This window comes from Ranitomeya imitator, chromosome 2, assembly GCF_032444005.1.
Source record: "Ranitomeya imitator isolate aRanImi1 chromosome 2, aRanImi1.pri, whole genome shotgun sequence".
Lineage (NCBI taxonomy): Eukaryota > Metazoa > Chordata > Amphibia > Anura > Dendrobatidae > Ranitomeya > Ranitomeya imitator.
The window spans coordinates 290,663,368-290,735,456 of NC_091283.1; the positions used below are offsets into that span (position 1 = coordinate 290,663,368).

The following is a 72,089-nucleotide window of genomic DNA, read 5'->3' on the forward strand; positions in this document are numbered from 1 at the left end:
CGTTCTGATCTGGATGAGGTGGCAGAATTGGACCAGAATGGGCTACTGCGAAAGGGCCGCAAGCGAAAATATTGTTGTCGCTGAAAAGCAGCTTTGGGCCTGTGTTGCGGGAGGAACTTGCTCTTTCCTCCTGTAGCATCGGAAATAAGCTGGTCTAGCTTTTCTCCAAAAAGAGACGCCCGCTCTGAAAAGGAAGGGAAATAGAGAGTTTTTTTGAGGAGGAATCTGCACGCCACTCTCTGAGCCAGATAGCTCTCCTAATGGTGATGGTGTTTGAAGCCACAGTTGCTGCACAGTCCGCTGCATCGAGAGACGCATACATCACATAATCTCCAGCCATTGCAATTTGTTTGGCCAGGTCCGCCACCTCAGAAGGAAGTTCCTGTTCCTGAATGGATTTTGCGAGGGCATCTGCCCAGAAAATCATTGCCTTGGCAACCCAGGCCGCAGCGAAGGAGGGAGATAGAGAGGAACCTGAGGCTTCGTACACTGAGCGAGCTAGGGAATCTAGCTGGCGTTCTGTGGGATTCTTAATTGAAGCACCATCAGGAACGGATAAGAGAGTTTTGGTGGCTAAGTGCGAAACCGGAGGATCTACTAGTGGAGATTCCGTCCAATCTTTAACAAGATCTGCGGAAAAGGGATACTTCGATTCCAGGGCCTTTTTGCCGGTCGCTCCCTGTGTCGCCTGACTATATCCAGGAAATCTGGGTGAGAGGCGAATGTCTTATGGGAACGCTTGTTTCTCATAAAGGAAACGGAATGGCCCGGAGCAGAAATAGGGTCATCGTCCACTTTTAGTGCATGATTGACTGCCTCGATGAGGGAGTCGACAGTAGATCTAAACTCCGGAACATCCAGGTCTAAGGATGCATCAGACTCATATTCAGAGTCGTGATCGCTATGGGCCCCTAGAGAGGGTGAGCGAGAAGTGGAGGTAGTGCGGATCCGTTTTCTGGATGACCGTGCCTCCTTCCGGTGAGAGCGGCCCCTGCTGGCCGACGATTCCCCTGTTGGCCGATGATTCCCCTGTTACGGAGGGATCTCTTAACCCAGGAAAAAGAGAGCCCTGCTCCCCATAGGGGTCCTGAAGGGATTTGATCGCTTTGGCTAAAGAATCCATGGACTGTGACAGTGACGCAATCCACTCAGGGGGAGTAGATACACTGGGGTCGGTGGCGGCGGAGGGCACCTGGGGTATCGCAGGCTGAGCAGAGGAGGGGAACTCTGAGGCCGAGGAAGTGGAGCCTGGCAGGTGGTACACGCAGTAAAAAATGTAGTATGCACCTTTGTGATCTTTTTGGTCCTTGACTGGGACATGGTGTACCCTAATGTAAGAGATAGTGCTCAGGGTCTATAGGCTATGGAAGCGAGGACGACGCTGCAAGGGAGAACCTAACGTGGTCTCCTTACCCGTGGTCCTGTGTCGCGCAGAGAGAGGGAGAGGCAGCGGCGGTGCAGAAGGGCCGACAGCCGGTGTTCAGAGCGCTGCAAGTGGAGGAGCTGGAGCTGCGGCGTGCAGTGAGGAGAAAGACGGCCGCCGGGGGTTGAGGAGGGTAATCTCGCAGAGCGAGAAGCGCCACGAGTGGGGGGCGGAGCCACAGGATGACGCGAAAAGGGCACGGAGCCTAACGGGATGCGGCCTATGCTAGGCTGAAGCCGGGCACTAAATTTGCGGCTTCGGCCCAGAGCGCAGCCACTGAGCGCCGGCACCTAGGGGAGACCCTGAAAAAAGTGAAGGAGCCCTCCGGAACCGCTGGGACGACCGACCCCCCCCCCCCCCACATGTTATGGCACTTACCCCGAATAGAGGGGGAACACAGAGAAGCTTGCTGCAGGTGAGCTGTGCCCGGGTGATTAGGATGGTGCAGGGTTGGGGAAAGCCTCTATCCACCATCCCCATGAAAGGTGGGTGGAGAGGAACCATCCGCCTCCTTCCATCATCCGCTTTCTCAGTGGTGATGCAGTGGGGGCTGCACGGACGCCACAATGCAGAGTGCCTCTGAACAGCCGAGGGAAAACCTGGTGGGCAGGGCAGAATGTCCGGCAAGAAGACCTGGCTGCAGAAGAGGATACGTGGAGGACACTCCATGTGCTCGTCTGTAAGGAGGGGGGGGGGGAAGATCGGTCCCATCGTAAAAGTAAAAAAAACAAACACTACATACTTACCTTCAGCTGTCTGTCCCCGGCGCTCTGCTTCTCTGCACTCCTCCTGCATCCTGTGTCAGCGCCGGCCAACCGGAAAGCAGAGCGGTGACGTCACCGCTCTGCTTTACGGCCGCTGTGCTCACAGTCAGTGCAGGAAAGCACAGCGCCGGGGACAGACAGCTGAAGGTAAGTATGTAGTGTTTGTTTTTGTTTACTTTTACGATGGTAACCAGGGTAAACATCGGGTTACTAAGCGCGGCCCTGCACTTAGTAATCCGATGTTTATCCTGGTTACCGGCATCGTTGGTCGCTGGAGAGCTGTCTGTGTAACAGCTCTCCAGCGACCAAACAGCGACGCTGCAGCGATCGACATCGTTGTCGGTATCGCTGCAGCGTCGCTTAGTGTGAAGGTACCTTAAGTGTCAGCCTCCTAGAGAAAGCAGCATAACACCCATGGTCCTGTGTCCCACAATGTGGTGACGGAGAAATTAACTTTTTGATAATATTATAATTTAGTGAGAAGCACTTGTATGTGACTATGTAAAAACAATTAAGAACATAAAAAAGCTTCTCCCCTGTGTGAACTTTTTTAAAAATGTGTTTATTAATTCACAAATCAAAATGTACACATTAGCATACAACCAAAATAATACATATGCATCTGTCAAAGTAGTTATAAAAGATCAGCAAATTTGTACATCAAATTGTTTGTGCAATTTTAGTTTCTCAAGTCCATATAATGCTGTATGGACAATAGATTAATTAGCAAATAAACAGAAAACTATATATATATATATATATATATATATATATATATATATATATATATATATATATATATATATATATATATATATATATATATATATATATACATACATGTATATAGCTCAAAATCACACTACATAACTAAACTACAATTATCCGGCCGCCAAGTATAGTTACACAATATTAATAGTCTTGTGATGCCATAAAATAGAATTCGATGCATTCTAACCATAATATTCATGGTGGTACTGCACCTCTACGTACTAGTATAGTAAGATGAGAAGAGTTCCACCTGTCCCAAATCTTGTCAAATTTCCCTAAACACCCCCTATTCTGATATAGTGTTCTCTCATATAGTATAGCTAAATTTACTAATTCAATACAAGCTCTGAGAGAGGGATATGAACCACCTATCCAACATAATGGCAACACTTTCCTGGCCAGAAAAAAGTGTCTCACGCAGGAAAATCCTAGCATAATGTCCCCATGTCTCCTCATCCAACACCCCAAATAAACAGACTAGTGGACTAAGAGGACCAGGGGTTTGTATTAAGGATGTCGGCAACGATGTTACCTCGCTCCAGTAGGAAAGAATAATGGGGCAGTCCCATATCATATGTATAAAATCTGCGTCCAGTGAATGACATCTCAAACATTCTTAGGATTGGAGCACATCCATTTAAAAAAGTCGTAACGGAGTCAGATATGATTGATCTATTATATACAACTGAATCATTTTATTATTAACAGATGGGGATACCTTAATTGGAGATTCAAGAATCTCCCCCCAGTCTTCACCTTCAGCATCAGCGATGAGGCCTTCCCATTTCCCCTTAATTATCATTATAGCAGAGTCAGTTCCCACAGACATGTATGTATATAAAGAAGAAATGAGACCTTGGGGACCCTGTGATTTAAGGATGCCTATTAAAGGGAGAGATGAGATAGTTTAGGTAATATTCATATAACGTAAATGCGATTGGAAAGCTGTTCTGAGCTGGAAGTAACGAAAGAATTGGGACCTCGAGATATTATATTTAGTTTGTATTTGTTCAAATGATATTAAAACATCATGATCATATAAATCTTTGACCGAGGAAAAATTATGTAAGATCCAGAAATCAGTGGATTAGTAACATTGGGAAATAAGTACAATTCCATAGCTGTATTTCAGCTATAATGTCCTAAAGCGGATTACTTTTTTAATTTGTTTCCAAACTGACTGCGTTAATTGAAATAGGGGCAATAATCGAGGGACATTAAGTTTGTCTGTTTCCAGGAAACCGAACAGGCAATCAACCCTGTCTGTCCCTCCCAGAATTTACACTGATGGTGTGCTTGTCTGGGCCGCCAGGCCTGCCCCTGACTCCTGTTTCAGCCCTATGCTGAAAACCTCCACCCGCCACCCAGTGATAGGACCACACACACACACACACACACACACACACACACACACCAACCTACACAGAAAGCACAGACAGGGAAAACCAAAAACGCACTACGCCCCAGGCACACAGGAAAACACTATAATGTGCACAGGGCAAAACAAATACAAATATAATAAGGAGAAATATGACAAAGGATTATACACCACCAGATACGATAATTCTTCTCCTAGACCAGGGGTCCCCAACTCCAGTCCTCAAGGCCCACCAACATGTCATGTTTTCAGGATTTCCTTAGTCTTGCCCAGGTAATAATTGCATCACCTGTGCAATGCAAAGGAAATCCTGAAAACATGACCTGTTGGTGGGCCTTGAGGACTGGAGTTGGGGACCCCTGTCCTAGACCACCACTCCAGACCGAGATCACCAGGCACAAGACACAAGCTATAATCGGCGACGCCCAAAGTTCAGCAGAACTATTTAAAGGCAGTGGGTGTGACCCAGCCTCCAATCTGAGTACCAGCTAGATTAACCCCGGACAACCTAGATAAAATCTAGCCGACGCCACTGAGCGCATAGTGGACGAATGCGGAATTACCGCTGTCTGTCGGACGCCCTAGTGTGAATAGCATCCAACATGACAGTACCCCACCTTCTACGAGGGACCCCAGGGCCCTCACGACTTATAGGACCCGGCTTGTCCGGATGGCGGCGGTGAAACATACTGACCAGCCGGTCCGCATGAATGTCCGAGGCTGGTACCCAAGACCTCTCCTCAGGCCCATAACCACGCCAGTGTACCAGGTACTGTAAAGTGCGGCGCACTACTCGAGAGTCAACCACCTTGGAGACTTCAAATTCCAAATTGCCATCCACCAAGACTGGAGATGGTGTCGGCGTCGCGCCCACGGAACCCACCACCTTTTTTAATAACGATCTGTGGAACACGTTGTGTATCTTATAAACCGTAGGAAGCTCCAATCGGTAGGCTACTGGGTTAATGATGGCAGCAACCCTAAATGGACCAATAAACTTTGGACCTAATTTCAGAGATGTTATTTTGAGTCACACGTTTCTACCTAGCACCCACGCTCAGCAAGCGCTGTTTCACTCTCCTCCAGACAGATGACAGTTGTGCTCCTAGCTGGTCCTCCTCCGGGACACCAGCAGAGCCCCCCTGAGGCAGGGTACAAAATTGAGGATGATGCCCGTAAACACAAAAGAACGGGGACTCCTCAGACGATTCCTGGCGGTGACTATTTATAGCAAACTGGGGAACCAGGCAATTTACTTGCCTGGTTCCCCAGTTCAAAGTAGGATTGACGGGTAAAAAATAGTTTGCGTTTATATTTGGTGTCCATATATTGGGTATATAGTACTATGTGAGGTCAGCCACTCAATTCTATTCTTATTAGTTTGACTAGATATGTACACAGCTTCTGAGTCCTTCAGTCACTGTTCCATCTTATCGTCCTCCCCTGAAGTTACCCGTTTAACCCCTTAAGCCCCGAGGGTGGTTTGCACATTAATGACCGGGCCAATTTTTACAATTCTGACCACTGTCCCTTTATGAGGTTATAACTCTGGAACGCTTCAACGGATCTTGCGATTCTGACATTGTTTTCTCGTGACATGTTGTACTTCATGATAGTGGTAAAATTTGTTCAATATAACTTGCGTTTATTTGTGAAAAAAAAATGGAAATTTGGCAAAAATGTTGAAAATTTTGCAATTTTCCAACTTTGAATTTTTATGCCTTTAAATCACAGAGATATGTCTTAATAAGTAACATTTCCCACATGTCTACTTTACATCAGCACAATTTTGGAACCAAATTTTTTTTGTTGTTAGGGAGTTAAGGGTTAAAAGTTGACCAGCAATTTCTCATTTTTACAACACCATTTTTTTTTTTAGGGACCACATCTCATTTGAAGTCATTTTGAGGGGTGTATATGATAGAAAATACCCAAGTGTGACACCATTCTAAAAACTGCACCCCTCAACGTGTTTAAAACGACATTCAAGAAGTTTATTAACCCTTCAGGTGTTTCACAGGAATTTTCGGAATGTTTAAATAAAAATGAACATTTAACTTTTTTCACGCAAAATTTATTTCAGCTCTAATTTGTTTTATTTTACCAAGGGTAACAGGAGAAAATGGACCCCAAAATTTGTTGTACAATTTGCCCTGAGTACGCTGATACCCCATACGTGGGGGTAAACCACTGTTTGGACGCATGGCAGAGCTCGGAAGGGAAGGAGCGCCATTTGACTTTTCAATGCAAAATTGACTGGAATTGAGATGGGACGCCATGTTGCGTTTGGAGAGCCCCTGATGTGCCTAAATATTGAAACCACCCACAAGTGACACCATTTTGGAAAGTAGACCCCTTAAGGAACTTTTCTAGATTTGTGGTGAGCACTTTGACCCAACAAGTGCTTCACAGAAGTTTATAATGCAGAGCCGTAGAAATAAAAAATCATATTTTTTCACAAAAATGATCTTTTCGCCCCCAACTTTTTATTTTCCCAAGGGTAAGAGAAGAAATTGGACCACAAAAGTTGTTGTGCAATTTGTCCGGAGTACGACGATACCCCATATGTGGGGGTAAACCACTGTTTGGGCGCATAGCAGAGCTCGGAAGGGAAGGATCGCCATTTGGAATGCAGACTTAGATGGATTGGTCTGCAGGCGTCACGTTGCATTTGTAGAGCCCCTGATGTACCCAAACAGTAGAAACCCCGCACAAGTGACCCCATATTATAAACTAGACCTCCCAAGGAACATATCTAGATGTGTTGTGTGAACTTTGAACCCCCAAGTGTTTCACTACAGTTTACAGCGCAGAGCCGTGAAAATAAAAAACCTTTTTTTCCCCCCCCACAAAAATGATTTTTAGCCCCTTAAATTTTTATTTTCTCAAGGATAACAAGAGAACTTGGACCCCAAAAGTTGTTGTCCAATTTGTCCTGAGTACGCTGATACCCCGTATGTTGGGGTAAACCCCTGTTTGGGCGCACGGGAGAGCTCGGAAGGGAAGGAGCACTGTTTTACTTTTTCAACGCAGAATTGGCTGGAATTGAGATCAGATGCCATGTCGCGTTTGGAGAGCCCCTGATGTGCCTGAACAGTGGAAACTCCCCAATTCTACTTGAAACCCTAATCCAAACACACCCCTAACCCTAATCCCAACTGTAAATGTAATCCAAACCCTAACCCTAACTTTAGCCTCAACACTAACCCTAACTTTAGCCCCAACCCTAGCCCTAATCCTAATGGGAAAATGGAAATAAATACATTTTTTTAAAAAATGTTTCCCTAACTAAGGGGGTGAGGAAGAGGGGTTTGATTTACTTTTATAGCGTTTTTTATATCGTATTTTTATGATTGGCAGCTGTCACACACTAAAAGACGCTTTTTTTATAGCAAAAAAGTTTTTGCGTTACCACATTTTGAGAGCTATAATTTTTCCATATTTTAGTCCAGAGTCATGTGAGGTCTTGTTTTTGCGGGACGAGTTGACGTTTTTATTGGTAACATTTTCGGACACGTGACAGTTTTTGATCACTTTTTATTCCGATTTTTGTGAGGCAGAATGACCAAAAACCAGCTATTCATGAATTTCTTTTGGGGAGGCGTTTATATCGTTCCACGTTTGGTAAAATTGATAAAGCAGTTTTATTCGTCGGGTCAGTACGATTACAGCGATATCTCATTTATATAATTTTTTTTATGTTTTGGCGCTTTTATAAGATAAAAGGTATTTTATAGAAAAAATTATTTTTGCATCGCTTTATTCTAAGGACTATAATTTTTTTTTGTTTCATTGATGATGCTATATGGAGGCTCGTTTTTTGCGGGACAAGATGACGTTTTCAACGATACCATGGTTATTTATATCCGAATTTTTGATCACGTGTTATTCCACTTTTTGTTCGGCGGTATGATAATAAAGCGTTGTTTTTTGCCTCTTTTTTTTTTACAGTGATCACTGAAGGGGTTAACTAGTGGGACAGTTTTATAGGTCGGGTCGTTACGGACGCGGCAATACTAAATATGTGCACTTTTATTGGGTTTTTTTTAGATAAAGGAATGTATTTATGGGAACTTTTTTTTTTTTATTTAGAAATTTATTTTTTTTTACTTATGTGAATTTTTTTTTTTACTTTATAACATTGGCCCAGGGGGGGCATCATGTTATAGGGTCAGATCAGCGATATGACAGGCACTGCAGGAAGGCTTGCAAGCTCCTGCTCTGAGCAGGCGCTTGCAAGCCACCTCCCTGCAGGACCCAGAAGGCCCCCCGCGGCCATATTGGATCCGGGGCCTGCACGGAGGAGGAGGTAGGAGACCCTCGGAGTAATGCAATCACATAGCGTTGCTCCGGGGGTCTCAGGGAAGCACGCAGGGAGCCCCCTCCCTGCGCAATGCATCCCTATACCGCCAGAACACTGCGATCATCTTTGATCACAGTGTGCCGGGGGTTAATGTGCCGGGAGCGGTCCGTGACCGCTCCTGGCACATAGTGCCGGATGTCAGCTGCGATAGCTGATACCCGGCCGCGATCGGCCGCTCTCTCCCCGTGAGCGCGGCCAATCACATATGACATACTATCCCGTCACTGGGAATTAAGTCACCTCGACGGGATAGTACGTCATATGGGATTATTGGGTTAAACATGCCTTGAGGGTATCCCAAAACAGGTTAATATTCTGGAGTTTACGATGGGATGAAATAAAATGATCTAATTGATCAATAGTTCTATCATTAGAACCTATTTGTTTTAGCCACAATGGATTTAACTTCCAGAATATATTGTGGTTCAGTTGGCCAAATCTAATATCGGACTGTGATTTGAGATCCCTTTATTACCATGCTTTATGTCATCTACCCACTTAGCTAAACTACTGGATCCTACTATATAGTCTATACGAGATAGAGTGTGTCTATTAGATGAGTGACAAGTATATTCCTTCATCTTTGGATGACGCAGCCTCCATAGATCTAGTCACCTACTACCCTCTATGAACAGTACTAGCTAAGATGAAGATGGAGAAGGGGTCCCTCGAGAAGTCTCACCATCCAGCCTAAGTCTGTCAACACAATTGTCCATGACTAAATTAGTCTACCATGCATATAACATGCGCATCCGGATAATTAAAAGCAAAGCTCATTGCCATTTGAAGAACTGAGACATTGGCTGGGGGAGGATTATAAACACACAATATAACGTACCTACTTGAATTTATCAATGCATATACAAAAATAAAAGCGGCCGTCAGGGTCTTTCCGAGCCTCCTTGACCTCCCACCTAACATCTCTATGTAATAATAATATTCCCCCCCCCCCTTGAATAACTAGTATGGTATGTGTGAATGAACCAATGCACCCATGGCTTCTGTATGCACCGAGCTGAATCTCTGGTTAGGTGTGTTTCAACCAAAGCCACAATATAAGGGTGATAACGCTTAATCTGGGAAAATACCTTAACTCTCTTACGAGATTTGAGACCCCTCACATTCCAAGTCATACATATAATTTCAGAACCCGTTTTCTCATACAAATATGATATACATTATAAACACATGTAAAATTTAAAGGCATCATATAAAGACACTTGGCAGCAGCTTCTACATAAACAGAACTGATATAAAAAGAGAACAAAATAAAATTAAAAAATAAAGGAGCAAAGTCCCGTGCTCCTATCATGGATTGAACAAGGGGATACCCTCACTGAACACAATGTCCGGTATTGCTGTTAAACTGGACGCTAGTAGAAAAAGCTCGAATCATACAATTGTTAGGAGAGTTCAAAATTAGCTGCAAGCATATCAGAACTTCTTTTCATGAGATCCCATTTGGGATCGGAACCACTTGGCTGCCTCCGCTGTATCCGTAAAAAAATATGGAAGAACCCTCATGGACAATTCGGAGTCGAGCTATATAGATCATTGAATATATAACATTCTTTTCTCTGAGCTGCTTCTTAATCTCCATAAACTGTGCCCATTTTTTCTGAAGTTCCATGGAAAAATCAAGGAATATTGAAATCGTGGCATTATTGAATTTGATAGGACTCTTTTGTTGTGCTATGAGTAGAATACATCTCTGTCTTTACAATTGAGGAGATGCGCCAGAAAAGGTCTAGGTAGACTGCCCGGAGGAAGAGATTTTGTAGGGACCCTATGAGCCCTTTCCACAGAAAATGTGGAGGAGAATTCATCTCCCAAAGTATCCTTTAGCCAACCTTCCAGGAATTGCTCATTCTGCTGGCCTTCCGAACGCTCCAGTAATCCAATGATTCGTATGTTATTCTGTCACAGTCTATTTTTCAGATCATCAGCCTTTTGCTTCCAGGCATTTTTAGAGCCAGCCACTTTTGTCAACTTAGTTTCTATAGGTGTAAAATTGTCCTCCAATTGGGATACTCTTGATACAACTTCTGTAATGTGCCTCCCCATGGTTTGCATATCTTGCCGGGCGCACCCTACTTCAGAGTGCACATCCTCTTTTTCCGGTCAGGGTTGTTCTAGTTAAATATATGGCTTGCATTAACTGTTTGGATGCCTGTTTAAGAGTTAGATCCTCTTGGTCACCACCTTCTTTACTATTAGAAATGCGTTTTTTACGCTGATCCGCAGTCTTAGCTTGTAATGGATTATTCCTGAGAGATTATTATCAGATAGATCAATCATTGCAAACTCTTAGTTTGTTTGCCAACCCTGACCCTTTTGAAAGATTCATGGTTAACAAATATAAAGTATAGCAAGTTGAGAAAACGTGTATTTCTAAAGTTCCCTCTTCCTCTACTTCCAGTTGCAGCAGTATTATTATAAAGTATATATACACTTGTCCAGGCACAGTAATATAGAGGAGTGCAAACAGCTCCAAGTATTTAGTAAGGTGTTATGAACAGGTAATTCAGAACCACAATGGACATTGAAGTTCAGAGCACACAAAGTGACCTGACAATTACCAAAAACAAAAGACGAGCTCTGAGACGTGGGAACTCTGCTGACTGCAATCCCTAATCCTAACACACCACACTAGAGGTAGCCGTGGATTGCGCCTAACGCTCCCTATGCAACTCGGCACAGCCTGAGAAACTAACTAGCCCTGAAGATAGAAAAATAAGCCTACCTTGCCTCAGAGAAATTCCCCAAAGGAAAAGGCAGCCCCCCACATATAATGACTGTGAGTAAGATGAAAATACAAACACAGAGATGAAATAGATTTAGCAAAGTGAGGCCCGACTTACTGAATAGACCGAGGATAGGAAAGGTAGCTTTGCGGTCAACACAAAAACCTACAAACAACCACGCAGAGGGGCAAAAAGACCCTCCGCACCGACTAACGGTACGGAGGTGCTCCCTCTGCGTCTCAGAGCTTCCAGCAAGCAAGAAAACCCAATAAAGCAAGCTGGACAGAAAAAATAGCAAGCAAAAATAACACAAGCAAAACTTAGCTTATGCAGGATAGACAGGCCACAGGAACGATCCAGGAGGAAGCAAGACCAATACTAGAACATTGACTGGAGGCCAGGATCAAAGCACCAGGTGGAGTTAAATAGAGCAGCACCTAACGACTTAACCTCATCACCTGAGGAAGGAAACTCAGAAGCCGCAGTACCACTCTCATCCACCAAAGGAAGCTCATAGACAGAACCAGCCGAAGTACCACTCTCGACCACAGGAGGTAGCTTGGCCACAGAATTCACAACAGTACCCCCCCCCCTTGAGGAGGGGTCACTGAACCCTCACCAGAGCCCCCAGGCCGACCAGGATGAGCCACGTGAAAGGCACGAACCAGATCGGCAGCATGGACATCAGAGGCAAAGACCCAGGAATTATCTTCCTGACCATAACCTTTCCACTTAACCAGATACTGGAGTTTCCGTCTCGAAACACGAGAATCCAAAATCTTCTCCACTATATACTCCAATTCCCCTTCAACCAAAACCGGAGCAGGAGGATCAATAGATGGAACCACAGGTGCCACGTATCTCCGCAACAATGACCTATGGAACACGCTATGGATGGAAAAAGAAGTTGGAAGAGTCAAACGAAAAGACACAGGATTAAGGACCTCAGAAATCCTATATGGACCAATGAAACGAGGCTTAAATTTAGGAGAGAAAACCTTCATAGGAATATAACGAGATGACAACCAAACCAAATCCCCAACACGAAGTCGGGGACCCACACAGCACCTGCGGTTAGCGAAACATTGAGCCTTCTCCTGGGACAAAGTCAGATTGTCCACTACATGAGTCCAAATCTGCTGCAACCTATCCACCACAGTATCCACACCAGGACAGTCCGAAGACTCAACCTGCCCTGAAGAGAAACGAGGGTGGAACCCAGAATTGCAGAAAAACGGCGAAACCAAAGTAGCCGAGCTGGCCCGATTATTAAGGGCGAACTCAGCCAAAGGCAAAAAGGACACCCAATCATCCTGATCAGCAGAAACAAAACATCTCAGATATGTTTCCAAGGTCTGATTGGTTCGTTCAGTCTGACCATTTGTCTGAGGATGGAAAGCCGAGGAAAAAGACAAATCAATGCCCATCCTAGCACAAAAGGCTCTCCAAGACCTCGAAACAAACTGGGAACCTCTGTCAGAAACGATGTTCTCTGGAATGCCATGTAAACAAACCACATGCTGGAAAAACAACGGCACCAAATCAGAGGAGGAAGGCAATTTAGACAAGGGCACCAAATGGACCATCTTAGAGAAGCGATCACAAACCACCCAAATGACCGACATTCTTTGAGAAACGGGAAGATCTGAAATAAAATCCATAGAGATATGTGTCCAAGGCCTCTTCGGGACCGACAAGGGCAAAAGCAACCCACTGGCACGAGAACAGCAGGGCTTAGCCCGAGCACAAATCCCACAGGACTGCACAAAAGAACGCACATCTCGCGACAGGGACGGCCACCAAAAGGATCTAGCCACCAAATCTCTAGTACCAAAGATTCCAGGATGACCAGCCAACACCGAACAATGAACCTCAGAGATAACTTTATTCGTCCACCTATCAGGGACAAACAGTTTCTCCGCTGGGCAACGGTCAGGTCTATTAGCCTGAAATTTTTGCAGCACCCGCCGCAAATTAGGGGAGATGGCAGACAAAATTACCCCCTCTTTGAGAACACCCGCCGGCTCAGACAAACCCGGGAATCGGGCACAAAACTCCTAGACAGGGCATCCGCCTTCACATTTTTAGAGCCCGGAAGGTACGAAACCACAAAGTCAAAACGGGAGAAAAACAGCGACCAACGAGCCTGTCTAGGATTCAACCGTTTGGCAGACTCGAGATAAGTCAAGTTTTTGTGATCAGTCAAGACCACCACGCGATGCTTAGCTCCTTCAAGCCAATGACGCCACTCCTCGAATGTCCACTTCATGGCTAGCAACTCTCAATTGCCAACATCATAATTTCGCTCAGCAGGCGAAAATTTCCTGGAAAAGAAGGCGCATGGTTTCATCACCGAGCAATCAGAACTTCTCTGCGACAAAACAGCCCCTGCTCCAATTTCGGAAGCATCAACCTCGACCTGGAACGGAAGCGAAACATCTGGTTGGCACAACACAGGGGCAGAAGAAAAACGATGCTTCAACTCCTGAAAAGCTTCCACAGCAGCAGAAGACCAATTGACCACATCAGCACCCTTCTTGGTTAAATCAGTCAACGGTTTAGCAATGCTAGAAAAATTAGCGATGAAGCGACGATAAAAATTAGCAAAGCCCAGGAACTTCTGCAGACTCTTCAGAGATGTTGGCTGAGTCCAATCATAAATGGCCTGAAGTTTAACAGGGTCCATCTCGATAGTAGAAGGAGAAAAAATGAACCCCAAAAATGAAATCTTCTGAACACCAAAGAGACACTTTGACCCCTTCACAAACAAAGAATTAGCACGCAGGACCTGGAACACCATTCTGACCTGCTTCACATGAGACTCCCAATCATCCGAGAAGACCAAAATATCATCCAAGTATACAATCAGGAATTTATCCAGGTACTCTCGGAAGATGTCATGCATAAAGGACTGAAACACTGATGGAGCATTAGAAAGTCCGAATGGCATAACCAGGTACTCAAAATGGCCTTCGGGCGTATTAAATGCTGTTTTCCATTCATCACCCCGTTTAATACGCACAAGATTATACGCACCACGAAGATCTATCTTGGTGAACCAACTAGCCCCCTTAATCCGAGCAAACAAATCAGACAGCAGCGGCAAGGGGTACTGAAATTTGACCGTAATTTTATTTAGAAGGCGGTAATCAATACAAGGTCTCAGCGAACCATCCTTCTTGGCCACAAAAAAGAACCCTGCTCCCAATGGCGACGACGACGGGCGAATATGACCCTTCTCCAAAGACTCCTTCACGTAACTCCGCATAGCGGCATGCTCAGGTACAGATAAATTAAACAGTCGACCCTTAGGAAACTTACTACCAGGAATCAAATCGATAGCACAATCACAATCCCTATGCGGAGGTAGGGCATTGGACTTGGGCTCATCGAATACATCGCAGTAATCAGACAAGAACTCTGGGACCTCAGAAGGGGTAGATGATGAGATAGACAGAGATGGAACATCACCATGTACCCCCTGACAACCCCAGCTGGACACTGACATTGATTTCCAATCTAATACTGGATTATGGACTTGTAGCCATGGCAACCCCAACACGACCACATCATGCAGATTATGCAACACCAGAAAGCGAATATACTCCTGGTGCGCAGGAGCCATGCACATGGTCAGCTGGGTCCAATACTGAGGCTTATTCTTGGCCAAAGGCGTAGCATCAATTCCTCTCAATGGAATAGGACACTGCAAGGGCTCCAAGACAAACCCACAGCGCCTAGCAAACTCCAAGTCCATCAAATTCAGGGCAGCGCCTGAATCCACAAATGCCATGACAGAATAGGAAGACAAAGAGCAGATCAAAGTAACGGACAAAAGAAATTTCGACTGTACCGTACCAATGGTGGCAGACCTAGCGAACCGCTTAGTGCGCTCAGGACAATCGGAGATAGCATGAGTGGAATCACCACAGTAGAAACACAGCCCATTCTGACGTCTGTGTTCTTGCCTTTCAGCTCCGGTCAAAGTCCTATCGCACTGCATAGGTTCAGGTTCATGCTCAGATAATACCGCCAAATGGTGCACAGATTTACGCTCACGCAAGCGTCGACCGATCTGAATGGCCAAAGACATAGACTCATTCAGACCAGCAGGCATAGGAAATCCCACCATGACATCCTTAAGGGCTTCAGAGAGACCCTTTCTGAAAATAGCTGCCAGCGCACATTCATTCCATTGAGTGAGCACGGACCACTTTCTAAACTTCTGACAATAAATCTCTATCTCATCCTGACCCTGACACAGAGCCAGCAAATTTTTCTCTGCCTGATCCACTGAATTAGGTTCGTCGTACAGCAATCCGAGCGCCAGAAAAAACGCATCAATATTACATAATGCAGGATCTCCTGGCGCAAGGGAAAATGCCCAGTCTTGAGGGTCGCCACGTAATAAAGAAATAATGATCTTAACTTGTTGTACTGGGTCACCAGAGGAGCGGGGTTTTAAAGCCAGAAATAGTTTACAATTATTTTTAAAATTCAAAAACTTTGCTCTATCTCCAGAAAATAACTCAGGAATAGGAATCTTAGGTTTTAACATAGGATTCTGAACCACTAAATCTTAAATATTCTGTACTTTTATAGCGAGATTATCCATCAAAGAGAACAGACCTTGAATGTCCATGTCTACATCTGTGTTCTGAACCACCCTGATGTATAGGGGAAAAGAAAGACAGAACACAGTGCAAAGAAAAAAAAATGGTCTCAGAACTTCTCTTTTCCCTCTATTGAGAAGCATTAGTACTTTGGGCCTCCAGTACTGTTATGAACAGGTAATTCAGAACCACAATGGACATTGAAGTTCAGAGCACACAAAGTGACCTGACAATTACCAAAAACAAAAGACGAGCTCTGAGACGTGGGAACTCTGCTGACCGCAATCCCTAATCCTAACACACCACACTAGAGGTAGCCGTGGATTGCGCCTAACGCTCCCTATGCAACTCGGCACAGCCTAAGAAACTAACTAGCCCTGAAGATAGAAAAATAAGCCTACCTTGCCTCAGAGAAATTCCCCAAAGGAAAAGGCAGCCCCCCACATATAATGACTGTGAGTAAGATGAAAATACAAACACAGAGATGAAATAGATTTAGCAAAGTGAGGCCCGACTTACTGAATAGACCGAGGATAGGAAAGGTAGCTTTGCGGTCAACACAAAAACCTACAAACAACCACGCAGAGGGGCAAAAAGACCCTCCGCACCGACTAACGGTACGGAGGTGCTCCCTCTGCGTCTCAGAGCTTCCAGCAAGCAAGAAAAACCAATAAAGCAAGCTGGACAGAAAAAATAGCAAGCAAAAATAACACAAGCAAAACTTAGCTTATGCAGGATAGACAGGCCACAGGAACGATCCAGGAGGAAGCAAGACCAATACTAGAACATTGACTGGAGGCCAGGATCAAAGCACCAGGTGGAGTTAAATAGAGCAGCACCTAACGACTTAACCTCATCACCTGAGGAAGGAAACTCAGAAGCCGCAGTACCACTCTCATCCACCAAAGGAAGTTCATAGACAGAACCAGCCGAAGTACCACTCTCGACCACAGGAGGGAGCTTGGCCACAGAATTCACAACAGTAAGGTATTGCGCTGGGTTTTATGGCAAATCTGAAATTGTTGTTCAAGTCCTGTGTAGCAGAATGAGCTATATTTCTCAGAGCTCACACTGTGCTTCCCCCTCTGGTACCTCCAGGATATAGCCGCACTGCTCCATCAGTCCCTCCAGGGGCAAAGTCCACAGCTCCATGCTTCCTGCCACCGGAGCGCACAGTAGATGACTGCCGTCCTCCACAGGCCTTATGTCCCGTCGGAGCTTCCTCAGAGCCCAACACACCAGAGCTGAGCGCTGCACTTCCACAAGAGCCGGAGACCTCCAGGAGCCCAGGGCACTACACTGCTTGCAGGTAAACTCGCTCAGCGCTTTAACAAAGTTAGGATTGTGACATGATTATAGGAGTTCTGTCTGGACGCATCTTCTCCGCTCCACTACATCGCCACGCCCCCTGTGTGAATTCTTTGGTGCCTAAAAAGAGATGGTTTCTTCACAAAACATTTTCCACATTCTGAACAGGAAAAGGGCTTCTCCCCTGTGTGGGTTTTCTGGTGGCTATCAAGATTCGTTTTCCTGGTAAAACATTTCCCACATTCTAAACAGGAAAAAGCCTTCTCCCCTGTGTGAGTTTTCTGGTGGCTATCAAGATTCGCTTTCTGCTTAAAACATTTCCCACATTCTGAACAGTAAAAAGGCTTCTCCCCTGTATGAGATCTATGATGTCTGACAAGAACTGATTTATCTAGAAAACATTTCCCACATTCTAAACAGGAAAAAGGCTTCTCCCCTGTGTGAGATCTATGATGTCTGACAAGAGCTGATTTATCTAGAAAACATTTCCCACATTCTAAACAGGAAAAAGGCTTCTCCCCTGTGTGAGTTTTTTGGTGGGTAACAAGATGCACATTTTGGTTAAAACATTTCCCACATTCTGAACAGGAAAAAGGCTTCTCCCCTGTGTGAGTTTTTTGGTGGGTAACAAGAAGCGCTTTGTGGTTAAAACATTTCCCACATTCTGAACAGGAAAAAGGCTTCTCCCCTGTGTGAGTTTTTTGGTGGGTAACAAGAAGCGCTTTGTGGTTAAAACATTTCCCACATTCTGAACAGGAAAAAGGCTTCTCCCCTGTGTGAGTTTTTTGGTGGGTAACAAGAAGCGCTTTGTGGTTAAAACATTTCCCACATTCTGAACAGGTAAAAGACCTCTCCTGTGTGAGTTCTTTGGTGGGTAACAGGCTGCGCATTTCGAATAAAACATTTTCCACATTCTGAACATGAAAATGGCTTCTCCCCTGTGTGAATTCTCTGGTTACTGACAAAATCGGATTTCTGGTTAAAACATCTCCCACACTTGGAACAAGAAAATCTATTGTCTGCTTTGTGAAGGTTTTGTTGTTTGAGAAAGGACTTTTCTAGGGGAAAACTATCTCCATATTCTAAAAATGAAAATGTCTTCATTGCTTTAGGAGCAGTTTGTTTTTTATTGCTTATTTTGTGACTTTGATTTTCATTAGCACTAGGTAATGAAACAGAAGACAGGACCTGTTCCAAAGGATCAGATGACAGATCTTTGCTGTGAAGGGATGATGGTATAGCTGGAGTAATGGCATTCACTTCAATTGTATCCTGTGAGATCTCAAGATTATCTGATTTAAACATTGAAGATGTCAGCTGTCTCCTGGTACGGTCATCTGCCAAGAATAAAACCAATTATTATTTTAGAATAAAATATCCTTGAATTCTATATTTTTGAACATTTCTACTTAAATGGTCTGTAAAAATGACAAGTTATGCAAAATTATTGAATTATTCACCAAGACAATGACAGTTTACAGTTTACTAGACTGTGCTCAAAACCACATTAAGCATCCATGCTTTTGGCATTACCTTGGCCGGCTCCAGGTTTTTGAGGGCCCCGGGCGAAAGAGTCTCAGTGGGCCCCCCCACTTTAACACATTCCACAATTCATGATGCACAGATACAGCATAGAAATATAGGTATAGTACAATGCCATATTTCACTTCTTAAATGACTGATAGCTATTGTAAATTCTACAATACCATACAGCAGAGAAGTTTTATAGAAGTCATCCCCCTATATGCAAATTTTTATGACCTACTCCCTCTTCCTCAGTTACCAGTAGGCATTTTATTGTTAGCTGAACTTGCTGCAAAGAAAAAACTGCATACATTGAATATGACAATTTTTTTATGGAAAACTTTTTAAAGTAAACATTAGAAAGTATTAACGTAGAACATTTGTAAAAGTTCAAAATGGGTAGCATATAGCACAGCCATGTAGTATATAGCACTGCCACATAATATATAGCACAGCTATAGTATATAGCAGTCACATAGTATATAGCACAGCCACGTAGTATATAGCAGTCATGTAGTATATAGCACAGCTCATGTAGTATATAGCACAGCCACGAAGTATATAGAACAGCCACGAAGTATATAGCACAGCCTCGTAGTATATAACACAGGCAGCCCATGTAGTATATTGCATAGCCAGCCATGTTGTATATTGCATAGCCAGCCATGTTGTATATAGTCTACAGTCCCAGCATCACTCAGATGCCATACTGTAGGTCTGTTTTGTGTCAGACTACAAGTCCCAGGCAAGTTGCATCCCCCCGCAATGCTTTGGGTCGGACCAGGCAGGCAGGAAGACTCACTGCTTCACTTTCACTGTCACGTCACAGTCGTAACTCACGAGTCACGCCATCGCCCCCGACAGTTGTGTACACAGGGTGCACTTGTCACGTGCACTGACTGCTGCTTGCTGCCACGCTGGACGGTGGACCCGGACCCGCCGTATCGCGACAATCCGTGTGTGAGCGAGGATGTAGGATGATGAGCTGGTCCTCACTCTCACCCGGAAGTGACCGCCGGCCCGGAAGTGACTCTTCGTATCCCCATGGTGAGTATTATTGCAGCTGCGCAAAGTCAGTCCTGACTCCCAGAGCTCTGTATGCCGCGCCTCCTGCTTCCGATGATGTCAGCTTCAGCTCCGCCTCCAAGTCCAGGCTGGGAGTTGACTATGTAGTGACAGTCAAGCACACTAGCACAGGGAGGGATTTAGTCCGGCTTCAGGGGGTCCCAGGAGCACATGCTGCGCATCAGTGTCGGCATCAGTGTCTTACCGTTATGGGCCCCCCCTGTCTCGCCAGGGCCCCCGGCACTTGCCCAGGTGCTGACGCCGGCCCTGGGCATTACTATAGTGAGAAGAAACCACTTATTTTATGGCATGTGTATCTCCTGGAGCACTATCTGGGCACTATGTGTTGAGTAATAACTTGGGATATTTGCAATTTTCAAATAGAAGAAAAAAGTGAATGGCACTGAGATTAGGTGTAAAGAGTTACTTACTGGTATGGAGGGGTCCACTCTGAATGATTGGCACATTATGGGAGTGAAGTCACTAGGTGGAGGGTGCCAGGAATAAACACGTAGATAAATCCAAATGAAGAAAAAAAGCAGCAACACTTCCGTTATGTGACGATGAAACCTTAGTCCTTTATTTCCAATATAAATTCATGGACAAGGTAATCAGAGCAGGGACAGTGCAAGTAAAAGGACGACAGCCGTATTTAAAAAAAAAATTTTGTAAAGGAAATTTTTGCAAAAATAATTTTTCGTCTTTTCTTGTGGTTAATATGTATGATCTAGTCAATCAACAAAATTAGATATAGGTTTGAATTGTCGTTTCATTTGTTAATCATGTGTTCTATATGAATTTTTTAGTTTTCTACATGGTATGTTTTAATGATATGCAAATGCTGTCACATGGTCGCTTTTAAAAAGGAAATGACATGCTGCCTGACATATCTGGACCCGTGGAAGCGTGTTTAATGCGAAACGTGTTGTGAATTCTGTTGTCGAACTCCCTCCTGTGGTCGTGAATGGTACTTCGGCGAGTTCTGTCTATGGGCTCCCTCTGGTGGCTTTGAGTGAAGCTGCTGCTTCTGAGGTTCCTTACACAGGTGACGTGGTTTATCCTTTGGTTGGCTGCTCTATTTAACTCCTCTCAGATCGTTACTCCATGCCAGCTGTCAATGTTTTTGCATTCGTTCAGTTCACTCCTGGATCTCTCTGGTGACCTGCCTTCTCCTGCAGAAGCTAAGTTCCTTATAGTCTTATTTTGTTCTCTGTTTTCTTGTCCAACTGGTTTTCATGATTTTGTCTTGCTAGCTGGAAGCTCTGGGATGCAGAGTGGCCCCTCCGCACCGTGAGTCGGTGCGGAGGTCTTTTTTTTGCACACTCTGCGTGGTCTTTGTAGGTTTTTGTGCTGATCGCAAAGTTATCTTTCCTATCCTCTGTCTATTTAGTAAGTCTGGCCTCCCTTTGCTGAAACCTGTTTCATTTCTGCGTTTGTGACTTTCATCTTACTCACAGTCAATATATGTGGGGGGCTTCCTTTACCTTTGGGGAATTTCTCTGAGGCAAGGTAGGCTTTATTTTCTATCTCTAGGGCTAGATAGTTCTTAGGCTGTGACGAGGCACCTTGGTCTGGTCAGGAGCGCTCCACGGCTATTTCTAGTGTGTGTGATAGGATTAGGGCTTGCGGTCAGCAGAGCTCCCACATCCCAGAGCTCGTCCTGTATGAGGTTTAATTATCGGGTCATTCCGGGTGCTCCTAACCACCAGGTCATAACAGAAACGGCCGTCGTCCTTTTACTTGCACTGTCCCTGCTCTGATTATCTTGTCCATGAATTTATATTGGAAATAAAGGACTAAGGTTTCTTCGTCACATAACGGAAGTGTTGCTGCTTTTTTCTTCATTTGGATTTATCTACATGTTTATACCTGGCAAGCACCCTCCACCTAGTAACTTCACTCCCATTATGTGCCAATGATTCAGAGTGGACTCCTCCATACCAGTAAGTAACTCTTTACATCTAATCTCAGTGCCATTCACTTTTTTGTTCTATTTGGACTTCTATGTTTGTTTTTAAGGAAAAGAGCACGAGAGTTTTAGAGTTGCATTATATACTGGTGGTTGTTGATTTGTTGTTTGGGGTATGGATTTTCCCAATACCTCCGATGAGGCACATGGAGTGCAAGATGGTCTGCAAATGGGACATGCAGATGCAAGTAATTTTTTTGTTCATTGCTATAGTAAAGACGAATTGGAAGTTATCAGCACGAAATCGTTGGAATATAAAATACAATTCTTGGCCGAGAAGGAGATAAGAATGTTTTGGACTACTGAATCCCTTAAATCTTATATACAGTAGACTGCAAAAGGGTGCCGCGGGGTTTGAGAATTTATAAAGAACCTTCTCAGTTTCATGATGACCCCGTTTTTGAAAAAGCACGGGAGGCAATTCATCTTGAGTGCTCCCAAAAATTGTTACAGTTAGTAACATCACGGAATGAGCAAGCATACTCATCTATTTGCAGTCAACTTGAAAGAGCGAAAAGCGAGTTATCTTCACGTTGTGGCCAAGTCAAGAATTTCCAGAAAACTTGAAAGGAAATTAATTCTTACACAAATAGAAACAAAACAAAAGAAGAAAGAGAAATTTTTAAGAGATAAACAAGATTTTGATGCAGGGCGGGTGTTCACCTGGAAGCAATTCGGTAACAAAAAACAGACTGTATAATATCAGAGGCGGCAATAAGAAGAATTATAAAAAGAAACCTACCACCGATGGGTGGTTTACTGATTCGGATTCAAGCGCAGCTGAGGATCCTGTGGTATCTGATGTCCCTTCACCCAGTGGTTCATCAGCCCCTTTGGGCGATAAAAGACTAGATGAGGAGGGAGACGCAATAAATCCGCAAAAGAAGCGCAAACAAGTCTCTTGGAAAAAATAAATACTTCTGATGATATGCGCATAGTGAACTTATCTAATAAGATTCTGTCTGCTGACCATATTTCTGTGCTTTCCAAAGGTTTAAATTATTGCATTCCCACATCCTTCGATTTGACTTGAGTTCAAAAATCGGTATGTTTAAAAGTGTGAGAAAATTGCATTTGCATAAAACATGTAGCGGAAAGAATAAAAACTGTCCACAAATGGACACAAGAAATTTAGTCTCCATAGGAACGTTAGGTTTTATGGCATATCCCCCAGTAGACTTGTCTCATTTTGATGATGTAAAAATGCTTACGGATATTTCTTGCTCAGATGATAGTTTGGAGACTGTTCAGACTAATACCATACCTGCTTTTCCTTTCAACGAGGGAGTAAAATCTAATTTCATACCTCCTTGCACACCAGGTAGCACGATTGATCTGTTCCTCGAGTTGGTAATAAAAGACATTGAGGCTCAAGTGTACCCGAATCCTGAAAAAAATTTTTCAGAAAAACAGCACAGGGCTCTGAAAGATATGCAATCATGGGATGATGTCATTTTTCGCAGGGCGGATAAGGGGGGCAATATAGTTATTTTGGAAAAAACATACTATATAGAAGAAGCTTTGTCCCAACTGAATCAAACTAACACCTATATACGGCTGCAAAACAACCCAATTCCTAAATATAAAAACATATTAAGGTCCTTTTTACGAAAAAACGTGGAAAATAGGGTCCTGACAAAAAAAGGAAGGTGAAAAATTATTTCCCCCGTTTCCGTCTATTCCACATTGGTATACGTTACCTAAAATACACAAGTCAATCTCTCAACCACCCGGAAGACCAATTGTATCTGGTTTGAACTCAATCACAGAACCTTTGTCACAATATCTCGACTGGTGTTTAAAACCACTTTTACCACAAATTCCTTCTTTTGTGAGGGATTCTGGTGACTTTCTCAGAGTGTTACGTTCTATTGAGTGGCAACCAAGTTTTGCCGTAACATCAATCGATATAGAAAGTCTCTACACCAGAATACCTCACGATCTGGGAATTATGGCAGTTAAAATTTTTTTTTTTACAGAATTCGCATAAATCATCTGAGTTGTCACCTTCATTTTAGAAGGTTTCGATTTTGTATTAACTCATTATGCGTTCAAATTTCTCAATCAGTGGTATTTATAAGTGGTCAGGACTGCCATGGGCACCGCCCGTCGTTTGCATTTTCGCCAATCTTTTTCTTGCGGCTTTTGAAGAAAAATGTATTACTAGTGAAAAAAAATCCCTTCTTAAAAACACATAAAAGTTACATACGTTATGTGGGCGATATTTTTATCGTCTGGGATGGTAATAAAATGGAGTCTGAGTTCGTTGTATATCTTAATACCGTAAATAACGAAAACATGTGTTTTACATCATGCTTCGGGCAAGATAGTCTAAATTTTTTAGACATTGATATTAGTATTCATGATTGCAGCATTCTAACAAAAGTACACAGAAAACCTACGGCTTTTAATTCGCTGCTGCATTTAGATTCAGCTCTTCCTTATTTTACTAAGAAAAGCCTGCCTTACAGCCAAATGCTTCGTTTATGAAAAATAACGCTGACAGTTGTTTTCAGCAGCAAATGGATGCATTAAAAAAGCGCTTTGTCGATAGAGGTAATCCTTTATCATTGTTAAATTAATCTGAACATCGGGTTAAAAATAAAACGCAAGTGAAACTTTTGAAAAGAAAACCGCGTTCCTTGTCATCTCAGACAGCCACATCTGAGCATAAAAAGTTTTTTAATTTCTGCTTTCAACATAGGCCTTTGGATAAAGCTATACATGCATCAATTCGTAAGAATTGGCATATTTTGGCATCAGACAATGCTCTAAATACATGCAGTAAAATAACTCCCCGGTTTGCTTACAAAAGAACACACAATCTAACAGATATTTTAGTAAAAAATCGTATTTCTCAATCCAATGATAACTGGTTAACTCGGAATGCCCCAAAAGGAAACTTTAAATGTGGGGGCTGCAGTTTTTGCCAGTATCATTTAATAAGGAGTTTCTCACAGATTGGCCCTTTGCAACATAAAACAAAGGATTATATTACTTGCAAGACAAAATATGTTGTTTAGATCATCTTTCGTCCCTGCTCTCTCTTTTACAGTTAGGGCCAGAAATATTTGGACAGTGACACAAGTTTTGTTATTTTAGCTGTTTACAAAAACATGTTCAGAAATACAATTATATATATAATATGGGCTGAAAGTGCACACTCCCAGCTGCAATATGATAGTTTCCACATCCAAATCGGAGAAAGGGTTTAGGAATCATAGCTCTGTAATGCATAGCGTCCTCTTTTTCAAGGGACCAAAAGTAATTGGACAATGGACTCTAAGGGCTGCAATTAACTCTGAAGGCGTCTCCCTCGTTAACCTGTAATCAATGAAGTAGTTAAAAGGTCAGGGGTGGATTCCAGGTGTGTGGTTTTGCATTTGGAAGCTGTTGCTGTGAGCAGACAACATGCGGTCAAAGGAACTCTCAATTGAGGTGAAGCAGAACATCCTGAGGCTGAAAAAAAAGAAAAAATCCATCAGAGAGATAGCAGACATGCTTGGAGTAGCAAAATCAACAGTTGGGTACATTCTGAGAAAAAAGGAATTGACTGGTGAGCTTGGGAACTCAAAAAGGCCTGGGCGTCCACGGATGACAACAGTGGTGGATGATCGCCGCATACTTAATTTGGTGAAGAAGAACCCGTTCACAACATCAACTGAAGTCCAGAACACTCTCAGTGAAGTAGGTGTATCTGTCTCTAAGTCAACAGTAAAGAGAAGACTCCATGACAGTAAATACAAAGGGTTCACATCTAGATGCAAACCATTCATCAATATCAAAAATAGACAGGCCAGAGTTAAATTTGCAGAAAATCGCCTCAAGAAGCCAGCTCAGTTCTGGAAAAGTATTCTATGGACAGATGAGACAAAGATCAACCTGTACCAGAATGATGGGAAGAAGAAAGTTTGGAGAAGAAAGGGAACGGCACATGATCCAAGGCACACCACATCCTCTGTAAAACATGGTGGAGGCAACGTGATGGCATGGGCATGCATGGCTTTCAATGGCACTGGGTCACTTGTGTTTATTGATGACATAAGAGCAGACAAGAGTAGCCGGATGAATTCTGAAGTGTACCGGGATATACTTTCAGCCCAGATTCAGCCAAATGCTGCAAAGTTGATTGGACGGCGCTTCATAGTACAGATGGACAATGACCCCAAGCATACATCCAAAGCTACCCAGGAGTTCATGAGTGCCAAAAAGTGGAACATTCTGCAATGGCCAAGTCAATCTCCAGATCTAAACCCAATTGAGCATGCATTTCACTTGCTCAAATCCAGACTTAAGACGGAAAGACCCACAAACAAGCAAGACCTGAAGGCTGCGGCTGTAAAGGCCTGGCAAAGCATTAAGAAGGAGGAAACCCAGCGTTTGGTGATGTCCATGGGTTCCAGACTTAAGGCAGTGATTGCTTCCAAAGGATTTGCAACAAAATATTGAAAATAAAAATATTTTGTTTGGGTTATGTTTATTTGTCCAATTACTTTTGACCTCCTAAAATGTGGAGTGTTTGTAAAGAAATGTGTACAATTCCTACATTTTCTATCAGATATTTTTGTTCAACCCTTCAAATTAAACGTTACAATCTGCACTTGAATTCTGTTGTAGAGGTTTCATTTCAAATCCAATGTGGTGGCATGCAGAGCCCAACTCGCGAAAATTGTGTCACTGTCCAAATATTTCTGGCCCTAACTGTATATTGGGAAAACTATTAGATCTCTGAATATTAGATTTCGGGAACAGTTCCATTCAGTCTCCACCGGCAAAGGTTCACCTCATTTTATACAGCACGTTCAGACAGCACATGATTCCAATCCCCGCTGCTTGCGGTTCGCGGATTTGGAAGTGGTTAATTTACCACCTTGTGGCGGTGATCACAATAAAATCCTGTTAAAGCATGAGGCAAAATGGATAAATAAAACAAATGTGCAATGTCCTTTGGGACTTAATGAACGTCTGGATTATTCATGCTTTTTGTAAAAAAATTGTAAAAAAAAAAAGTTTTTTGTTTTTTTTTACATTTTTGTAAAATAATTTTTTGCAAAATAATTTTTCATCTTTTCTTGTGGTTAATATGTATGATCTAGTCAATCAACAAAATTAGATATATGTTTGAATTGTCGTGTCATTTGTTAATGATGTGTTCTATATGAACTTTTTAGTTTTCTACTTGGTATGTTTTAATGATATACAAATGCTGTCATATGATCGCTTTTAAAAAGGAAATGACATGCTGCCTGACATATCTGGACCCGTGGAAGCGTGTTTAACGCAAAATGGCCGTCGTCCTTTTACTTTTGCACTGTCCCTGCTCTGATTACCTTGTCCATGAATTTATATTGGAAATAAAGGACTAAGGTTTCTTCGTCACATAACGGAAGTGTTGCTGCTTTTTTCTTCATTTGGATATATTTGCATTTTTTACTTTCCAACATCCACAGCTCGTGCTAATATCTGGAAACTGCCAGTGGAGTCAAAATAGTCACTATTCCTATAGATTAATTTATTGAGGGTTATAATTTACAAAATGGAGTCACTTTAAAGGGATTTCATCTGCTCTGGTTTTCTGCAATTTTGTCATATTAGGGATTCTGCAAATGGTGTGCCCCATCTTCTCTGGGATCTGGTCCTGCAACGTCTTACAGATGGACACCAGGCTGTTGTGAATTCTGCTTTTGGGCTCCCTCCGGTGGTTGTAGGTGGTAATGCAGTTGTCCCTGGGCAGCAGTCCTGGACAGGTGTATCTGCTGATTGCAGTTCTGACTGGGGTATTTAGGTTTGCAGGACTCATTAGTCCTTGCCAGTTGTCAATGTTTCTTGTTAAGTGTTGGATCTCTGTCTGGCTTCTCCTGCTTAGCTGCCAATTCAGCAAAGATAAGTGTCTGTTTCTTTTTCCATGGCGTGTGCTTGTTTTTTGATTGTATTCCTGCTCTGAGTGTATTTGTCTCTGGAGTTGCAGATATACGTTCCACGTCTTTAGTTAGATGGAGGAATTTTTTGTATAATCTGCTGTGGATATTTTTGGAAGGGTTTTAATACTGACCGCACAGAACTCTGTCCTATCCTTTCCTATTTTAGCTAGAGTGGCCTCTTGTGCTAAATCCTGTTTTTCTGCCTGTGTGTGTCTTTCCTCTCCTACTCACAGCCAATATTTGTGGGGGGCTGCCTATCCTTTGGGGTTCTGCTCTGAGGCAAGATGGTCTTCCTTTTTCCATCTATAGGGGTAGTTAGTCCTCCGGCTGTGACGAGGTGTCTAGGTTGTTAGGTACATCCCACGGCTACTTCTAGTTGCGGTGTTAAGATCAGGATTTGCGGTCAGTATAGTTACCACTTACTCCAGTGAAAGTTTTCATGCTGCTCCAAGGTCACCGGACCATAACACCAGGCGCGGCTTACTAATTCTGCAGGCGATGCTGGTAACAGAGGTGGGGTTGGAACCAGAACCTCTTGGCGGTGCAGGCTCCTCCCACCCACTAAGATTAGGGTGCCTGGCATCTGTAGTACCATCCAGTCTGGCAGTATGGGTGTGTGTGCTATCAGCTGCAGTAATCTGCTCCCTGTTTTATCCAATTGGAAAGCACCACACCTTTTTTAATTAGATACATTTGTATTAACCGTAACAAGATTTACAACAGATCACATGTTCATTCATACTCATTTTATGTTTTACAGTAAATTAACCCCCCCGATGGAGACCATATCAGGAGCAAACAATAATTCGTCCAAAGTTGACAATATCAACCAGAGTTCCAGTTTACCATAAGTTGCACTCTATAATACTATGTACTGGTATAACATTAATCCTATCCAACCACGGATGCCATAATTTATGGAAGAAATCCAGCTTGTGTCTCCTGGTGTAAATACTTTTCTCAAGTTGAATTATGTGGTTCGTTTGAGCAATGAATTCGCGTCTGGACGGAGGCTCCTCTCTAACCCAATACTTTGCAATCAGTTTCCTTGCAGCAAACAATCTTGCAATTACAATTTTAGTCGTATCGTCAGTTAATATTTCCTCCACATACCCTAAGATAGTTATCAATGGATCCCTAGGGATAACGCACCCATACACCACTCCAATGAAGTTCAACACTACAATCTAATAGGAGAAAATCTGGGACAATGCCAAAAAATATGCAGTATGTCCGCCTGAGATTGAGAACACCTTGGGCAATCAGATTTGGACTTCAAAAGCACCCCACCTTACTACAGCTTGAAGCATATTGCCGGAATCTGCCAGATACAGCCTTGATCTCCTCTAGTTCAGTCCTCTGTGCTCAGCTCCCGGCTTGTGTATTTGTTTCCTGTTGTGACCCCGGCCTGTTTACTGACTACTCTTATGTCTCCTGAGTTAGTATTTTCACTCGCCTCCTGGTTCTGACACGGTCATCTGTCTGTTCTTCTTCCTATCTTACTCCACAGAACAGCAGGTAACACTGTGCCCCAAGCCTAGGGTCTCTGTGTAAGTCCAAATCCATTTAGAGGTGTTAAAGAAGTTAAAGGGTAATGGGCAAAACTGACTATAGACAATGACACATCTACTGACATTATCAAGCTAAACAATCATCCTCAGGAAAAAAAAAGCCGGATTACTTACCGGTAATGCTCTTTTAATGAGTCCACGACAGCACCCCACATGAGAGAGAGGGATCCGCCCATAGGAACAGGAAACCTACAGAATAAAAGGAGGCGGTCCCCTCTCCTCCTCAGTTTAGTTTGCAGAGTATAAAAAGGGAACCGCAAAAGCTTTAGTATTAATTCTTATTCAGCAACATAAACATTTTAAACTCTATACAACCATTATTTGTGAGCTTAAAAGAAAGAAACTGTGCATAATTAGGGAGGGTAGTGGGTGCTGTCGTGGACTCATTAAAATAGCATTACCGGTAAGTAATCCAGCTTTTTACCCTTCGCCACGACAGCACCCCACATGAGAGATTTTCAGAGAGTCATTATCTGGGTGGGATTACTGTACTAAGGACAGCTCTACCAAAGGTCAGGTCAGAAGATGTAGTTATACCAAGTCTATAATGGTTGTAAAAAGTAGAAGAAGGTGTAGACCAGGTTGGGGCCTTACATATTAAATGGATTGGTACATCTGTTTGTTCTGCCCAGGAGGAAGCCATGGCTCGTGTTGAATGTGTTTTTATACCCACTGGAGGAATCTCGCCCTTTGATGTATAGGCCAAGCATAAAGCTTCTCTGATCCACTGAGATATGGTAGCTCTTGTGACCCCATGTCATTTCTTGTGGCCCTGAAAGGAGACAAACAGAGCCCTACTCTGCCTCCATGTCTGAGGCCTTTCTATATACGTCAGGATGGCTCTTCTGACATCTAAGGTGTGGAACTTATGTTGCTCTGGGGTTATAGGAGAATCAAAAAAGGAAGGGAGAAAAATTTCCTGTGATCTGTGGTAGGTGGATGCCACCTTAGGGAGGTATGAGGGGTCTGGTTTTAGGACTATTCGATCTTGAAATACTAGTAAGAAGGGTGGGTCTACTGATAGGGCCTGGGTGTCGCTAACCCTTCTAGCTGAGGTTAGGGCTACTTTATATGTTAGGACATTTAGAGGTATGGAATCTAGTGGCTCAAATGGGGAGCCGGTTAAGGCCTCCAGTACTAGATTTAAATCCCACGGAGGCAGACGGGGTATATGGACTGGGTTACTACGTTCACAAGACTTTATAAATCTGGAGATCCTCCTATTAGCTGCTACATTGCATCCATATAGGGCTCCTAATGCTGAGACCTGAACTCTTAAGGTATTTACCGACAACCCTAATTCTCTGCCTTTTTGTGAGAACTCTAGAATAGGTGTCACCGGAACTTGCTTAGTGAACGGTACTGTATAAAAATTTAAGAATTTATTCCATACCCTACTATATATTAGGGTGGTACATCTTTTTCTACTTAGTAAAAGGGTGTTTACTAGTTCCACTGAAAACCCCCTTGAACTTAATAGTTGCCTCTCAAATTCCACGCCGTCAAGTGAAGACCTTTCACTTGCGGGTGAAAAAAGGGGCCCTTGAACAGCAGCTCCTTGTCTGATGGAAGACTCCATGGGTCGCATAGACACATGGTCTAAAGACAAGAGAACCATGGTCTTTTTGGCCAAAAGGGTGCAATGAGGATTACTCTTGCTTGTTCCCTTCTGATTTTTCTGATCACTACTGGAATCAGAGACATCGGAGGAAAGGCGTATGCCAGTTTGAACTTCCAAGGATGGTGGAGAGAGTCCAACATGTCTGAATGATCCATGAAGTTCAGGGAAGCGAACCTTTTTACTTGTCTGTTGTCTCTTGTGGCAAACAGATCTATCTGTGGTATACCCCATGTTCTTGTTATCATTTTGAATATGGTTCTGTTTAAGGTCCATTCCCCTTGGCGTAACATGTTTCGACTGAGGTAGTCTGCTTTGATGTTTTCTACACCTCTGATGTGTAGGGCTGTTAGGGATGCGAGATGAATCTCTGCTAGCTGGAAGAGGTCTGCTGCTATGGTCATCAGACTTCCTGACCGTGTACCACCTTGATGGTTCACATATGCCACTGTGGTGGAATTGTCCGAGAAAACCCTTACATGTGCTCCTTGAATCTGTAGAAGAAAATGATTTAAGGCATATTCTACCGCTCTTAACTCTTTCCAATTGGAAGAACATGTTAATTCTGCCTGGTCCCAAGTATCTTGGGCCAGACTATCCTCCATATATGCACCCCACCCCATAGGGCTGGCGTCGGTAATTATCTTAGATGGGTCTATTATCCATGGTACACCCTTTGAAAGGTGCTCCATATCTAGCCACCAGGATAGGGATTCTATGACATCTTTGGAAAGAGTTAGTTTACTTTTCCTGCCAGGATGACTGCTACCCTTAGGTACTGCTGATGTTCAGCATGTATGGGAAGATGATAGACCTAAAAGATGCCTACTATCCCGACCATGACAAATCTAGGGAGCAAAAGTTTGATGGTAGAACTAATGGATTCCATTCCATTTCCTGGGGAACCTCTATGGATCTATGATTCCAGAGCCCTTTGTTTCTCCTGTCCTTTTGGTGATGTTGCTATAAAAGAATCCCAAGGGATTCGATCAAACTTCAATTTTAGACCATATTGTATAATGTCCAGAATCCATTGGCTAGATGTTATTTGTTCCCATTTGGGAAAGAAAAATTTTAATCTGCCACCCACTTCATGGTTAGCGGCATTTGTTACGCTTTGGATTATAGGATCCGCTAAACAAAGCACCTTTTTGTTTTGGATCTTTCGTCTCCCATCGCTCCCTTTGTTCAAACGGTTTGTTTCTGGTAAAGGGGCGTCTTCTGAAGGCTCTCCTGTAAGATGGAAGAGATTGATTAGGGAAGCCTTTCTTTCTTTCTTTCTCACGCTTTATTCAGCAGTTCATCCAACGTTTTCTCAAAAAGGAATTCACCCTGGCAGGGGATCGCACAAAGTTTTGCTTTTGCCTGTGCGTCCCCTTTCCAGTTTTTTCAACCAGAGTGCTCGCCGGGCTGTGTTCACTAAGTATTCAGACCCTTTGCCCAGACACTGATATTTAAGTCACATGCTGTCCATTTCCTTGTGATCCTCCTTGAGATGGTTCTACTCCTTCATTGGAGGCCAGCTGTGTTTAATTAACCCCCGAAGCTAGGTTCACTAAATGCTGAAACTGACCAGCCATTAGGATTCTCCAGGCCATTATGAGTTCATAGACACCAAATATGTCTAGGTTCTTTTTTATCAAAATGGTGGAAAAAAAATCCAAACTTTGTTAAAAAAAAAAAAATTGTGCAATTTTCAGATACTTGTAGCGTCTCATTTTTCGCAATCTCGGGTTGGGTGAGGGCTTACTTTTTGCGCGCCGAGCTGACGTTTTTAATGATGCCATGCTGGTGCAGACATGATCTTTTGATCGCCCGTTACTGCATTTTAATGCAATGTCGTGGCAACCAAAAAAGCATTTGTGGCATTTTGACATTTTTTTCTCGCTACTACGTTTAGCAATCAGGTTAATCCTTTTCTTTTCAGGCAATTCTGAACATGACGATACCAAATATGTGTAGGTTTGATTTTATTTTTATTGTTTTATTTTGAATGGGGCAAAAGGGGGGCGATTTGAACTTTTATATTTTTTACTTTTAAAACATTTTTTTTGGTAAACTTTTGGCATACTTCATTAGCCTCCATAGGAGACTAGAAGCTGCCACAACACGATCGGTTCTGCTACACAGAGGGGATGTTCAGATGGCCTGTGTATAGTGTGTATAACAGATTTATTCACTTGCTGTAAGTGATGACCACTGGGTGGCGCTCACAGGAAGATGGCACTGACAACCATAGAGGTTTCCTGGAGACCTCAGATTGTCATGCCAAAATACCAGCGATCACGTGACGGGGACACCAGTGTGTGTATTTTTGGCACGATTGCCAGAAGCGAAATTTAAATGCCGTTGTCAGAGATTGACAGCGGCATTTAACTGGTTAATAGCCATGGGTGGATCTCGATTCCACCAGCGGCTATTGCGAGCACATGTCAGCTGTTCAAAACAGCTGACATGTCCCCGGAAAGATGTGGGCTCACCGCCGGAGCCCACATCAAAGGGAGGGAGTCATATCAGTGTACTAATACGCCCGATGTCAGTAAGGGGTTAAATTGATAGGACTCGATTTGGAAAGGCACACACGTGTCTATATAAAACCTCATGGCTCACAGTGCATGTCAGACCAAATGAGAATCATGAGGTCAAAGGAACTGGTCAAGGAGCGCAGAGACAGAATTGTGGCAAGGCACAGATCTGGCCAAGGATACAAAAGAATTTCTGCAGTACTCAATATTTCTAAGAGCACAGTGGCCTCCATAATTCTTAAGAGGAAGAAGTTTGGGACCACCAGAAGTCTTCCTAGACCTGGCCGTCCAGCCAAACTGGGAGAATAGCCTTGGTGAGAGAAGTAAAGAAGAATCCCAAGATCAGTGTGGCTGAGCTCCAGAGATGCAGTAGGGAGATGGGAGAAAGACAACCATCACTGCAGCCCTCCACCAGTCGGGCATTTATGGCAGAGTGGCCCGACAGAAGCCTCTCCTCAGTGCAAGTCATATGAAAGCCCGCATAGAGTTTGCTAAAATACACATGAAGGACTCCCAGATTATGAGAAATAAGATTCTCTGGTCTGATGAGACAATATGTGTTTTGAAAACCAGGTACTGCTCATCACCTGCTCAATACAATCCCATCAGTGAAACATGGTGGTGGCAGCATCATGCTATGGGGGTGTTTTTCAGCTGCAGGGACAGGGCAACTGGTTGCAATTGAAGGAAACATGAATGCGGCTAAGTACAGAGATATCCTGGATGAGGATCCCCAAATCCAGGTGTGAAAAACTTGTTGCATCATTCCCAAGAAGACTCATGGCTATACTAGCTCTAAAGGTGCTTCTACTCAATACTGAGCAAAGGGTCTGAATACTTATGACCATGTGATATTTCAGTTTTTCTTTTTTAATAAATCTGCAAAAATTACTACATTTTTGTTTTTTTTCCAGTCAAGATGGGGTGCAGAGTGTACATTAATGAGAAAAAAAATGAACTTTTTTGAATTTACCAAATGGCTGCAATGAAACAGAGTGAAAAATTTAAAGGGGTCTGAATACTTTCCGTACCCACTGTATATTACAGCCATCAGCCACGCACAACTTAGAGATATATCATGGCACAGGTGTACTAATTATTATGTAGTTTATCACAATCCTGTCTGAAGTTAGTCGGTTTTATAAGAAATTGTAAAATCAAGATAAAAGGAAACTCTGCTGTTATTGTACAGAAATTCACACTTGGCCTCACTGCACATTTAATGTTGTCAATTATAAAAGTGAGGTTTGGCCAGAAAGACTGGACCTGGTCTTGTAGGGACCATATGAGCACATTCAGCAGCACAGAAGGGGAGAAGGTAGATACATCCAATATCAGGGATCTAAAAATGACCCAAGTGATCCATAATAGGATGACCAGCCATAGACATAATATTAGGAAAGGTTTAATCTGTCTGTTTAGGCATTTCATTTTAGAATATAAATGAGATCTCACCAGTTTAAGACTCAATATATTAGAACAAATATCAGAACATGTGTCTAATAGGTCCCAGAGACTTGTGAATAGGGAATCCTATTGGATTTTTAAACTATCCACACTTAAACCGGAGGATTTTCCATGTACATATATTTTTCTTTATATGTATTGTATTGTGCATCCAATATGCATTTTACATCTATTTGTATTGTTTTGTATACAAAGAAAGGTTTCGATACAAAAAAACTGCACCATGGGCGCTGGTTAATTAATGAATTAAGCAATTGGATCAGTGACATCGTTCTGGAGGATATAAAACATCCACAATGTATCATCTGTATATGCCTGAGGAAGGAGCTGGTTCACATCGGAAATGGGTAGAATATTAAAATGAAAAGTTTGGGGTTTTTTACGTTCATTTGTTTTGATGCCCAACTTTATGGCTCAGCACTTGGCAGCGCTTTTCAAAGCCCTGATTTTTTCCTTCTTCCCATATCAGGGATTTTGGAAGCCAACAACATCATTACCCTCCATTTTCTCTAAAAGACTCATCATAATATTTTTCTAACTTGTCAGCACATTCTACGTACACTGTCATTTGGCTTTGTAGCTTACAGATCTTACAGATCTGGGCAGGTAATGGTCAGAGTCTTCTAATCTCAGGGGGTAGTTGGATCCTCCAGGTGGTAAGTTCTATAGAAAAGGGCTTTCAATGCCCAAAGTCACTTGGACAGTTTTGGGTGGAGGAGAATGTTGTGGTCTAGAGGCAAAATGGTGATCACACGATTGTGATACGGCCGGACTACACCACCGATAAAGCAGCCACAATCGGAGACTGAGAAGAATCTGTGACTTCTCTGCATTTAGTGGTCACTACTCACCTGGGTAGCCATGTGTAGGAGTCTCCTTTTTACACCGCTCATCACCCCTCACATATGTCTCTGTAGTATTAATATGGGTCAGATCTTCACCCTGAAATAAATATTGTAAAAGTCACCGACAGATGGAGAAGTCACAGCTATGATCAGCTCTAATCCTGCCATCTCCACCGTTCTCATAACACAAGTATAAAACATAATACTGGTATCATAGTTATTAAGGTTGAAGGAAGACTATAAGTCCATCTAGTTCAACCCATAACCTAAACTAACATGCCCTAACATGTTGATCCAGAGGAAGGCAAGAAAAAAAAACCATGTGGCAAAGAGTAAGCTCCACATTGGGGAAAAAAATTCCTTCCCGACTCCACAAACGGCAATCAGACTAGTTCCCTGGATCAACACCCTATCAAGGAATCTAGTATATATAACATGTAACATTATACTTTTCCAGAAAGGCATTCAGTCCCCTGTTAAATTTTAGTAATGAATCACTCATTACAACATCATACGGCAGAGAGTTCCATAGTCTCACTGCTCTTACAGTAAAGAATCCGCGTCGGTTATTATGCTTCAACCTTTTTTCCTCCAAACGCAGAGGATGCCCCCTTGTCCCTGTCTCAGGTCTATGATTAAAAAGATCATCAGAAAGGTCTTTGTACTGTCCCCTCATATATTTATACATTAAAATAAGATCACCCCTCAGTCTTCGTTTTTCCAAACTAAATAGCCCCAAGTGTAATAACCTATCTTGGTATTGCAGACCCCCCAGTCCTCTAATAACCTTGGTCGCTCTTCTCTGCACCTGCTCTAGTTCAGCTATGTCTTTCTTATACACCGGAGACCAGAACTGTACACAGTATTCTAAGTGTGGTCGAACAAGTGACTTGTATAGAGGTAAAATTATGTTCTCCTCATGAGCATCTATGCCTCTTTTAATGCATCCCATTATTTTATTTGCCTTTGTAGCAGCTGCCTGACACTGGCCACTGAATATGAGTTTGTCATCCACCCATACACCCAGGTCTTTTTCATTGACGGTTTTGCCCAGAGTTTTAGAATTAAGCATATAATTATACATCTTATTACTTCTACCCAAGTGCATGACCTTACATTTATCCCCATTAAAGCTCATTTGCCATTTATCAGCCCAAGCTTCTAGTTTACATAAATCATCCTGTAATATAAAATTGTCCTCCTCTGTACTGATTACCCTGCAGAGTTTAGTGTCATCTGCCAATATTGAAATTCTGCTCTGAATGCCCCCTACAAGGTAATTAATAAATATGTTAAAAAGAAGAGGGCCCAATACTGACCCCTGTGGTACCCCACTGCTAACCGCGACCCAGTCCGAGTGTGCTCCATTAATAACCACCCTTTGTTTCCTATCCCTGAGCCAGCTCTCAACCCACTTACACACATTTTCCCCTATCCCCATTATTTTCATTTTATGTATCAACCTTTTGTGTGGCACCGCATCCAAAGCTTTTGAAAAGTCCATATACACTACATCCACTGGGTTCCCTTGGTCCAGTCCGGAACTTTCCTCTTCATAGAAGCTGATCAGATTAGTCTGACATGAACGGTCCTTAGCAAACCCGTGCTGATACTGGGTCATGAGGTTATTCCTCTTCAGAGACTCCAGCATAGCATCCCTTAGAATGCCCTCCAGGATTATACCCACAGTAGAGGTTAAGCTTACTGGCCTACAATTTCCTAGTTCAGATTTTGTCCCCTTTTTGAATATTGGCACCACATTTGCTATACGCCAGTCCTGTGGTACAGACCCTGTTATTATGGAGTCTTTAAAGATTAAAAATAATGGTCTATCAATGACTGTACTTAATTCCTGCTGTACTCGGGGGTGTATCCCATCCGGGCCCGGAGATTTGTCAATTTTAGACGCCGCCGTACTTCCTGCTGGGTTAAGCAGGTGACATTTAATGGGGAATTTTTGTTATCACTGATCATATTGTCTGCCATGGAATTTTCTTGTGTAAATACTGATGAAAAATGTCATTTAGCATATTGGCTTTTTCCTCATCCACCATTTCACCCAGACTATTTTTAAGGGGCCAACACTATCATTTTTTAGTGTTGGATAAAGCAACACTGAGCACAAGACTTTCACAGCCATCTACACATTGTGACCAAGTCACTGGTAAGGTGATAGAGGGGAGATATGTGTCACTGCGCTTAACAGCGTCAGTGATGTGAAACCAGAGCAGCTCATTCACCAGTGGGTCTCAGCCGGGACGGTCGCATCTTGGCACCGTCCAGTTGAAAACTATTTAGCCCCCAGACATAGATTACAGCGTGGGACAGAACGAGGGACAGGTATGGTATATTGTTGTTTTTTTATTTTACTTTTATTATTATAGATCGAGGGCTTCGGTGGAAGTAGACGATGCAGTAACTATGGTTTAATTGAGATTAATAAAGGAATCTGTGTCATTTTTTCAATTAAAGGATTTTATTCTAGCTGTGTCTTTATTTACATACTGTATAACTATAGGATTAGTAATGGATAGGTGTCTTATAGACACTTCTCCATTACTAAGCCATGGGGTTGATGTCACCTGACAATATAAAGGTGACATCAACCCCACAAATATTAACCCCAATTGCCACCGCTACAGGGCAAGTGGGAAGACCCAGGCGAAGCACCAGAATTGGCGCATCTAATAGATGTGCCTTTTCTGGGCAGCTGTGGCCTGCTGTTTTTAGGCTGGAGGCCCCCTAAAGCAATGGCCCCTTACCAGCATGAGAATACCAGCCCACAGCTGTGAGCTTTAGCGAGGTAGGTTGCCAAAAATGCGGAGGACCCAATACCGTTTTTTTTACAATTATTTATTAAAGTATTTAAAAACAAACATAGCATGGGGACCCCATTGTGAGGATATGGCTGCTTACTAAAGACTATAGGACAAATGGACGTATCAAGGTCTCACTCCCATTGTACTCCCAAACCTGGCCCATTGTGTGGTTGGGGATAGTAGACTCAGGGGAGCCATCACCACGGGAGGTCTCACATACAGTCCCAGCTGATGGAATATGCCTTGTTCTGTGAGCTAAAGGAAAATGTTTAAGGGGGCGGGAGAAAAAGACATAGGGTTGAATCAGGCAGTTGCTGGAGGGATTTCGATGGAAGAGGATCCAAGCTGGAATGGATGGTTGATCTATGGAGCTTTGGAGATTGTTGGCTGGAGGGGTATCCATGAGCTACGGTCAGGATATCCATCGTCTGGAGGAACATAGGCTGTAACTGCACACTATACCAGCTGGAGATGCAAAATCTGTGGGCCAACCAAAAGTTGGGAGACAGTGGGCATCGCCTGGTATGGAGCCAGTGGAACTACCGATCTCATATTGGGAACTTGTGGACAGAGGACATTGTATGTTGGCCATCTGCCTGGATTTGTTGTACAACCATGAATGTATGGAATAAAAAAATTAGTTGCATCGTTAACCTGCCTAGGTGATTTTTATAACCCACAACCTCAGATCTTCACATGCTCTACTCTTGATAACCAACCTTGCTGAAGCCGACAGCTGAGGGTTGCGGCCCCCAGCTGTGAGTTTTGCCTCGTTGGTTCAAGAAAATAGGGGGGAACCCACACCGGGATTTTCATTAATTTATTTCATTATATAGCAAGTAGCGGCTGGGGAATACCCCGATCATCCGCTCCTGCTGTCACTGTTAATAGCGGCAGCAAGTGTCGGATGATGGGAGTAAGAGTCCCAAAAGCCCCCAGCTGCTGTCATCGTTCAGACTTTAATATAACTCATCATTCTCTTCAGTTCCTGCCGATCGTCGGCGGAGCAGGGGAGAACGATGAGAGCCGTCTTCAGCACCCGCCACCGCGGAAACAGCGCTTACAGTAGCTCTTCTTCCCCGGCGGCCGTCTGTGTGGTACTGAGGCAGCACACGGATGCCACACGTGTGCCACAAGTATTACACACACGGACACTGATATCTCTGGTATTGATTTTTCTGGGACTGGAAATAAATGGAAGTGTGAAATCGGCCTAAGGGAGATCTCATGACACCTTCTCTCCATCTACCTGATGATCCTGAGGAACATTGGGATCTTCTTGGTTACAGTCCTGTGGAAGAAGAGGATGGGGAGATCTCTCTGGTGTTTCCTCCAGATCTATCCAGTAAGAGGACAACACATACAGGGACTGAATTCATTCTTTACATACAGATAATTATAGGCCGTGTGTATTTAGTCCTGTTTATTACCTGGTGATGTGAGGGGCTGGGGAACCTCCATCATGACGTCCTTGTACTGATCTTTGTGTCCTTCTAAATACTCCCACTCCTCCATGGATAAATAGACAGCGACATCCTGACTCCTTACAGGAACCTGACACATACAATGATACCGTCATCCCCCGATCCCTTCATAGCGTTACTGTATAATGTCCCAGCATTTCCACCAGTGTCACCTCTCCAGTCAGCAGCTCAATCATCTTGTAGGTGAGTTCTAGGATCTTCTGGTCATTGATGTCCTCATGTATCAGGTGAGGTGGAGGCCTCGTGATTGGGTTCAGGGGTCTTCCGCATCCCTCAGACACAGGGTCCTGACAGCGCTCACTAGAGGTCTTCTTCACTACTGTGTAATCCTGGTTATGGAGAGACACATTAATAAACCTAACTACAGACATTTCCAGAGTCCTCACCTCTCCAGTTCTGTCCATCTGTTATTCCCATAGATAAGAATGATGTAATGTGACATCATCAGAATCTCTCACCTCTCCAGTAAGCCGGAAGAGGATCTCTAGGGTGAGGTGTAACATCTTCTCCGCCATCTTGTCTCTGTCCATATCCATCTTTGATGGGTAAATTAGGAAAATTCTCTTATGTAGAAGATCTTCACTGAAAGGATCCGATATTGTAGAGACCTGAATGAGAAGATGAGCCGATGTAACATCATAACAATCCTGTGTAATAATACAATTACTGGAGATAATAAGGGAAACATATGAGATTTATTATTTTACAGTATTTAGTTTCCTTCCTTACATCTACTAATAAAACCTATATATTTAGGCCACAGACAACAAGCAGTTTCTTCCTCGGAGTCGGCAGCTGAATACGTTCCTCATAGACTCATCTTCCATAACGCTAATTCTCGTCTCATTTCCCGACACTGGAATCGGCATTAGCAATACTGCAGGAGATATTCATTACACGTGACAGGAGAAATAACTACTTCATGATGAGGACGACATCTTCATCTTCTACTACGGCTCTAGAAACATATTTGTCCAGAGTCCGTCACTGACTCCATCACCACCGGCCGTCTATATGAAGGTTTCCCGTCTTCCCCGCACTGTAATCTTCTATCACGTCAGATCTCAGGTCTGATTCACACACAGAAGTTTGAGGCTTTTATAATAGATTGTTGGTAAGAACAAGACAGGAGATATATGAGGCCAATGTCTCCATGTACTGGGTTTCTTTTTCTCAGGATATGATGGGTTTTCTTTGGTACTTTCCCCCCAATTAGAAGGGACACCTGTGGATATTGGGGTCTTTACCTGCTACAGTCCTGGTGGGATTTACTCGGTAACGTGGACTTTGGACAAATATCACCATCAATTACCCTCAGACTGAAGGAACATCGCTCCTCTATTCGGATCTATGGATCCAGGATGAAATCCACTGCGGCCCCTGCAAGAAAAGAAGGAGAAAGAGCAGAAGTTGGGGGAGACCACCGTGGCCTGAGATTTCTACGGCTGCTCTGTGCGCACAGGACCTGTGATGAGGTCACAGGAGGGGAGGAGTCAGGGGTCACTTGATCAGGGGTCTCAGTGTATGCAGGACTCTGCTGTGCTGGTTGTCATGGTGCTGGATGAGGGGAAGTTTATGTGTGGGGTCAGGAGGGGTTTACAGTGTGGATGTAGCAGTGTGTACGAGGTGTACGGAGCGGAGCCGTGTGTGTACGAGGTGTACGGAGCGGAGCCGTGTGTGTACGAGGTGTACAGAGCGGAGCCGTGTGAGTACGAGGTGTACAGAGCGGAGCCGTGTGAGTACGAGGTGTACAGAGCGGAGCCGTGTGAGTACGAGGTGTACAGAGCGGAGCCGTGTGAGTACGAGGTGTACAGAGTGGAGCCGTGTGAGTACGAGGTGTACAGAGCGGAGCCGTGTGAGTACGAGGTGTACAGAGCGGAGCCGTGTGAGTACGAGGTGTACAGAGCGGAGCCGTGTGAGTACGAGGTGTACAGAGCGGAGCCGTGTGAGTACGAGGTGTACAGAGCGGAGCCGTGTGAGTACGAGGTGTACAGAGCGGAGCCGTGTGAGTACGAGGTGTTCAGAGCGGAGCCGTGTGAGTACGAGGTGTACAGAGCGGAGCCGTGTGAGTACGAGGTGTACAGAGCGGAGCCGTGTGAGTACGAGGTGTACAGAGCGGAGCCGTGTGAGTACGAGGTGTATAGAGCGGAGCCGTGTGTGTACAAGGTGTATGGAGCGGAGCTATGTGAGTGCGAGGTGTACGGAGAGGAGCCGTGTGAGTACGAGGTGTACAGAGCGGAGCCGTGTGAGTACGAGGTGTACAGAGCGGAGCCGTGTGAGTACGAGGTGTACAGAGCGGAGCCGTGTGAGTACGAGGTGTACAGAGCGGAGCCGTGTGAGTACGAGGTGTACAGAGCGGAGCCGTGTGAGTACGAGGTGTACAGAGCGGAGCCGTGTGAGTACGAGGTGTACAGAGCGGAGCCGTGTGAGTACGAGGTGTACAGAGCGGAGCCGTGTGAGTACGAGGTGTACAGAGCGGAGCCGTGTGAGTACGAGGTGTACAGAGCGGAGCCGTGTGAGTACGAGGTGTACAGAGCGGAGCCGTGTGAGTACGAGGTGTACAGAGCGGAGCCGTGTGAGTACGAGGTGTACAGAGCGGAGCCGTGTGAGTACGAGGTGTACAGAGCGGAGCCGTGTGAGTACGAGGTGTACAGAGCGGAGCCGTGTGAGTGCGAGGTGTACGGAGAGGAGCCGTGTGTGTACGAGGTGGACGGAGCAGAGCCGTGTGTGTACGGAGCAGAGCCTGGCGTGTACTGAGCGGAGCCCTGTTTGTATGGGGTCCTGTGTACTGACCAACCATATACCCCCAGCTTCGGTCGCAGACCCCTATGTGTACTCTGTATACACCCGTATACCCCCAGCTTCGGTCACAGACCCCTTTGTGTACACTGTAGACACCCATATACCCTCAGTTTCGGTCGCAGACCCCTCTGTGTACACTGTAGACACCCATATACCCCCAGCTTCAGTCGCAGACCCCTCTGTGTACACTGTATACACCCGTATACCCCCCAGCTTCGGCCGCTCACCCCTCTGTGTACACTGTATACACCCGTATACAGAAAAAAGAAAATAATTCAGCTCACCCTTGTGATGGTATTCTCACAGCCTATGAGAAATTTTGATCCGAGCACGGGAACGTCTCTGCTTGACGCCAGGTACTTGTGCATGAAAATGAAGGTATCCAGCTCAAGAAATAAAATCTAAAGTCTTTATTTGGACAAATTTAAAAAGTAAGCTGCTTGACAAACCAGTGTATACCGGAGGAAGGAATGTCTTGAATAACTGGACGCGTGTAGTGCTCTTAGTCCTCAGTTTTACAATGAGCAGTCTTGCCAAAAGTTAAAATACACCCCAAACAGGTGGGGAACAGAGTGAAATGTTTGCTCCACCGAATGAAATTAACACTTGAATAACATGACATGCAATGCAAAGTGCACAAAAAGAAAAAAACACACCACATTCAATTACAAATGTGCATAACATACACAAATAATGTTAACTATAATCAATCAATAATGCAACATAATTTCCTTCAAGTTCAAACCCAGAGGTAATCGAGTGTTAAATAGGTAAATCCACAAGGCTTCCATATCCCGCAGCTTCTTTTCTCTATCTCCACCACGTATATTCCTATGCACTTGTTCTATTGCAAATACACTGAAGTGTGCAATTTGTCTGTTGTGCGATGTTATGAAATGGTTGGATGCATTAGATACATGATGAGGTGTGGGCTGAGTAATATCATAAAGATGCTTCCTGATCCTGTCTTTTAATCTCCTGATTGTGGAACCCACATATAATAATTTACATGCTGAATATTATTATGTATATTACATGATCTGAGTTACAATTGAGAACATTTTTTATTTTAAACTTCTTTTGATTTTTTGAGCAGGAAAAAAAAGATGTTTTCTTGGAGCGTAAACATGTTTTGCAGGGAAATTGCCCACATCTAAAAAACCCTGTGGTGGAAAACCAAGTAGAGGAGTTTTTTGTTTTAGTAGCATCATAAAAACTGGGGGTTAAGAATTAGCTAAAGTTGGAGCACGTCTGGATACAATCCTAATACCATCTTTTAATATAGTGTCCATAACATCATCGTCTCTTAAAATATTCACATTTCGGTGAACTATATCAGAAATTGACATGAAATGGGTGCTGTACGTAAGAACCAAAACTGGTTGTTCTGAACGGGCGTTAATGTTGTGCCTTTTAATTTGATCCTGACAATTGGAATCTGACTTAGAAATCGGTGTAATAAGTTCAGCTCTCGATTTTTTATCAACTATATTATAGGCACGGTTCACAGTCCAATCAGGATATTTCCTATTTTTAAGGCGTTCTCTGATATTCATTTTTTCATTATCAGAAGTCACATTGTCACTACAATTTCTTTTTGCCCTAATGACCTCACCCACTGGAATGAGTGAACTGAGTGAATCCTATGAGGTGGGTGGAAACTGCGTGCATGAAGTATGGTATTTCCTGCGGTCTTTTTACTGTAAGTGCAACTACTGACAGTAGTAAGAGGAGTACTGGATGAACATAAATCTAAAAAATGTATGCTTTTTTATCAAATGTATAAGTAAATTTGAGGTTGAAAGGATTGTTTTTAATATAAATTTGAAATAATTCTAAAGAGACTAAGAGTGTGTTTCCACTTTCAGGAAACGCTGCGTGTGTGACGCTGTGTAGAGCCGCAGCGTCAAACACGCAGCGTCCAGATGTTCCAGCATAGTGGGGGGGATTTCATGAAATCCCGTCTCCACTGTGTGGTAAAACACGGAGGCGGCAGACCGGCGTAAACGGACATGCGGCGCGTCTTTTCAGAACGCAGCATGTTTGCTTACAAAGCTGCGACGCTCCGTCGCCGCGCCGTATATTTACCATAGGCTATCATTAGATGCGGTAAAATCGCATCTAGTGATTAGTCACATGCGTAGAAACTGCGTACAAGAAGCTTACTATGCATGTCTGCCGGCTCACCTGTCCCGCCGCCGGAAGTCCCTCGTCCACTGCAGTTGTCGCAATAACTTGTGTTATCGCGAGAACTGCTGTGCACGTGACCGGGACTTATCTCCGGTCACTAGTCTTGTTCTCGCAAACAGCTGATCAGAACGCTGTAGTGTAGGTGATCGCTGGAGAGTTATTTCCGGCGATCATCTACCGGCTCTGCTACATCCAGATGTAGCAGAGCTGGACTCGTCTACACTGTGTGCACATACAACACACAACATACACCATACAACATGCGACATGCAACAACATGTGACATGCGAGATGCAACATGTGACATGCGACAACATGAAGCATACAACATGCAACAACATGTGACATGCGACAACATGCGACATGAAACATGTGACAACATGCGACATGCGGTGACATGCGACATGCAACATGGGACGACAACATGAGACATGCAACATGCGACGACATGCGACAACATGCGACATGCAACATGAGGCGACATGCAACAGCATACGACATGCAACAACATGCGACATGCAACGTACAACATGCGACATGCAACAACTTTTATGATCAGGTGGCCTTGGAGCAGCATGAAAACAATCTCTGGAGTAGGTGGTAACTTATACTGACCGCAAACCCTGATCCTATCACCGCAACTAGAAGTAGCCGTGGGGTGTACCTAACAAAACCTAGACACCTCGACACAGCCGGAGGACTAAATACCCCTAAAGATGGAAATAGGAAAACTATCTTGCCTCAGAGTAGATCCCCAAAGGATAGGCAGCCCCCCACAAATATTGACAGTGACTCAGCAACTCAGATCAAGTAATATACATAATAATATTCAGCATGTAAACTATTATATGTGGGTTCCACAATCAGGAGATTAAAAGACAGGATCAGGGAGCATCTTTATGATATTACTCAGCCCACACCTCATCATGTATCTAATGCATCCAACCCTTTCATAACATCGCACAACAGACAAATTGCACACTTCAGTGTATTTGCAATAGAACAAGTGCATAGGAATATACGTGGTGGAGATAGAGAAAAGAAACTGCGGGATTGGGAAGCGGGCATGTACTACGGAGGACAGAGAATGAACTTCAATCCAATATTGCGGCCAGCATGCAGCCAGCGGGTAAGGAAAGGGTGAATCAAACACCCGAAAACTCCGCCCATATGACCCAAAACCAGTCCCGCCAAATTCAGGTGACAGGTTCCCTTTAAGGTTAAAATAGGCTGGGTCATGAAGGGGTTAAATACTCGAGTACCTCTAGGTTTGAACTTGAAGAAGGAAATTATGTTGCATTACTGATTGTTTATAGACAATATTATTTGCATATGTTATGCACATTCATAATAGTTTTTTTTTGGGGGGGGGGATTTTTTTTTTCCTCTTTGTGCACTTTTCATTGCATGTCATGTTATTCAAGTGTTAAAGGGACACTGTCACCTGAATTTGGAGGGAACAATCTTCAGCCATGGAGGCAGGGTTTGTGGGTGTTTGATTCACCCTTTCCTTACCCGCTGGCTGCATGCTGGCTGGAATATTGGATTGAAGTTCATTCTCTGTCCTCCGTAGTACATGCCTGCACAAGGCAAGATTGCCTTGCGCAGGCATGAACTATGGAGGACAGAGCATGAACTTCAATCCAATATTGCAGCCAGCATGCAGCCAGCGGGTAAGGAAAGGGTGAATCAAACACCCAAAAACCCCGCCTCCATGGCTGAAGATTGTTCCCTCCAAATTCAGGTGACAGTGTCCCTTTAATTTCATTCTGTGGAACAATCATTTCACTCTGTTCCCCACCTGTTTGGGGCGTATTTTAACTTGTGGCAAGACTGCTCATTGTAAAACTGAGGACTAAGAGCGTCCAGTTATTCAAGACATTCCTTCCTCCAATATGCACTGGTTTGTCAAGCAGCTTACTTTTTAAATTTGTCCAAATAAAGACTTTAGATTTTATTTCCTGAGCTGGATACCTTCATTTTCATGCACAAGTACCTGGCGTCAAGCAGAGACGTTTCCGTGCTCGGATCAAAATTCTCATAGGCTGTGAGAATACCATCACAAGGGTGAGCTGAATTATTTCCTTTTTTCTGTTCAGTTTTCTGCTTTTTCGTGCTCCCCTTTTCAAAAATTGACTTTAAAATATGCAGCCGTTCATTGAATAAGCTGCTTACTTTGTCATACACAAAGAGGATATTTTGCCTTATGACTTTCAATTTGTAGAAGGATGTCGCTGTCTTGTTTTTAAAATATCACTTTTAAATTTTTGTTTGCTGCAGCACATTGTTTTTCTTGACTCCATTTGCCCTCCACATGGAGACATTAATTGATCCTTCCAGAAGAGAACGTGCTGCACAGGTGCTATAGGGGTGCTGCCTTATTACAGGGTCTGCCTATAGAGGTGCTGCCTTATTACATGGTCTGCCTATAGGGGTGCTGCCTTATTACAGGGTCTGCCTATAGGGGTGCTGCCTTATTACAGGGTCTGCCTATAGGGGTGCTGCTTATTACAGGGTCTATGGGGACTGCCTTATTACAGGGTCTGACTATGGGGGTGCTGCCTTATTGCATAGTCTGACTATGGGGGTGCTGCCTTATTACAGGGTCTGACTATGGGGGCTGCCTTATTACAGAGTCTGACTATGGGGGCTGCCTTATTACAGGGTCTGCCTATAGGGGTGCTGCCTTATTACAGGGTCTGCATATAGGGGTGCTGCCTTATTACAGGGTCTGCCTATAGGGGTGCTGCATTATTACAGGGTCTGCCTATAGGGGTGCTGCATTATTACAGGGTTTGCCTATAGGGGTGCTGCATTATTACAAGGCCTGCCTATAGGGGTGCTGTCAGTATTCCGGGTTTTCCAAGTCACCTTGTGAATGATCTTGCCCTTTGTTAAGATGGAGTTTGCTGTTTTTGTCTGCCCTACTTCCTGTTCGTTTGTTTAAAACCCGGCTCAGGTGTCAGCCTCCTTGCTGGAGTATTCTGCTTCCGTTTCCCCTTCAGCTCAGCTGCTTGTTCTACTGTGCTTCTACCCGTGGCTCTGGACATTCTCTGCCTATGTAAGCTACACTCTCAGTTATCTTTAGTCTGTTGATTTTGGAACTTAACCCTTGGTTCACTCCTCCTGGTAAGAACTCTGTTTTTGAACTGTTTTGGAACTATGTTGCTGGACTGTGTTTTTGCTACTTAATCCTTCATTTACTCCCCCCAGTGGGAGCTATTGGAATCTACACCAGTATAATACTTTAATGTGAACTTGTTCTGGACTTATCCGTGTTTATACCACAACTGAGATCAAATTGAGCACTTCTTTCTGGACTTACCTGTGTTCATGCCACACCTGGGATTAACCTGAGGACTTGTTCTGGACTTCCCTGTGTTTACTGCCTACCTGGATTTGACTCTTTCTGCACCGACAGTGCTTTGGATCTGCACCACGTCACCTGTCACACTCACCTTGCCGAGGACTCTGCCCTAAGAACTCTGCCGATTTGCTGTATATGGTTAAGGGTAGGGTTGAGCGACCTTTACTTTTATAGGATCGGGTCGGGTTTCACGAAACCCGACTTTTTCAAAAGTCGGGTCGAGTGAAATCGGCTGATCCTATAAAAAAGTCGGGGTCGGCCGAAACCTGAAACCCAATGCAGTGCATTGGGTTTCCATGGTTCCCAGGGTCTGAAGGAGCGGAAACTCTCCTTCAGGCCCTGCGATCCATATTTTAGTGTAAAATAAAGAATTAAAATAAAAAATATCGCAATACTTACCCTCTGACGCGCCCTGGTACTAATCGGGAACCTTCCTTCCTTAGAATCAGCCTTCCAGGACCTTGCGGTGACGTCGCGGTGACGTCGCGGCTTGTGATTGGCCGCGCGGCCGCCCATGTGACTGCTCACGCGACCAATCACAAGCCGCGACGTCACCGCTGACGTCACTGAAGGTCCTGGAAGGGCTGATTCTTAGGAAGGAAGGCTGTCGGAAAGAAGCAGGGCGCGTCCAAGGGTGAGTATATTCTTATTAGGTATATACTCACCCTCGGACGCGCCCTGCTTCTTTATTTGTAATGAATGTTTATTTGTAATGTGGTTTTGACTTACTCTATTTTTTTGGTAAATAATGATTTTATTATTTTCATTGTTTTGCAGCTTCTTGGCAATAATATAAAGAAGACGCGACAGGACAACACTCGGTGGATGCCATATCTGTGTTTTCAATTGAAAAAAAACTTTCAGTTAACTACTTGCAGGAGAAAGTTTTTGTAGCTGGTGGCCAATTTTTGTACTGTACCAGATTTTTGTTGTATGTGTTTGTTTTTAATGTTAAAATGTCTGCATTTGATATCTCTCCAGTATTTTCTTTTTTATAAGCAAAATACTTATTTTTATATTTTCTGATGTTTTATACCGGAGTGTTCCTCGGGGCACGCTTATAAAGTGTCTTATATATGTGTTTCTAATGAGTCACATTATATTTTTTTTTCTAATTGTTGCTCTAAGAAATCTCGAAGATTTCATGGTTTGGAAATGATTGTTATGCCTTTACTGTCTTACATAAAAAGAACTGAATGGACACTTGTCAGCTCTTCTCAGGTGAAATGTTAGCAAGTTCCGTCTGTTGGGCCATTATTCTAGGTCATACCCCCAGATCTGTGAACTGAGCAGTAAGGAAAATTAGCTGGTCTAAGAAGCATATCCATCTTTCCTACTTAAACACTTTCTTCATTGCTACTTAATGTTTTATATTTTAAAGCCATTGTAAGATTTTATAGAAGGAACTGATTGTAATTAGCACCATAGGTATCATCAGATTTTAAGGACAGTGGGCAATCATTCAGCACTTTTTTGTAGGCATACATCCTCTCCCCAGCAACCTGTATGCATTTGACATGACATTATTTGTTCCTTTTATTGCATTACTTTCTTCATTGATTCCTTTTGCATAATTTATATGTAGTTTTAGTGCTGGTTTTGTACTCTGAGCTTGTTGCCCTGTGCACAATATTTTAAGACAGACTGAAATGTCAAGTTTGTTCTGTCAAAAGCAGTAGTGTTTCAAAATAGATAAAAAACAACATAAATACTACATTCTAGAGCTGCTGTTATACTTATAAAGACAGTAAAATGTGATAACAACTATTAGCAGGTCATCTTTAGTATGTAGGTTTGATGAATCGGTGAGTGGTTGTATTGTGTTGTGTGTGGTATTGTTATTAGTATTGTGAACTTTATTAAAATGTTTGCCTTCTGATTCAGTGTTTACTTTTCTTAATTTCCAAAATGCTTGATTTCTTTGAAGGTTGTGTCTTCTGTCTTTACACACTTCTTTCTTAACCCCTTCCCAACATGCGCCATATATGTACAGTGCTGTGGGATCACATGAGCTCACCCCAAGCACCGTCACGATCAAATGTGGGTGTCAACTCAATATGAGAGGTGACGCCCTGCTAGCATTGATCGTGGGCGTTTAGCCCCTCTGATGCTGCTGTCAATAGTGACAGTGACAACAATGGGCATCGCAGAGGGTGGTAGCTCCCTCTCTGCTCCCATGATCACAATGCGTTTGCCATTGCTTTGTGCCGACGGTCTCCATGGTGACCCTGGGATGAAAGATGGCTGCAAGGTCACCCAGGGACTATGGCCTTGGTCTTTAAGCTCTTTGAGAGTAGGAGCTGAAATGCCTCCTCCCTGCCTGCAAGACGCTGATCTGATGCCCTGCAATTTAAATGCATTGCAAAGTATGAGATCAGGAAACATAGATGTCCCATACTGGGACAAGGTAAAAATGTATAGGCTCGTCCAAGGTTGCCTCCCCCTGTTTGATGCGGCGATGAGCCTGCAACTTTTCTCCGATCTACCCATGGCTGTTAACATCTTAAATGCTGTTGTCAATCTCTGACAGCAGCATTTAACATACCTGTGCCGGAAGCGCATCATAAACCCCCGCCCATCGGCATACACGGGCAGCAGTGGTCTGGTCAGTGGAGGTCTAGTGGAAGGAGTGACCGCAGACAGGCATCAAAGGCCTAACACCAAAAAATTGGCCTTGCTTTAGGCAATTAGAAATTGGTTCCAGGGGTACACGGGCAGCAGTGGTCTGGTCAGTGGAGGTCTAGTGGAAGGAGTGACCGCAGACAGGCCTCAAAGGCCTAACATAAAAAAATTGGCCTTGTTGTAGGCAATTTGAAATTGGTTCCATGGGTACACGGGCAGCAGTGGTCTGATCAGTGGAGGTCTAGTGGAAGGAGTGACCGCAGACAGGCCTCAAAGGCCTAACATAAAAAAATTGGCCTTGCTGTAGGCAATTTGAAATTGGTTCCATGGGTTACACGGGCAGCAGTGGTCTGGTCAGTGGAGGTCTAGTGGAAGGAGTGACCGCAGACAGGCCTCAAAGGCCTAACATAAAAAAATTGGCCTTGCTGTAGGCAATTTGAAATTGGTTCCATGGGTTACACGGGCAGCAGTGGTCTGGTCAGTGGAGGTCTAATGGAAGGAGTGACCGCAGACAGGCCTCAAAGGCCTAACATAAAAAAATTGGCCTTGCTGTAGGCAATTTGAAATTGGTTCCATGGGTTACACGGGCAGCAGTGGTCTGGTCAGTGGAGGTCTAGTGGAAGGAGTGACCGCAGACAGGCCTCAAAGGCCTAACATAAAAAAATTGGCCTTGCTGTAGGCAATTTGAAATTGGTTCCATGGGTTACACGGGCAGCAGTGGTCTGGTCAGTGGAGGTCTAGTGAAAGGAGTGACCACAGACAGGCCTCAAAGGCCTAACATAAAAAAATTGGCCTTGCTGTAGGCAATTTGAAATTGGTTCCATGGGTTACATGGGCAGCAGTGGTCTGGTCAGTGTAGTCAGATTGCAATGAGTGTCTGCCAGTTAGTAGTCAAAAACAATACAGAAATGTGAATGTCTCGCATTTAAAACACAACGGAAACACTAAAGGGTGCAATCATTAGGTACAGGGGTGGGATCCTCTGCGTAGTTTCTGACCTACTAATTTGGCGCAAAGTATTTACTTGGGTAAATAGAGGACACTGCCCCTGACTATGTGAAGTACCATCATACATGTCAACACAATGGTATTGTCAGTGTCAGGAATGGAAGGATGTCAGCGCATGGTCTAAACATTGGTGGAAGTGTGAGAGATAATTGTGGAAGTGGCAGAGCAATGTTTGACCTGGGGGTGGGTGAACTCTCTTGTGGACGGCGGTACAGGCCAAAGGGCCCCTCATGTTACAACAGTGTGTCTGACGTTGGGTGCGCACCACCACCGCCAGAGACACTTTATTGTACTATGAGGGACCCAGTGCCAGTGCTGTCGAGCAAAAGCGGGCACACCCACCTCTTCAGACAAACAGCACTCTCACGGGTGCTTGCGCCAAGTCGCGATACTACGGGCCCGTGTGGGGAGTTTGGCCATTTAGGGAGGTGTTAACATGTCGTATGCTAGACAATCTGCTGCTGCAAATTAAGACATTTGATAAGTAATTCACAGTAGTCCACAGGCAAGAGCTTTTCAGAGGAAAGCTAGGTGTCGCCCGGGCAAGGTGGGGCAAAAGAATTAGAAATCCAGTTGTGGTTCATTTTAATGAATGTTAGATCATCAACATTTTGTGTAGCCAGACGAGTCCTTTTTTCGGTTAATATTGAACCAGCAGCACTGAATACTCTTTCAGATAGGACACTAGCAGCCGGGCAAGCAAGCTCCTGCAATGCATATTCAGCCAATTCTGGCCAGGTGTCTAATTTGGATGCCCAGTAATCAAATGGGAATGACGGTTGAGGGAGAACATCGATAAGGGATGAAAAATAGTTTGTAACCATACTGGACAAATGTTGTCTCCTGTCACTTTGAATTGATGCAGCAGTACCTGTCCTGTCTGCGGTCATAGCAAAATCACTCCACAACCTGGTCAGAAAACCCCTCTGTCCAACGCCACTTCTGATGTGTGCACCCCTAGCACTCCTGGTCTGCTGGCCCCTGGAGCTCGTGTGAGAACGATCACGGGCGCTGTGTGCTGGGAATGCCTGAAGCAAACGGTCAACAAGAGTTGATTGTTTTGTTGCTAATATTAGTTCCAAGTTCTCATGTGGCATAATATTTTGCAATTTTCCTTTATAGCGAGGATCAAGGAGGCAGGCCAACCAGTAATCGTCATCGTTCATCATTTTTGTAATGCGTGTGTCCCTTTTGAGGATACGCAAGGCATAATCCGCCATGTGGGCCAAAGTTCCAGTTGTCAAATCTGCGGTTGTGCTTGGTTGAGGGGCAGTTGCAGGCAAATCGACGTCACTTGTGTCCCTCAAAAAACCAGAACCCGGCCTTGCCACGCCACCAATTTCCAGTGCCCCCGGGAAAGCTTCCTCATTAAAAATATACTCATCCCCATCATCCTCCTCATCCTCCACCTCCTCTTCGCCCGCTACCTCGTCCTGTACACTGCCCTGACCAGACAATGGCTCACTGTCATCAAGGCTTTCCTCTTCCTCTGGTGCAGACGCCTGATCCTTAATGTGCGTCAAACTTTGCATCAGCAGACGCATTAGTGGGATGCTCATGCTTATTATGGCGTTGTCTGCACTAACCAGCCGTGTGCATTCCTCAAAACACTGAAGGACTTGACACATGTCTTGTATCTTCGACCACTGCACACCCGACAACTCCATGTCTGCCATCCTACTGCCTGCCCGTGTATGTGTATCCTCCCACAAAAACATAACAGCCCGCCTCTGTTCGCACAGTCTCTGAAGCATGTGCAGTGTTGAGTTCCACCTTGTTGCAACGTCTATGATTAGGCGATGCTGGGGAAGGTTCAAAGACCGCTGATAGGTCTGCATACGGCTGGAGTGTACAGGCGAACGGCGGATATGTGCGCAAAGTCCACGCACTTTGAGGAGCAGGTCTGAGAAACCAGGATAAGTTTTCAATAAGCACTGCACCACCAGGTTTAAGGTGTGAGCCAGGCAAGGAATGTGTTTCAGTTGGGAAAGGGAGATGGCAGCCATGAAATTCCTTCCATTATCACTCACTACCTTGCCTGCCTCAAGATCTACTGTGCCCAGCCACGACTGCGTTTCTTGCTGCAAGAACTCGGACAGAACTTCCGCGGTGTGTCTGTTGTCGCCCAAACACTTCATAGCCAATACAGCCTGCTGACGCCAGTAGCTGCCCCATAATGGGACAACAGGTGTGCAACAGTGACAGCTGACGATGGAGTGGTTTCACGACTGTGGTCTGTGGAAGAGCTCTCGCTTCTGCAGGAGGACGAGGAGGAGGAGGAGGGGGTGCGAACGCCTACAGCCAACTGTTTCCTAGACCGTGGGCTAGGCACAACTGTCCCAAAATTGATGTCCCCTGTGGACCCTGCATCCACCACATTCACCCAGTGTGCCGTGATGGACACGTAACGTCCCTGGCCATGCCTACTGGTCCATGCATCTGTAGTCAGGTGCACCTTTGTACTCACAGATTGCCTGAGTGCATGGACGATGCGCTCTTTAACATGCTGGTGCAGGGCTGGGATGGCTTTTCTGGAAAAAAAGTGTCGACTGGGTAGCTCGTAGCGTGGTTCAGCGTACTCCATCAGGGCTTTGAAAGCTTCGCTTTCAACTAACCGGTAGGGCATCATCTCTAACGAGATTAGTCTAGCTATGTGGGCGTTCAAACCCTGTGTACGCGGATGCGAGGCTAAGTACTTCCTTTTTCTAACTAGAGTCTCATGTAGGGTGAGCTGGACTGGAGAGCTGGAGATCGTGGAACTAGCGGGTGTGCCGGTGGACATGGCAGACTGAGAGACGGTTGGAGACGGTATTGTTTCCGCCGGTGCCCTAGATGCAGTATTACCTCCAACGAAACTGGTGATTCCCTGACCCTGACTGCTTTGGGCTGGCAAAGAAACCTGCACAGATACTGCCGGTGGTGAAGAAAATTATGGCCTTACAGTGACGGAAGGGATGTTGCGTTGCTGAGTAGCTTCATTGGCCAAGTGTGCTACAACCTTAAGGGACGTTTGGTAGTTAGTCCAGGCTTGCAAATGCATGGTGGTTAAATGTCTATGCATGGCTAACATAGAAAAAACTCAGAAAAAATACATACCATGAGATACGGCCTTCCCAAAACCCTGTCTGATGACAAATGCACACTAAGCAGGATGCAGCAGGCCTCCACTGATAAAGGCTAGGGGCGGCACAGGTGCAAACTACTTGATAAAAACAGCCACCACAACCAAACATTGCAGGGGTTGGCTGCCTAGCAGAAAAAATGCACATTGATATGACTCACATAGGATGCCAGTCACACTGATAAGTGTGGTGCACAGTGTCTGTATGCAACCTATTGATGACGCCCCTTGTATTAACATGCGGGCTGCCCAGCACTAAAACAATGCAGCACACAGTGACAGACGCCCCAGAAAAACCTAGCCAACATAAAGAGGCCTAGCCACATCCTGCAAAAAAGGATATGATAAAGTGCAAAAAAATGCATGCATATGATAAATGCATACACTATATGGGGTATTGGTTTAATATTTTGGCCAAAATAAAGTAAGCCCGCAACCCAACGCCAAGGGTCCCCATAATATTGCGGGTCCTACCACTAATATCAAAAACAGCTAACATAGAAAAAACTCAGAAAAAATACATACCATGAGATACGGCCTTCCCAAAACCCTTGGCGTATCTCATGGTATGTAAATGTCTATGCATGCAACTTGTATTGAGACTTTTCAGATTCTGACCTCTGCTTAAGCTAGTTGAACATTTTTGACAGATGACTTTGCGCTGATCAATTGGATGTTGTTTAAAAAAATGCCAGACTGCACTCTTCCTAGCATCGGATCCCTTTTCAGGAATTGCTGACTGAGCTTTAACCGGATGGACACGCTGTCCTCCAACATTTTTTTGCTTTGCCACGCGTTTTGGGCAAGATACGGGCCCGGCAGATGGAACCTGTTGCGATGTTGATGCCTGCTGCGGCCCCTCCTCCTCCGCTTCAGAACTACTGCCGCCTGCACCCTGTTCCCCCAATGGCTGCCAATCAGGGTTGACAACTGGGTCATCTATAACCTCCTCTTCTAGCTCGTGTGCAACTTCGTCTGTGTCACCGTGTAGGTCGGCGGTATAGCGTTCGTGACGGGGCAACATAGTCTTATCAGGGTCTGATTCTGGATCAGCACCCTGAGAGGGCAATGTTGTGGTCTGAGTCAAAGGACCAGCATAGTAGTCTGGCTGTGGCTGTGCATCAGTGCACTCCATGTCAGAATCTACTTGTAATGGGCATGGCCTGTTAACTGTTTCACTTTCTAAGCCAGGGACGGTATGTGTAAAGAGCTCCATGGAGTAACCCGTTGTGTCGCCTGCTGCATCCTTCTCTCTTGTTGTTGTTTTTGCTGAAGAGGACAAGGAAGCGACTTGTCCCTGACCGTGAACATCCACTAACGACGCGCTGCTTTTAGATTTGCCAGTTTCAGAAGAGGAGGCAAAAGAGCTAGAGGCTGAGTCAGCAAGGTAAGCCAAAACTTGCTGTTGCTGCTCCGGCTTTAAAAGCGGTTTTCCAACTCCCAGAAAAGGGAGTGTTCGAGGCCTTGTGTAGCCAGACGACGAACCTGGCTCCACAGCTCCAGACTTAGGTGCAATATTTTTTTTCCCACGACCAGCTGATGCTCCACCACTACCACTACCCTCATTACCAGCTGACAATGAACGCCCCCGGCCACGACCTCTTCCACCAGACTTCCTCATTGTTTTACAAACTTAACCAAAGTAACTTTATTTGTTGCTGTCAGACAACTTACAAGGTGAGCTATAACTTCAGTATGATTTCGATATCGCTTTACAGGTTGGTGAAACCGCAAGGAAAATCAGGCACAATGTTACACACTCTGTTTTCTGTGGCACAAAATCAGAGAGATGCCACACACGCAAGACTGTCACTCAAGCAAAAATGTCAATATTAATCTCCCACTTTTTTTTTTTTTTTTTTTAAGGAGACTTTAGAAAAAAAATTAAATAAAATGATTTATTCAGGAAGAATTTAGAAACCAAATAAAATAAAATGATTTTTCAGGGACAATTTAGAAACCAAATAAAAAAAAAATATAGGCTTTCTATGGCCCACTGAGTGAGAGATGGCACCCACAGGAGTCAGGAGTGGCACACAAGCCCAGAGGCCAATATTTTTCTCCCACTGATTGATGTGATTTTTTTTCAGGTAGATTTTAGAACCCAAATCAAGCAAAAAAAAAAAATATAGGCTTTCTATGGCCCACTGAGTGAGAGATGGCACCCACAGGAGTCAGGAGTGGCACACAAGCCCAGAGGCCAATATTTTTCTCCCACTGATTGATGTGATTTTTTTTCAGGTAGATTTTAGAACCCAAATCAAGCAAAAAAAATATATAGGCTTTCTATGGCCCACTGAGTGAGAGATGCAACCCACAGGAGTCAGGAGTGGCACACAAGCCCAGAGGCCAATATTTTTCTCCCACTGATTGATGTGATTTTTTTCAGGTAGATTTTAGAACCCAAATCAAGCAAAAAAAAATATAGGCTTTCTATGGCCCACTGAGTGAGAGATGGCACCCACAGGAGTCAGGAGTGGCACACAAGCCCAGAGGCCAATATTTTTCTCCCACTGATTGATGTGATTTTTTTCAGGTAGATTGTAGAACCCAAATCAAGCAAAAAAAAAAATAGGCTTTCTATGGCCCACTGAGTGAGAGATGGCACCCACAGGAATCAGGAGTGGCACACAAGCCCAGAGGCCAATATTTTTCTCCCACTGATTGATGTGATTTTTTTCAGGTAGATTTTAGAACCCAAATCAAGCACAAAAAAAATATAGGCTTTCTATGGCCCACTGAGTGAGAGATGGCACCCACAGGAGTCAGGAGTGGCACACAAGCCCAGAGGCCAATATTTTTCTCCCACTGATTGATGTGATTTTTTTCAGGTAGATTTTAGAACCCAAATCAAGCACAAAAAAATATATAGGGTTTCTATGGCCCACTGAGTGAGAGATGGCACCCACAGGAGTCAGGAGTGGCACACAAGCCCAGAGGCCAATATTTTTCTCCCACTGATTGATGTGATTTTTTTTCAGGTAGATTTTAGAACCCAAATCAAGCAAAAAAAAAAAATATAGGCTTTCTATGGCCCACTGAGTGAGAGATGGCACCCACAGGAGTCAGGAGTGGCACACAAGCCCAGAGGCCAATATTTTTCTCCCACTGATTGATGTGATTTTTTTCAGGTAGATTTTAGAACCCAAATCAAGCAAAAAAAAAATATAGGCTTTCTATGGCCCACTGAGTGAGAGATGGCACCCAGAGGAGTCAGGAGTGGCACACAAGCCCAGAGGCCAATATTTTTCTCCCACTGATTGATGTGATTTTTTTTCAGGTAGATTTTACAACCCAAATCAAGCAAAAAAAAAAATATAGGCTTTCTATGGCCCACTGAGTGAGAGATGGCACCCACAGGAGTCAGGAGTGGCACACAAGCCCAGAGGCCAATATTTTTCTCCCACTGATTGATGTGATTTTTTTCAGGTAGATTTTAGAACCCAAATCAAGCAAAAAAAAAATATAGGCTTTCTATGGCCCACTGAGTGAGAGATGGCACCCACAGGAGTCAGGAGTGGCACACAAGCCCAGAGGCCAATATTTTTCTCCCACTGATTGATGTGATTTTTTTTCAGGTAGATTTTAGAACCCAAATCAAGCAAAAAAAAAATATAGGCTTTCTATGGCCCACTGAGTGAGAGATGGCACCCACAGGAGTCAGGAGTGGCACACAAGCCCAGAGGCCAATATTTTTCTCCCACTGATTGATGTGATTTTTTTCAGGTAGATTTTAGAACCCAAATCAAGCAAAAAAAAAAAATATAGGCTTTTTATGGCCCACTGAGTGAGAGATGGCACCCACAGGAGTCAGGAGTGGCACACAAGCCCAGAGGCCAATATTTTTCTCCCACTGATTGATGTGATTTTTTTCAGGTAGATTTTAGAACCCAAATCAAGCAAAAAAAAATATAGGCTTTCTATGGCCCACTGAGTGAGAGATGGCACCCACAGGAGTCAGGAGTGGCACACAAGCCCAGAGGCCAATATTTTTCTCCCACTGATTGTTGTGATTTTTTTCAGGTAGATTTTAGAACCCAAATCAAGCAAAAAAAAAAATAGGCTTTCTATGGCCCACTGAGTGAGAGATGGCACCCACAGGAGTCAGGAGTGGCACACAAGCCCAGAGGCCAATATTTTTCTCCCAATGATTGATGTGATTTTTTCAGGTAGATTTTAGTACCCAAATCAAGCAAAAAAAAAAAAAAATATAGGCTTTCTATGGCCCACTGAGTGAGAGATGGCATACACAGGGATGGCACTCTAGCAGAAATGCCAATCTTAATCTCCCACAAAAAAAAAAAAAAAAAAAAAAAGGGACTGTCCCACAATTACTATCTCCCTGAAGTAATCTCAGCCAGGTATGGCAGGCAGCAATAAGGAGTGGACTGATGCACAAATGAAATAAAAAGTGTGGACAAACAAAAAAGATAGCTGTGCAGAAAGGAAGGAACAAGAGGATTTTTGCTTTGAAAAAAGCAGTTGGTTTGCACAGCGGCGTACACACAGCAATGCAGCTATCAGGGAGCCTTCTAGGGCAGCCCAATGAGCTACAGCGCTGAGGAAAAAAAAAATGTAGCCTCCACTGTCCCTGCAAACCGAAGGTGGTGTTGGACAGTGGAAATCGCTACAGCACAAGCGGTTTTGTGGTTAATGGACCCTGCCTAACGCTATCCCTGCTTCTGAAGAAGCGGCAGCAACCTCTCCCTAAGCTCAGATGAGCAGCAGTAAGATGGCGGTCGGCGGGAACGCCCCTTTATAGCCCCTGTGACGCTGCAGACAGCAAACCAATCACTGCAATGCCCTTCTCTAAGATGGTGGGGACCAGGACCTATGTCATCACGCTGCCCACACTCTGCGTTCACCTTCATTGGCTGAGAAATGGCGCTTTTCGCGTAATTGAAACGCGACTTTGGCGCGAAAGTCGCGTACCGCATGGCCGACCCCGCACAGGGGTCGGGTTTCATGAAACTCGACTTTGCCAAAAGTCGGCGACTTTTGAAAATGAACGACCCGTTTCGCTCAACCCTAGTTAAGGGACTTGTTTCATTGCGGGTTATCAGTATATTGTTTTGGGTGTTATTGCTGTGGTACAAATACACTATTTGCACTAAAGAAATCGGTCTCTGTCTGTTCATTGCTCCACGCTACCAGAATCCTCGAGTTCCTACAATAGTATTACAGGTGCTGCCTTATTACAGGGTCTGCCTATAGGGGTGCTGCCTTATTACAGGGTCTGACTATAGGGGTGCTGCCTTATTACAGGGTCTGCCTATAGGGGTGCTGCCTTATTACAGGGTCTGTCTATAGGGGTGCTGCCTTATTACAGGGTCTGCCTAAAGGGGTGCTGCATTATTACACTGTCTGCCTATAGGGGTGCTGCCTTATTACAGGGTCTGCCTATAGGGGTGCTGCCTTATTACAGGGTCTGCCTATAGGGGTGCTGCCTTATTACAGGGTCTGACTATAGGGGTGCTGCATTATTACAGAGACTGACTATGGGGGTGTTGCCTTTTAACAGGGTCTGACTATGGGGCTGCCTTATTACAGGGTCTGACTATGGGGGTGCTGCCTTATTACAGGGTCTGACTATGGGGGTGCTGCCTTATTACAGGGTCTGACTATGGGGGTGCTGCCTTATTACAGGGTCTGACTATGGGGGTGCTGCCTTATTACAGGGTCTGCCTATAGGGGTACTGCATCATTACAGGGTCGGCCTATGAGGGTGCTATCTTATTACAGTGTCTGCCTATGGGGCCTGCCTTATGCTATAGAGTCTGCCTATAGCGAGTGCATTATACTATAATGTGGACTATTTGGTGCATTATGCTATATGGAGGCTATCTAGAGGGCCATCATACAGTATGTAGATTACAGTGAGGGGGTCATCATACATTGTTGGGGCCATCAAACAGTTTGGGGGCTACTAAGGGGTCAGTATAGTGTGTGGGTGGTACTATACAGTGAGGGGACATTATACTGTGTATAAGAGAGCATCACACTGTGTATAGGGAAGCTGTACAGGGGGAGACTCGGGACATTATTAAATGTAAAACGGGCATTTATTGTTATAGGGAACTTAGGTGTTATGATCAGGTGGCCTTGGAGCAGCATGAAAACCTTCTCTGGAGTAGGTGGTAACTTATACTGACCGCAAACCCTGATCCTATCACCACAACTAGAAGTAGCCGTGGGGTGTACCTAACAAAACCTAGACACCTCAACACAGCCGGAGGACTAAATACCCCTAAAGATGGAAATAGGAAAACTATCTTGCCTCAGAGTAGATCCCCAAAGGATAGGCAGCCCCCCACAAATATTGACTGTGAGTTGGAGAGGAAAAGACACACGCAGGCAGAAAACAGGCTTAGCAAAGGAGGCCACTTCTAGCTAAATAGAAAAGGACAGGACAGAGTTCTGTGCGGTCAGTATTAAAACCCTTCCAAAATATCCACAGCAGAAAATACAAAAACTCCACCATCTAACTAAAGACGTGGAGAGTATAACTGCAACTCCAGAGAATCCAACCAGACTGAGGAAAAACAGCTGACACAGTCTAAGCTGGACAAATAGAAACAAAAGATCAGCACTGAAAATAAGCACACAGCAAGTGTGCTTCAGAAAAAGAAACAGACACTTATCTTTGCTGAACTGGCAGCTAAGCAGGTGAGGCCAGGCAGAGATCCAATACTTCCAAAGAAACATTGGCAACTGGCAAGGGCTAATGAATCCTGCACACTTAAATATCCCAGTCCGAACAGCAATTAGCAGATACACCTGGCCAGGACTGTGACTCAGAGACAACTGCATTCCCACCTACAACCACTGGAGGGAACCCAAGAGCAGAATTCACAACAGTACCCCCCCTTGAGGAGGGGTCACCGAACTCTCACCAGGACCTCCAGGACGATCAGGATGAGCCAGATGAAAGGCACGGACCAAATCAGCAGCATGGACATCAGAGGCAAAAACCCAAGAATTATCCTCCTGGCTATAACCCTTCCATTTGACAAGGTACTGAAGCTTCCGCCTCGAAAAACGGGAATCCAAAATCTTCTCAACAACATATTCCAACTCCCCATCAACCAACACAGGGGCCGGAGGATCAACAGAGGGAACAACGGGCTCCACATATTTCCGCAACAAAGATCTATGGAAGACATTATGGATAGCAAAAGAGGCCAGAAGTGCCAGTCGAAAAGACACCGGATTAATAATCTCAGAAATCCTATAAGGACCAATAAACCGAGGCTTAAACTTAGGAGAAGAAACCTTCATAGGAACATGACGGGAAGACAACCAGACCAGATCCCCAACCCGAAGTCGGGAACCAACACACCGACGACGGTTAGCAAAACGTTGAGCCTCCTCCTGAGACAACACCAAATTGTCCACCACATGAGCCCAAATCTGCTGCAACCTGTCAACCACAGAATCCGCACCAGGACAGTCAGAAGGCTCAACCTGCCCAGAAGAAAAACGAGGATGAAAACCAAAATTACAAAAGAAAGGCGAAACCAAAGTAGCCGAACTAGCCCGATTATTAAGGGCAACCTCGGCCAATGGCAAAAAAGCCACCCAATCATCCTGATCAGCAGACACAAAGCATCTCAAATAAGTCTCCAAAGTCTGATTAGAACGCTCGGTCTGGCCGTTTGTCTGAGGATGAAATGCAGAGGAAAAAGACAAATCAATGCCCAGCTTGGCACAAAAGGCCCGCCAAAACCTAGAAACAAACTGGGAACCTCTGTCGGACACAATATTCTCCGGAATACCATGCAAATGAACCACATGCTGAAAGAACAACGGAACCAAATCAGAAGAAGAAGGCAATTTAGGCAAAGGCACCAAATGAACCATCTTAGAGAATCGGTCACAAACAACCCAGATAACCGACATCCTCTGGGAAACAGGAAGATCGGAAATAAATCCATAGAAATATGCGTCCAGGGCCTCTCAGGGATTGGCAATGGCAAAAGCAACCCACTAGCACGGGAGCAACAAGGCTTGGCCCGCACACAAGTCCCACAGGACTGCACAAAAGAACGCACATCATGCGACAATGAAGGCCACCAAAAGGACCTACCAACCAAATCTCTGGTACCAAAAATGCCAGGATGACCAGCCAACACGGAACAGTGAACCTCAGAAATCACTCTACTAGTCCATCTGTCAGGAACAAACAGTTTCCCCACAGGACAGCGGTCAGGTTTGGCAGCCTGAAATTCCTGAAGAACCCGTCGTAAATCAGGGGAAATGGCAGAAAGGACCACCCCCTCTTTCAGAATACCGACCGGCTCTAAGACCTCAGGAGAATCAGGCAAAAAACTCCTAGAGAGGGCATCAGCCTTAATATTCTTAGAACCCGGAAGGTACGAGACCACGAAATCAAAATGAGAAAAAAACAAGGACCATCGAGCCTGTCTAGGATTCAACCGTTTGGCAGACTCGAGGTAAATCAGATTCTTATGATCGGTCAAGACCACAATACGGTGCTTAGCTCCCTCAAGCCAATGTCGCCACTCTTCAAACGCCCACTTCATAGCCAACAACTCCCGAATGCCGACATCATAATTGCGTTCAGCAGGCGAAAACTTACGGGAAAAGAAGGCACATGGTTTCATTAAGGAACCAACAGGATCCCTCTGAGACAAAACAGCCCCTGCCCCAATCTCAGAAGCGTCAACCTCAACCTGAAACGGAAGAGAAACATCCGGTTGACGCAACACTGGAGCAGAAGTAAAACGACGTTTAAGTTCCTGAATGGCAGAAACAGCCGCAGGGGACCAATTCGCCACATCAGCGCCCTTCTTCGTCAAATCAGTCAAGGGTTTAACCACGCTGGAAAAATTAGCAATGAAACGGCGATAAAAATTAGCAAAACCCAAAAATTTCTGAAGGCTCTTCACGGATGTGAGCTGAATCCAATCATGAATGGCCTGAACCTTAACCGGATCCATCTCTATAGACGAGGGAGAAAAAATAAAGCCCAAAAAGGAAACCTTCTGCACCCCAAAAAGACACTTAGACCCTTTCACAAACAAGGCATTGTCACGAAGGATCTGAAATATCATCCTGACCTGCTGCACATGAGACTCCCAATCATCGGAAAAAATCAAAATATTGTCCAAATATACAATCAAGAATTTATCAAGATAATCCCGGAAGATATCATGCATGAAGGACTGAAAAACAGATGGAGCATTAGAGAGTCCGAATGGCATCACAAGGTATTCAAAATGGCCTTCGGGCGTGTTAAACGCGGTTTTCCATTCATCACCCTGTTTAATACGAACAAGATTATAAGCCCCCCGAAGGTCAATCTTAGAAACCAACTAGCTCCCTTAATCCTAGCAAACAAATCGGAAAGCAAAGGTAAAGGATATTGAAACTTGACCGTGATCTTATTCAAGAGGCGATAATCAATACAGGGTCTTAAGGAACCATCTTTTTTAGCAACAAAAAAGAACCCCACTCCCATCGGTGAAGAAGATGGACGAATATGCCCTTTCTCCAAAGATTCCTTAATATAGCTCCGCATGGCGGTACGTTCAGGCACACACAGGTTGAAAAGTCGACCTTTAGGAAACTTACAGCCTGGAATCAAGTCAATCGCACAATCACAGTCCCTGTGCCGTGGAAGGAAACTGGACTTGGGCTCATCGAATACATCCTGAAAATCAGACAAAAACTCCGGAATTTCAGAAGAGGAAGAAGGGGTGATAGACATCAGAGGAACATCATTATGAACCCCCTGACAACCCCAACTAGTCACAGACATGGACTTCCAGTCCAACACAGGATTATGTACCTGTAACCAGGGAAAACCCAGCACGATAGCATCATGCAAATTATGCAACACCAGAAATCGAAAATCTTCCTGATGGGCTGGCGTCATGCGCATGGTCACCTGTGTCCAAAACTAGGGCTTATTTTTAGCCAAGGGTGTAGCATCAATGCCCCTTAAAGGAATAGGGTTCTGCAAAGGCTGCAAGGGAAAACCACAATGCCTGGCAAAGTCAAAGTCCATTAAGTTCAAGGCAGCGCCTGAATCCACAAACGCCATGACAGAAAATGATGACAATGAGCAGATCAAGGACACAGATAACAGAAATTTAGGTTGTACAGTACTGATGGTAAATGAACTGGCGATCCTCTTTGTCCGCTTAGGACAAACTGAAATGACATGGGAAGCGTCGCCACAATAATAACACAACCTATTGAGACTTCTGAAACCTTGTCGTTCTGTTTTAGACAGAATCCTATCACACTGCATAGGCTCAGGAATTTGCTCTGAGGATAATGCCATAGCGTGCACAGTTCTGCGCTCCCGCAAGCGCCGGTCAATCTGAATGGCCAGAGACATAGAATCACTCAGATTGGAGGGTGTGGGAAACCCCACCATAACATCTTTAACGGATTCAGAAAGACCCTTTACTGAAAATTGCCGCCAAAGCATCATCATTCCATGTAGTCAACACAGACAATTTTCTGAATTTCTGACAATACAATTCAGCCGCCTCTTGCCCCTGAGACAGGGCCAACAAGGTCTTCTCAGCTTGATCCACTGAATTAGGTTCATCATATAATAATCCTAACGCCTGAAAGAAGGAGTCTACATTAAGCAAAGCAGGATCCCCAGATTCCAGGGAAAATGCCCAATCCTGTGGATCACCACGCAGCAGGGAGATGATGATTTTAACTTGTTGAATGGAATCACCAGAGGATCGAGGTTTGAATGCAAAAAACAGTTTACAGTTGTTTTTAAAACTCAAAAATTTGGACCTGTCACCAAAAAACAAATCAGGAGTAGGAATCTTCGGTTCTAAAGCAGGAGTTTGAACAATATAATCAGAAATACCCTGTATCCTAGCAGCAAGCTGGTCTACACGAGAAGCTAATTCCTGAACATTCATGCTAGCACAAGGCTCTTCAGCCACCCAGAGATAAAGAGGGAGGAGAAGACAAAACAGACTGAAGAAAAAAAATGGCTCAAGACCTTTCCTCCCTTCTTCTGAATGCATTTAACTCATTGTTGGCCAGTTGTACTGTTATGATCAGGTGGTCTTGGAGCAGCATGAAAACCTTCTCTGGAGTAGGTGGTAACTTATACTGACCGCAAACCCTGATCCTATCACCGCAACTAGAAGTAGCCGTGGGGTGTACCTAACAAAACCTAGACACCTCGACACAGCCGGAGGACTAAATACCCCAAAAGATGGAAATAGGAAAACTATCTTGCCTCAGAGTAGACCCCCAAAGGATATGCAGCCCCCCACAAATATTGACTGTGAGTTGGAGAGGAAAAGACACTCGCAGGCAGAAAACAGGCTTAGCAAAGGAGGCCACTTCTAGCTAAATAGAAATGGACAGGACAGAGTTCTGTGCGGTCAGTATTAAAACCCTTCCAAAATGGGGGCGTGTCCTGGCCATGATGGAGGAAGGCTGCTAATCCCTGAGCTCCTTCTCCGGCCAAATAAAGCCCTGGTGTGCTGCTGTTGTGAATTCTGTGGCCAAGCTCCCTCCTGTGGTCGTGAGTGGTACTGCGGCTGGTTCTGTCTATAAGCTTCCTTTGGTGGATGAGAGTGGTACTGCGGCTTCTGAGTTTCCTTCCTCAGGTGATGAGGTTAAGTCGTTAGGTGCTGCTCTATTTAACTCCACCTGGTGCTTTGATCCTGGCCTCCAGTCAATGTTCTAGTATTGGTCTTGCTTCCTCCTGGATCGTTCCTGTGGCCTGTCTCTCCTGCATAAGCTAAGTTCTGCTTATGTTATTTTTGTTTGCTATATTTTCTGTCCAGCTTGCTATATTGGTTTTGCTTGCTTGCTGGAAGCTCTGAGACGCAGAGGGAGCACCTCCGTACCGTTAGTCGGTGTGGAGGGTCTTTTTGCCCCTCTGCGTGGTTGTTTGTAGGTTTTTGTGTTGACCGCAAAGCTATCTTTCCTATCCTCGGTCTATTCAGTAAGTCGGGCCTCACTTTGCTAAATCTATTTAATCTCTGTGTTTGTATTTCATCTTTACTCACAGTCATTATATGTGGGGGCTGCCTTTTCCTTTGGGGAATTTCTCTGAGGCAAGGTAGGCTTATTTTTCTATCTTCAGGGCTAGTTAGTTTCTCAGGCTGTGCCGAGTTGCATAGGGAGCGTTAGGCGCAATCCACGGCTACCTCTAGTGTGGTGTGTTAGGATTAGGGATTGCGGTCAGCAGAGTTTCCACGTCTCAGAGCTCGTCCTTTGTTTTTGGTATTTGTCAGGTCACTTTGTGTGCTCTGAACTTCAATGTCCATTGTGCTTCTGAATTACCTGTTCATAACAGCCTGCTAAACGGAAGCCTGCACGCCCCACCACCCCTTCTGGTCCCCCTGTGGAGTTCTCTGCAAGTATATCTCGCTTTCTAAGAAGCTCTGGGAAGGGGCCTTGGAGCTGCACTGATCCTAAGATGGCAGATTCCTCCCCCAAGCTCTGCAGCACTACGCATGAGGCAACAAACAGAGAGAGAGGGAGACACCACAGGCTCACACGGAGGTTTTCAGAGCTTCTGTCACCAGACTGTTTACTCAGGAGAGGCCCCCGGAGACCCCCCTGCAGGGGGTCACGGATGAATGTACTGGAGGGGAGAGGGAGGATGGTGGGGGCTCGGAACATGAGACTGTACAAACAGAGGGAGTAGCGGTGAAGTCCTGGACACAGAGAGCTGAGCTCTACCCCTCCCAAACTGAGTGGTCTGTACTGCAGGAGACTCGGCTGCCTCTTAACCTTACACATACAGAGGGGATGCTGCAACAACTCCCTATTCAGAAACCGGGCTGTGGAGCAAGTTATCCCCCCTCTCTACTAAACCACCCCACAGAAGCCACAGGGGGTGAGCGACGAGTGGAACCGACCATCAGTGGAGGCCCCAGTGGTTCCCCTATATTACCAAATATGCGGCCACAAGATAGCCCTGACGCAGATATGTGGGAAGCTTTTAAGGCCCGTATTAGCAACGTTCCAACTAAAGAGGAACTGGAGGGCTTTATCTCCAGGGTGGAGAACTCCTTTAAAGCTGAAACAATGGCCCTGAGAGGGGACGTCTCGGCTCTAGAGGGCAGAGTCACACTTACTGACACTACTGTGGAAAATCTTTCCAGCAAGATCCTAGCCCTTGAGGATAAACTGTCAGCCCAGACGTCCACCTTTTAGAGCTTTCTAGACCATATGGAGGACTTGGAGAATCGGGAGAGAAGGCAAAATCTGAGAGTGAGGGGTCTACCGGAATCAGTCCAAGCCAGTGACCTAACTGCGACTCTTCAAGCTTTGTTTAACTCCATTAGGAACACTGCCCCAGAGTTGGGTATTGAATTTGACAGAGCTCATAGGTCGCTGGGTCCTCCCCCTGAGGATGGTGGTCTTCCTAGAGACGTGATTTGTCGTTTTCATAGGTACCAAGTGAAGGAAGAAATCCTCAACTGTTCCAGAAAGATCCAGGAGATACGATTCCAAGATTACCAATTACAGTTCCTCTCGGATCTGTCACGGAGAACCCTCCAAAAGAGGAGAGCTTTGCGACCTCTACTTAACCTCCTTCGCCAGAGCCAGATCCCCTATTCCTGGGGATATCCGTTCCGTCTTCAGATTCGGCGGGGAACCCAGATGGTGTCCTTATCTCACCCCAGGGAGTATCGTTCATTTCTCTCCCTTCTGAACCTCGAGGATCCGGGCGTACAATTTCCTGACTGGCCTTATCCCGTTGTTCAGGATATGGGCCCTATGCCACAGCGCCGAAAGAGGGCACGTCGCAACCGTGGAAGAGGCCGCACTAGATCTCGTGGTAGAGGACAGAACTGTAATGATGTACCTGAAGACGGCTGATATGCAAGCGTCCAGTATTCTTGGTTCAGTCGGTTGTAGACCCTTAGGTCTTTGGTCTAGCTTTAGGCAGTAATGGCCGTGTTGATGATATATGCTTTGCTCTTTTCCCTTGGTCATTTTCCTTTCCCTCTCCACTATTCCTTTCTCTTCCTTCCCCTTCTTATTTTTCTCCCTCCCTCTCCTCTCCTTTGATTACCCCTTCCCCACCCCCCCCTTTTTTTTTTTTTCTTCTCCCTTTCCCTCCCCCTCTGGTGGTTCGGTCGTACTGGGTAATTTTGTGTATTTTTTTTGTCTCAGGGAAGTTCGCCGAGGAGCATGGTGTGTTATACAGCAATATTGTTTATCGAACTTGTCGGTATACAATTTATTTTGTTATATATTGTTTTGACTTTCTTCCTTTCTTCAGTGGAAAGGTGTTATGGTCTGGTGATTTAGAAGCGACATGTAACTAGCTCTGAGCAGGTGGTATCTATACTGACCGCAGTCCTTAAGCTCAACACAACACTAGAAATAGCCGTGGGATGCTCCTAACACTGCCTAGGCACCTCATCACAGCCTAAGAGCTAACTACTCCTAAAGATAGAAGCAGGAAAACTATCTTGCCTCAGTGAAATCCCCAAAGGATAGATAGCCCCCCACATGTAATGACTGTGAGAGGAGAAGGAAATGACATACGTAGTATGAAACAAGATTTAGCACAGGATGCCACTTCTAGCTAGATAGGAATAGTACAGGAAAGAGCACTGTGCGGTCAGTAATAAAAACTAGAAAAAGTCCACCGCAGAGAAATGCAAAAATCTCCACACCTAACTAAAGGTGTGGAGGGCAAACTCTGCTGCCCAGAGCTTCCAGCTAGCTGAATAGATCCATACTGATAAGCTGGACAAAAGAGCAAAAACAAAGACAGTACTGAACAACAAAGTCCACAAAAGTGAACTGCAAAGGACAAGCAAGGACTTAGCTTAGCTGAACTGGTCAGAGTGTCAGGAAAATCCAAAGAGCAATACTCCAGGCTGGAACAATTGACAACTGGCATTGAATGAGGGCTAAGGCCAGACTAATATAGCCGAGCCCGAAAGACGATCAGTGAAAACAGCTGCAGAAGCTAAATCCAAGGAGCAGCCATACCACTCAAAACCACAGGAGGGAGCCCAAGAGCAGAACTCACAAAAATACTACTTACAACCACCGGAGGGAGCCCAAGAGCGGAATTCACAACAGAAAGGACACGACCCGTTAAGGGGTTATACGGTTGGTCCAAACCGTGATATTCGTGAAACGACTATACCCCATATCTTAAGTAAGAGTTTTTAATTTTCAGCTCCCCCAGGGGTACAATTTACTGCTATATTCCCTTTTTTTTTCTATTTTTGCCTACTCTTTTTCTCCTCTTTTTCTTCTAATTTGCTGCGCCTTGTTTTCTGCTCTTATCTCTCAGGTGGCAGGATAGCTCCTGTTTGGGGCCTAACGGTTAGGTATTCGACGTTCTATTGAAAAATGGGTTCCTTAAAATTTGGTTCCCTAAATGTACGGGGATTCAATACTCCCCAAAAACGAAGCCATGTACTTTCAGATATGCACAAGCTAGGGGTTCAGATACTTTTTCTTCAAGAAACTCATTTTAGAGCTGACCAGATACCTGTTGTCGGGGGTAAACTTTATGATAGATGGTCCCATAGTTCCAACCCCGAATCGAGGACAAAAGGTGTCTCAATAGCCTTTTGTAAGAATTTAAATATCATATTGTTAGACAAGGTCATAGATGAAGGGGGACGCTATATTTTTATGAAAGTTAAAGTTGCTGATCGGATCCTGACCCTAGTTAACTGGTATCTCCCGAACCGGGAACAGCCTAAGGTCTGCAAGTCCCTATTGTTGAAACTGTCTTCATTTGCGGAGGGCCAGGTTGTGATAGGTGGTGATTTTAACTTTGTCTTTGATCCCAAACTAGATACCTCCTCTGGTCGGGGGGCAGTCCCATCGAGAAAGGTGAGAGCCCTACAAAAATTCCTACTTAAACTACATCTGATAGATGTTTGGAGAATCCTCAATCCTAGAGGTAAGGATTATACTTTCTTCTCTTCTCCACACAACTCCTACAGCAGAATTTACCTTTTTCTGGTCAGCAGGGGGGTCTTATCTTGGAGGCCTGATGCCAAGATTGGTAACATGGTTCAGTCGGATCATTGCCCTATTTTTCTATCCTTGGAGATACCCGGGCTGGCTGTGAAAATATTCTCATGGAAATTGAATGGCAACCTTTTACGAGACACCACCTGTTTTAGTGATTTGAAATCTGACATTGCAGCGTTTGCCCATACTCATGCGTCAGATCCCACACCTCAGGCAATTAAATGGGAAGCACTGAAGTGCATCATGAGAGGCACCTTAATCAAACATGGGGCTAGAATCAAAAAAGTTCAGACTGAGGAAATAGACGCTTTGCTGTCACAAATTCAGACCCTGGAAAGCAGGCATAAGTATTCGAGGTCCTCTGAGACTTTGGTCGAGCTCACTACAAAAAGGCTTGAACTTAAAGGCCTGCTGGATAGACGGTTTATGGGTGACAAGGAAAGAACTAAAGGTTTTTTCTACAAAAGAGCTAATGTTTGTGGTCGCCCTCTAGCACAACTGCTTCATCCCAGATCGGGTCCCACCCTTATCTCATCAGTTAAAAATGATAAGGGCCAACTGGTCCATAGTAATGAGGAGATCCTGGAGGTCTTCCAAAAGTTCTATAAATCCCTGTACAACATTAGGGGCAGGTTCTCTGATTTGGATCCCACCACGTTGAAAAATAAAATTAAATCTTATATGAATAGGATCAAGGTCCCATCCCTCTCTGAGGCATATTTGGCGGTCCTGGAAAAGGACGTAATCCCTGAGGAGCTGGCAGAAGCTGTTAAATCCACGTCCACCTCTAAATGTCCTGGGCCAGATGGGTTCACTCCCTTATTCT

The 72,089-nt window shown here is 44.5% G+C and overlaps 2 protein-coding genes and 1 long non-coding RNA gene across 3 annotated transcripts; all 3 read right to left on the bottom strand.

Annotated features, from left to right (window-relative positions):
- Nucleotides 1–2,728: 2,728 nt before the first annotated feature.
- LOC138663254 (uncharacterized) lies at nt 2,729–9,612 on the bottom strand. Its single transcript, XR_011318140.1, has 2 exons — nt 4,720–9,612; nt 2,729–4,557 (listed from the first exon to the last, which is right to left on the bottom strand). It is a non-coding gene; the product is annotated as an uncharacterized lncRNA (long non-coding RNA).
- A 7,346-nt stretch (nt 9,613–16,958) lies between these two features.
- LOC138663251 (oocyte zinc finger protein XlCOF22-like) lies at nt 16,959–18,380 on the bottom strand. The gene has a single exon (XM_069749423.1). It carries the CDS (start codon nt 18,252–18,254, stop codon nt 17,448–17,450), a length of 807 nt encoding a protein of 268 aa, XP_069605524.1. The 5' UTR covers nt 18,255–18,380; the 3' UTR covers nt 16,959–17,447.
- Nucleotides 18,381–18,674: 294 nt separating this feature from the next.
- Nucleotides 18,675–41,912, bottom strand: LOC138663253 (gastrula zinc finger protein XlCGF66.1-like). The gene is made up of 6 exons (XM_069749426.1): nt 41,420–41,912; nt 40,631–40,780; nt 40,325–40,501; nt 40,119–40,242; nt 35,876–35,966; nt 18,675–18,701 (listed from the first exon to the last, which is right to left on the bottom strand). Exons 2-5 carry the CDS (start codon nt 40,706–40,708, stop codon nt 35,962–35,964), a joined length of 384 nt encoding a protein of 127 aa, XP_069605527.1. The 5' UTR covers nt 40,709–40,780; nt 41,420–41,912; the 3' UTR covers nt 18,675–18,701; nt 35,876–35,961.
- Between the last annotated feature and the right edge of the window lie 30,177 nt (nt 41,913–72,089).

Excerpts from the sequence above, each read along its gene's own strand:
- LOC138663251 (XM_069749423.1), bottom strand. The coding sequence starts at position 18,254 with ATGCGCAGCCTGTTACCCACCAAAGAACTCACACAGGAGAGGTCTTTT.
- LOC138663253 (XM_069749426.1), bottom strand. The coding sequence starts at position 40,708 with ATGGATATGGACAGAGACAAGATGGCGGAGAAGATGTTACACCTCACC. Across the intron at positions 40,502-40,630 it reads TCTTCCGGCTTACTGGAGAG|GATTACACAGTAGTGAAGAA; the intron begins GTGAGAGATTCT and ends CTCCATAACCAG. Across the intron at positions 40,243-40,324 it reads TTGAGCTGCTGACTGGAGAG|GTTCCTGTAAGGAGTCAGGA; the intron begins GTGACACTGGTG and ends TGTATGTGTCAG.